General features: G+C 44.7%; 2 protein-coding genes across 4 annotated transcripts; both read right to left on the bottom strand.

Moving 5' to 3' along the window:
* Nucleotides 1–3,428: 3,428 nt before the first annotated feature.
* On the bottom strand, nucleotides 3,429–5,321 carry GSX1 (GS homeobox 1). The gene is made up of 2 exons (XM_061374395.1): nucleotides 4,637–5,321; nucleotides 3,429–4,185 (listed from the first exon to the last, which is right to left on the bottom strand). Exons 1-2 carry the CDS (start codon nucleotides 5,124–5,126, stop codon nucleotides 3,830–3,832), a joined length of 846 nt encoding a protein of 281 aa, XP_061230379.1. The 5' UTR covers nucleotides 5,127–5,321; the 3' UTR covers nucleotides 3,429–3,829.
* A 47,610-nt stretch (nucleotides 5,322–52,931) lies between these two features.
* On the bottom strand, nucleotides 52,932–70,761 carry POLR1D (RNA polymerase I and III subunit D). 3 transcript variants are annotated; one of them, XM_061374562.1, is made up of 3 exons: nucleotides 70,603–70,761; nucleotides 61,715–61,789; nucleotides 52,932–54,270 (listed from the first exon to the last, which is right to left on the bottom strand). In XM_061374562.1, exons 1-3 carry the CDS (start codon nucleotides 70,626–70,628, stop codon nucleotides 53,985–53,987), a joined length of 387 nt encoding a protein of 128 aa, XP_061230546.1. In that variant the 5' UTR covers nucleotides 70,629–70,761; the 3' UTR covers nucleotides 52,932–53,984. The 3 variants fall into 3 exon arrangements, with proteins under 3 accessions (XP_061230546.1, XP_061230547.1, XP_061230545.1); XM_061374563.1 differs by having other exon boundaries at nucleotides 61,715–61,785; nucleotides 70,603–70,754; XM_061374561.1 differs by lacking the exon at nucleotides 70,603–70,761 and adding an exon at nucleotides 70,116–70,222.
* Between the last annotated feature and the right edge of the window lie 941 nt (nucleotides 70,762–71,702).

The raw sequence follows: 71,702 nt of genomic DNA, 5'->3' as shown, positions 1-71,702 counted from the left end.
TCATGCAAAGAGGTTCCCTTCTGCATGTTAGGCATAAATAATTCAACTTCTAGGTACAAATATGGTCAAAAAAGTGTGCTGGAAGATACTCAAACTCACTTTGTGGATTTGCAAATGTGGTTCCCGTCACAATCAGGAGAGACTGGGCATTTTAGATGCCAAAATGCTTAAGTAACTTTCAGAAACCTGCTGTCAAAATGGCTGGAGAAAGAAAGTTGAAAATTGGTGTGTTATGACACTTGCTTTAGCAGAGGTGCCCACGCTCTTCCCACAGCAAAATGACTTTAATTTGCCCAACCCCGGAGCCCTTGAAAATGACACTCTGAGCATTTGCTGTAATGATTTCTCACTAAATTAGAAAAATGCCCAACTAAGGAGGGATTATCTCTGCATGTGGATGTGGCATAATGACTGTCAAGTGCACTGAGAGCCCCACTGGGCTTTGCAAGGTACACAGGGTCTGCAGCAGAGGCCAGTGTGTATCGAAGAATATTAATACTGTCTTGTTGGGGGCATCCATTGTGACACTCTACTGCTGTTCAGACAAAATTATACCATATGGGGGAATTCTCTTTGCCACTTTACATATATGAGGTATCTTTTAGGTCTGAGGATTAGTCTCATATTTTCTGGCTGACAGACCCTGTCCACAAAGGATACATGCACATGTGTGCACACACCCTCTGTAATACATGCACCCCCTGGGACAGCATCACTGCAAGATTCTTCCTTGCAGCCCACAGCCACTGTGCCTGCAGCGAGGATGCACTAGGGAATTTATCTTCTAGCTGCTCCCAGAAGCAGCCTAGCAGCTTCAGCCACTCAGGACAAAATGTGTTTGTTCCCCAGATGCCTACATGTTGCTGCCCAGGTTTTGAAGCAGGTAAGGAGCAAGCTGGGTGGGCAGTGCCACTGCCTCATCATCCCTATTGCAAAGAGGGAAAACTGTCCCTGGATGCCTCCGGTCAGCCCCAAAACAGGAGCAGGAGGAGCACATTTTTGTTTATATCATGAAGGACAGAAGAAATGGTGGGAATACTCAAGCAGACAAGGGTGTCAAGAGTTCCTGCACAACTGCCACAATGACACTTCAATAGCAGCACTCGAATGCCCAGTGCTACTGTTCCTCACACCCCAGTGCCAGTTGCTGCTCAACAGGGACAGGGAGCACACATACTCACTTCTGTGGATACTCATTGACTTAAGTAGCAGTGCCCTGTTAAACAGGATGCCAGACTCCTTGCTAAACGCACTTTGAGCTGTTTCTGTGTTTTGCAATGGCTTTTCAAAACAAGTCTAGTAAATGTGGGCAGGAAGGGAGGTGAGGGATGGACAACCTGCAGGGCCCTGCTGAGCCCATTAGGGTCCCCTGAAGAGTCTTTCTTGTTGGAACTGGACCACTGGGGAAGGAAGGACACACAGGAAACATCACAAGGCTCAAGCACCTAGGTGAGACTGACTGACTCCTGTAGCAAGGTCAGATTTTGGTCTCTCACCTGCCAAGTTCATCCTCAACAGCCATGGGAAAAGGAACCAGGAAGATGCTGCCCACAGAGTGTCCTAAACACTAGCTTGCCCAGCCATGCTGGGTGATGTGGGAAGACACTGAAGGAGGAAGCGGGGAGGGTGAAGCCAGAGGTCTAAGTATCACAGGAGGCAGTGGGTGAAGGCAGGCCACCAAGATGAGCAGCCCAAATGTTTTATCCATGTGCCCCCATCTTGATAAGGCAGCATCTGCCTGGTGTCACCAAGCCATTGTGTTTTCCAGACAGGGAACACAGCTCAGGACACTCACAGGAGCATATGGGTACTGCCTTGTGCAGGTCCTGCACTGCCATGTCTCCAGCCCTCTCACCCTCCCCACCGTCCTGGGGTGCCCAGAGAGACCCATGGTGCACCGGAGTCTGCAGGGTCCTGCTTTCCACTTCCCCGTGGGATCGAGATGTAGAAGATTGCAGATGTCCTGGCCCCACGGCAACACGAAATGCTGAAGGGACCTGGGAAGGACAGAGAATGACATGTTTGATTCACGGCCAGGACTTGAGGCTGTCCCGGCAAATAGCAATTTTACCAGCTGTGCTGCATCCTCTGTGATCGGGATCCCAAACCCACAGCTCCCCACACCGAGCTTAGCCCGTGTGCAGAGATGAGTGGACCTTCTCCAAAGCGATTTCGCGGGAGGGATGACATCCCTGTTCCTGGCTCTTCCCGGTAGCCTCGGTTATTTCGCAGCTGTTCCGGCATGAAAAGCCGGTCCCGCCCCGGTGCGGGTAGGAACGGATGGTACCCCAGGGATCCAAGCACATTCCCCAGGCTGCAGGGCACAAAACCCGCTGGGCAGGCGGGACAGCTCTGCGGGCCCCGGGGAGACCCGAGGCGTGGGCTCCCGAAGTAGGGACGGCTGCTGCAGGCCACCGGTGAGCGAGTCCCCGGGAGGCCGAGGGTCGCTGCACAAAGTGCGTAAGCGTGGCTTGAACGCGGGGTCCCGGCTGTTCCGCACCCTTGGGTGGCAAATGCGGGTCCGGCACAGCAGTCACGCTCCCCCGTTTGGCACCCCGGGGACTGCGGGACACTCTGGCTGCTTTTTTGCCGGGGATCACGGCCGGGCAAGTGTGAGAAGCAGCGCGTAAAAACGGGCGCTCCGCTTCCCCGACGGAAAAGCTCTGCGGGGAGCTGCGAGGCTGGAGCGGGGCTGCCGGAACTCTGTGGCCGTGCAGGTGGAAGCCCAGCAGGGGCGGCCCCGTCACCGGCGGGTAGGCGGAAGGCAGAGCCCGTCCTTTCAGGGTAGTGGCAACGGGCAACAGGAAAGAGAAGCGGAGCCAGGGAGTTGCCAGCCGGAGCTTCAGCTACAGCGTACGCATAGATGTATGCATGTGATGCATCTCTCTCCGGCAGATGTTCGAATGGGATAGGAAGGGAAAGGTGTTGAGCCGAGGCGGTCACCAGCCCCATATCTAGCATTGCGGGGCGGACCTGGAGAGCCCACGGGAAAGGGACAGGGGTCCTCCATGTCCCATACCTTTAGCACGGACGGGAGAAAGGAGCCACCCGCGCTCGCCCTGGCGGGCTAGTCCCGGTGCCGAGCTACGGCGGAGAAGAAGGAATGGAGAGCGATGGTACACCCAGCGCCCGCCCGCGGACACCGAGCGCCTGCTTTCTACGTGAACGGAAGGAAATAAACCACCAACGAGATTTTATTGTTGTTATTTATCATCATAATTATTATCATCACCATCGTCGTTTGTCTGCACATAAATAAATAAATAAATATCTCCCGGGGTGGAGGGAGCGGGACGGAACGATACAAACCACAGCTGCGCGCCCGGCAGCGGCGAAATGGAAAACAAAACCGAGAACAATTTTGGAAAGAAAAATTTACAAAGAAAAATAGAAAAGAAAGTAAAGATAAACCCCAAAGAGCCCCCTCCCCTTTCGCCCGTTTTGGGGCATTGCTGGGCTCCCGGAAGGCGCCTAGGACAGCATCCTTTCAGGCGGTCCGCACCGCCTGCTGCGGCGCAGCATCCGCGCCTGCCTCGGTGTGCGGGGCGGTCTGCTAGGAGCCCCCCGCGGACTGCGCCTGCGGGACACAAGTGAGACAGCACTACTGGGGGACGTCTGGGGTCCGAGGGAGCAGTTTATTTACAACAGGGCGCACGGACACCCGCCCCCATGGACTGGGGGTCTAGAAAGGCGAGGAAGTCCTTTGCAAATTACACAATTATACAAAACGGTATAAAATCCTTCCGCTTCACGCCAGCACCGGAGCAGGCAGGACTCCCCTTCCTGCTCTCGCCACAGTTCCTGGGGAGCCGGGTGGGCGTGCGGGAGGTTAGGGGGTGACTGCTAGGCCTCTGTCGTCCTTCCCCGAGGAGGACGGAGACATGCGCAAGTCCTCGTCGTCCTCCGAGCACTTGGTGGTGGACAGGGACGAGCATTTGCAGCTGTGGCCGCCCCCCCCGCCCCGGTGGGAGCTGCTTTTGCCTTCTTTCTTGTGCTTGACCCGTCGGTTCTGGAACCAGATCTTCACCTGCTTCTCGGAGAGGTTCAGGTAGGTGGCGATCTCGATTCGTCGCAGCCGGGAGAGGTACATGTTGGAGGCGAACTCCCTCTCCAGCTCCAGGAGCTGCGTGCTGGTGAAGGCGGTGCGCATCCGCTTGCTGCTGGGCAGCTGGCTGGACGTGCTGTCTGAGGAGCGGAAAGCACAGTCAGGACCAGCGGACCCCACCGCACCCCACCCAGCCACGCTGAGCATCCCCCGGTCCCCGCTGAGTCCCCTCCCGCCCTCTCCGTGGGGCTGCGACCTTCCCCACCGGGACCGGCGACCCGGCAAGCGGCTGCCAGGCTGGAGCCCAAGATCACCGGGTGCCGGGATCGCCTTCCCTGTTCCCGCTGCCTGTGTAGGAGGCTCGGCGGGCAGCCGCTGGGCTTCCCCTGAGCATCCCCCGGGGCACCAGCAGAGAGAAGTGACGGGACTCCCCGTCCAGCCTGCTGGCGCTGGGCAGGGACTCCCAGTCCTATGTGCTGTTGGCAGGGTCCTACCTCCCCACATCCCCCGGGATCCCATCACCTTCTCGCAGAGGCCACCCTTAGCATGCAGCCGTGCCCCCCTTTCCCTCCCCACTCATGCCCCCCTTACCCACGGAGATGCAGTGGAACTGACGGGGGTCGGGCAGCGGGTAGGCACCCTGGTAGAGAGCTGGTGCATGCCCCACGCTGACAGCGGAGACGGAGTGCTGCTGGCGGGCCAGGGGCGAGTGGCAGTACTGGGAGCCGAAGGGGGGAAAGGAGGCCTTGATGAGGGGGATGGCGGGCGGCGGCGGGTGCAGCTGGGAGGCGGTAACACAGAGCGGGCACACGCAGAGCAGCCCGGCCTTGCGAGCGTGGCAGGCTCCGGCCGGCAGCCCGGGCAGCGGGTGCGAGGGGTGCACGGCGTACGGGAAGAGCGGCGGTGGGGGGCTGCTCTCCCCCTTCTTCTCGCCCGCTTCCCGCAGCACCAGCGAGTCCACCAGGAAGGAGCGCGGCATGGCCCCGCGCAGAGACCGCGCAGCGCCCGCGCAGCGCCGCTGGCCAACCCGAGTGGTGCTGAACGGCGCCCGCCCGCCCGCCTTAAATAGCGCCCGCGCCATGTGATGGCGACGCCGGGGCGCTCAATAGGCTTCTGTGCCTCTTCTCTTGGCATTCACGCCGCACGCTCCCTCATTATTTCCCTTGTTAACTAAATGAACTGCATAATGTACTCTATTCTTGTCGACCCCACCCACGCCGTAGCAGGCGGCCTCTCCCCTCCTCTCCCTTTGGCGGGGTTATTTTCTCATTCTCTCGCGATTTAATATTCTTTTCTTTCTCTTTATCGCTCTCCTTCGCTTTCAGCCCAGCTTTCAGCCCGCTCCCCCTTGTTTATTTTGCCGCCTGCAGCCGCGGACTCTGCCGGCCCCGGCTTCCCCTGCCAATCCAAAAGCGCCGTTCCCACCTGTGGCACCATGTCGGCCCCCCGGTCCCGCCGCTCTCTGTCTCCTCTTCGTCCCCATTACCGCGCCCGCTGCCGGCCCAAGTCCCGCGTCTTTGTTCCCCGTCCGGTGTTGGCAGCGGGCGCTTGTCGCTACAGCTTCCGTCGAGCGAAGCCGCCGGGCACCGCGCCTTGCCACCGGTGCTCCACCGCAGGCACATCCTCCCGGTTCCGGCGTGGACGCCGGGGCTCGGACAACAGCCGCGGAGCGCCGTAAGCAGCGCGGGTGCGCCGGTGCGGGTATAGTGACCCGTGCCGGAGGTACCCACGGAGAGAGCCTAAGAGGAGGCAGAAGAGCCGCTCGGCACACTCCGCGTGGCTTTATGCCTGGTTCCTCTGCCCGGTTTTAGCGGTAGCACCGGCCATCGCACCACGGGAAGGGGTCCAGGCTGCAGCAGCGCCCGCCCGTCCCGCACCGCCGCTCCCCTGCCCCACCGCTCAGAGCACGGGGAGTCCCCGGGTCTGAGGGGACCGACAGGGACACGGTTTGCTCCTGCCGAAAGATGAGATTTAGCTTAAACAAACCGGCGGTACCCGCGTTTCTTAGCACAGGGATCCGCAAAACTTCCAGCGGCGTCCAGAGGGAATTTCTTGCGCCTCTATCCGAATTAATGTGCACCGGTGCTTCCCCGAGCAGCTGCACGCCGTCCGCGCAGGAGCTGTCGGCGTTGGGCTCCCCGGAGCTTGTCGATTTTGTAAATGAATGAGAAATGCTAACAAATAAGGAAAAATATATAATTATTTTGTATATATTTTCTTCCCCGATCTTCCCGTTTAATAGACGAGGAAAAAAGACAAACGCATCCGCAGACCCCCGTCAAAATGTGGGGAGATTTCCCCCTACAGCAACGTGCCCGCCTCAGAAATAAATGGACTTCTTTAAAAGGGAAGGGGGGAAAAAAAAACAGGGGAAAGGAAGGAAAAGCCTTGAAAGCATCGCACTCCCGTATCTCTGGTTTGTGCGCGGCTGTTCTTGCCTGCAGTCTTATTTCCCACTGAAATCTATGGGAGTTTTCCAAAGATACTGTTGATGCCCGAGCCTAGAAATGTGCATATGTACACAAATAAATAAACGCCGGAAAATACAGAGCGAACAAAACGAATGTTGGTAAAAACCCACTCCTGCAGCGATTTAGAGGGGATTCCCCAGTGCCCTTCCCCTGAAAGTGTTAACGGGGTTTGGATTCCTATTTGTTTTGTTTTGTTTTTAAGGAGCTGGTGATTTAAATCATTTTCCTCCGGAGCAGCGCCCGAGCAGCGGAACCTCTCCCCGCTGAGAAGTGGCCGGTCACGGAGGGGCTTCCTCCAGCCTGAGCCCGAGGGATCCCCACTGCCCAGGGGCTGAACCCCAGGGCTCCGAGCCACAGGGAAGCAAAGGGTTAATAGCTCCTGAATGCACACCAAGCCCAGAGCTACTGGGAAAGAATATCCAAAAAAATAACCAGTTTTTTTTTTTTTTTCCAGCCGCTGGACCTTATTGAATGTCATTGAAGAAAGTTTTGAATGCCAGATAAAGAGAGGCGAATTAAAGTGTGTGACAGCAGAGGATAAGCAAACACAAAGAGAACTCTGTCACACTTTGGGCAAAATCCGTGGGCTTTTTACCAAGCCTCTTCGCTATGATTGAATTAAGTAATAGGAAAACATTTTCTTTCAGTTTAGAGCTATTAGACAAAAACTTCAAAGCGAATAACACTTTTTAATGTGCAGCCCAACAATGGAATCTGTTTTGTGCTGAAATGTTTAAATGGTTTGTTGTGCAACTGGGGGCTGAAGTAACCCAGACTGCAGCAAAATAGCATCCTTCAGGCCGTTTTATGAGCGCTTGAATCGAGCACAGACCTTTAATCCCAGCGCTTTAAACCTACCACCCCCCCGTCTTTTTTTTTTTCTCTTTCTACCCCCCCCCTTTTTTTTTTTTTTTTTAAATAGGCGAAATTCACCTCCTGTGATCGCTATCTCGAAGCGATTGCCGCTAACGAAAGCGGCACCGGAGCGGGCGAAAGACAGCCACCGCTGATGTACGCGCTGCGGGCGGCTTTTGGGGAAGCGGAGACTGCAGGGGGGCCCCCCGAGATCTGTCTCTGCACTGCAGGGGATAAGGGTGGCCTCACCCCGGCTTCTCCGCCCTTGCCCCTCGGAGTGTCTCCGGTGCCACCAAAAAGTGCCAATCCTTGAGCTCAGTGGTAAATGGTGCCCCCGCGCCCTGCACTCGCTGTCAGACCCCCGGAGAAGGGGATGGGAAGGCATTAGGGTGCGTATCGGCTGGAAGGGGGTCAGTGAGAGAAAGATCAGGTGTCCCTGTGGAGCATGAACGGAACAGGGGGCAAAGCATCAGCACTGGCTGAGGTGTCTTTAGGGGGACTATGGTACCGCTGCCTGCGGGGGAAGAAGGTGCCACACTGCCAGTGCCTGGGGACACTTGCATGGGCGTTCGCTGGAAATAGGTCCCTCAACATCCTGAGGGACCAGCCACTGCCTATTGTGGCAAGACCCTCACTTTCCAGGGCACTTACCATTAATATCTGGGGGAGAAGACACACACCATCAGTCCCTAAAGAGAGGTGCATTAGTTTGGGGACAGCAGGAGGTGAGGATGAGATCCTGCTGGGATGAGATAGAAACACCATTTCCACAGAACTATGCCCTTGGTAGCTAAGAAGGGCTGATGATTTGTGAGTGACTATGTTATACCCCAGCCTAACCTGAAAAAAATATTTTCTAATGGCAAATAACAAAACGAATCAATCAATTCTGAGCCACAAGCCACACACAGTGTGTTAGGTTGTCCACAGAATGTGCCTTTTTACGCTGGATGCAGGAGCAAGCCTGTAAGGTACCTCTGCCCCCCCTTTAATTAACTTGACCACAGAATGAATCTGCATTTACTCAAGTAACCAGAAATAGGTTTTTTTTGTTTTTTTTTTTTTTTTTAATCACTGTTTTATCAGCAAAATTGATTTTCGTGGCTGCTGCACTTTCCTCATTGGTCTCTTGCTTCCTTGAACAGGACCAACAGCATGAACAGATATAAAAAACCATCTTATTTTTGGCTCCTGACTCAAACTGTATTCTGTACAGAATGAATGTTTCCTCGTGGGCTTATCTTGCACACTGATACAACAGTGCCTGCATCACCAGCTGTTTCTGCAGTGTTTATTTCTAGCATCTCAGAGGAGAGGTAGAGCAAGCTTTGTTCTGCTGATGGATCACCAGAGTGAAGTGATGAGGGCTGGTACCTATCTGGAACCAATAGAAGATAATGGTTCTGGAGTGCTCATGTCACTCCATGCTTATGTGAAGCTCAGTGTCTGAAAACTGCAGTGTGTATTTTGTGCTCTGACTTAGGTCAAGTGCTGGAAGTGTTTGGCAGCCTCAAAGCCAAGATTCAGGGAAGGAAAACAGTGAGATGGTGAGAAGAACACAGGTACTGAGTATCGGCAAGAAAGCCCCCCACCTTTTATCACATGCTTAGTGATCTCCTTCACATTGCCTGTGAATACCATCAGAGAAACAGAAATTAAAACCCACTCTGAACACAGGCCCCATAGCATCAGACCAGAAACCCAACTACAGCTATAACTTCTCTGAAGCAGTGGCTGTAGTGGGAATATGAGGAATATGAGGAAGTCCATGGGAAAAGGACAAGTGTAGAGTGATCCTTTCATGGTTTACTCCTGGCCTCTAGTGACCCACAATGCAAAGGCTCCCAAAAACATAGATTATGTGTTTGTGTTTAATACCAGCTGTTCCAAAATAAAGGCTTGCTTCATTACAAAGTTGCCGTGTGTTTTCCTTCAGCTCCTGTTTTATCTATCAATCCCTTCCAAATTTATCATTATAAAAATTTGACAACCTACCAGCAATGGCCTTCACTATGCAGCCCTGCTACATTTTCATCATGGTTTATCCAGTTTCATTTAATTTCCATCACAAGATATCAAGGCAATAATTAATCTATGCCAGTAAAACCTGTGCCACAAGAGGACTGAATTAAAGCTGCTTGCTTGAAGACCTATGTTTTTTCTTTGGTCACATTCAACAGCAGATATCTAGGGTAGAGACTTGCTGTTTAGCTTTTCTTCAGAAGTCCTTGAGAGTAATGAAGATAAGAAATTGCAAAAAAAGCTGGATATGAGCTCTGCAAATGCAGTTAAATTAATAAATTATTAGAGATATTGTCCTTCAACCTCAGAATGCACTATATTTCCTAGTCATTTTTTGTTTTTGTCTTCTCCAGAGTTCTCACCAAGTCCTTTACAAACTGAAGATGTCTGAGGTTCATCTGCCCTTTGAGAACATCCATAGGGAAATTCTACCATCTTGTATGAAACAGACTGTATCATATCTGTTATTTAAATGAACTGTTTGAACAGTTTTCTGCAGCCTGATGAACTCCTTGCAGGTTTTAGTCACATTCATGCTCCAAGTGCTCAACAAACCATATTGATATGTAGCATGTGTGCTTGGGATTATGGATGCAGTGGTTTCAGTGTTGGCTTCTTGTCCCCTGCCAGGCAGATTTGGAGGGTTCTGCAGTGATTGTGGCTACTGCTGAGTGAGACATCTGGTTAGTGCATTCTGCGATGGAAGAGATACAAATAAAGGTCTTTTACAGTCACTGTTCAAGATCTTTTTTCAGCTGCTTCTATGTGAAGTTGTACAGGGAACTGATAGGAAAAAGGAAAATTTTCCTGTCATCTAAAAAAGAATGTCGAATTGCTGAAGATGTTGAAGTCAATAAAGGCACTCAAGACCAAATTGCTTTGAAGACTCATCAGGACTAAAACTTTCCAGAGTTCTCCAACACACAGAAGACACTTCCTAGATCGTTTTGCAATGATGCCATACAGCCACATGCAGAAACACATGGAGAGTTGCCAAAGGTGGACTAGGGCAAATGAAGCAGGGTGTTTTGCACTGGATCAGTGGCTAGCAGGTTGTGCATAGTGAGTGGCAAAGTTCGTGAGAAAAGAGGGAGGTTTGCTTGGTGCAGCAAGGTTTCCTGACAGCTGCTGGTGGCATCATCACAAAGACTGAAAGTTGCAGATCAGAACCATGCAGTTCGATTCCTTCTTTGATGTTGACAAGTGCATGTTCCTTAAGTGTTTATCACATGTGAATATGAAATGATTATCTTAGATGTTTATTCAGCCTGTGTAAAGCAGACCTCACCAAGGCATGTTAGTTCCTCTAAGTTGCCAGTTCTGGCACCAGACTGAGAAGAAGAACATTCTGAACTGACAAAATGATTTTTGAATACAGTAGAGAATCCAGGACATATTATGTTACATGTACTTGTATCTGATATCTGGATATAAACTTGCATGTTATATTATTAAATATATCAACCTATCTACCAAGTGTATAGGATGGAAGTATGCAGACATACACAACAATCTTGTAGTAATTTTACAGACATTGTTTCCTGGAAGATGAGCAGAATCATTTCTTGAACCCCTCGTATTTGCATGGAAATCTTCCAGTACACAGCAGAACAATTTTAGATACACAAACCAATCATTAATTAACAAAACACCAACAAGGATACCCATGTCAGTACACGTCAAACATGTGCCGACATTGTATTTTTTGTGTATTTCAAATGCAAGTAAAGCCTGTAAACCTCATTCTTCCACTTCCTTGTTTTGTAAGTACAATAATCCAACACATACAAGGTTTAGATCTGTAGTTGTTAAAGTCTGTCCTGGGCTAGTAACAGACATGGCAACTCTCCAACCAAAAATGTGAACCTCACAAAATATGAATTCATGCCCTTTTGCCACTAGATCTTTCTCTTTCATGTATGGAGAGTGGTGTCAAAGGCTGCCCTGTCCTGTAGGCCTGTGTGCAGAATCATAGCTGAGCTACTGCTGGGGATGTGGACAAACAAGGAGGCTCTTCTCCCAAGTAACAAGTGACAGGACAAGAGGTAACAGCCTCAAGCTGTGCCAAGGGAGGTTTAGGCTGGACATTAGGAAAAATTTCTTATCCAAAGGGTGGTCAGGCATTGGAACAGGCTGCCCAGAAAAGTGGTGAAATCACTGTCCCTGGAAGTGTTCAAAACACATATAGATGAAGCCCTTAGTGACATGGTTTAGTGGTGGTCTTGGCAGTCCTGGGGTAATGGTTGTACCTGATGATCTTAAAGGTCTTTTCCAACCTAGGTGATTCTATGATTCTCTCCCATCATGTGGTTCCCATGAGGGCTAAGTTGGTTCCCTCCACTGTGCTCAGCAATACTGTCTTTCACATGATACCAAGCAGAGTTGTCTTATTTTGTGGGAAGATAGCCCAGAGTTGTGTGCTCTGATAGCTCTGTGAAAAAGACTATTGCAAGATATGGGCCTTATGCCAGTGAAGTTCAATGGGAAGGCAGCGTACTCCAAAATGCAAGTTGGATATCATGGACTTACGGAATTCCATAGAGCTTGTCAGACCCTTGAACTTCAGCTCTTGCAGTTTGTGTAAAAAACTTACCTGCGAAAGGATAAATTTGTGGCAATATAAATGCTTATTGGCAGCCAGACAAAATAGTCTTTATCCGCTGTGAGAAACTAAGTAAACTTAGTGAAACTTTATTCTCCATGTAGTGCTACTGTGGTGTCGTGGTTTAAACCCAGTCAGGCAGCTCATTCACTCACTCCCCTCTTCTTGCCCTCCCCCTACTCCCAGAGGGATGGAAAGGAGAATCAAAAGAATGTAACTCCCATGGGTTGAGATAAGAACAGTTTAGTAACTAAGGTATAACACAAATCACTACTGCTACCACCAGTAACAACAATGATAAAGGAAATAACAAGGGAAGGGAATACAACACCTCAGCACCCACTGACTGATAACTCACCCCCCCAGCCCAACCAACCACTGACCGATACCTCATCCAACCCTGCAGTCCCCCAGCCCTTCCGGGTCCCTCTCCATTACATCCAAGGCATGACATGCTGTGGTATGGAATACCTCTTGGCTAGTTTGGGTCAGGTGTCCTGTCTCTGCTTCCTCCTGGCCTCCCCTCCTCCCTGGCAGAGCATGAGGCTCACAAAGTCCTTGGTCAGAGTAAACATTACTGAGCAGCAACTAAAAACATCGGTGTTATCAGCACTGTTCCCAGGCTGAAAGTGAAAGCCACAGCACTGCACCAGCTACCAAGAAGGAGAAAAATGACTGGTACTGCTAAACCCAGGACATGTGGGTACATAATTTTTTCTCAGTGTATTACCTTCCACTGTACCTATTAAAGACATACAGGGAATGTGCTTTTTTAAGAGTAGGCAGTTTGCACAAGAGCTGGTCACTCTTTGTAGCTGGTGGGGATAAACATGCATCTGCAGGGAGGAATTCATTTGGCTTATTTCAGAAATCCTTAAAATTAAAGATATCCCATCAGAAGCACCTATCTGGTGCTACAAGGAATCCCTAAATGCCTAACCCAGGTACATGTGTGCAGGGAAGCCCACTCATGCTGCTTCTTTACACTGCTCTGTCTCAGCTGTTGCCTTTTCTCATGGATGAAGGCTTTAACTTTTTGGAGCATGATCTGTCTAGAAGCCATGGGCTGTATGATGTGGTAGCCAGGAGCAGGCCTTGTGGAATTCCCTTATGCCATGGCTTCTTCCACTTTTGACTTCTGTGTTTGAATCATTGCTCTTCTGATATCTTTGGCAGTTTGTACAGATGAGGTCAATCTTTTTAACTCCACTCCTGTCACACATTATGGAAACTAAGTCGAATTATGTGTTAAAATAGTGTCCTGGGAGGCCAAAGTGATCCGTCAGATTTTCATCAGCTATTCCTCCTTACTCTGAATTTTCTAACTCTTCCCTCCATTTTTCCAACCTCACTCCTTCTTTACATGCTCTCCTTTTCCTCCTCTTCTTCAGAACATTTATCATTTTTTCCATCACCATCTTCACTTACTGTCTGTGTTTTCTTCTGTTGAGCCAGATCACTATCTCAGTAAATGGAACAATTCTAATAGCTTTCCTTCCAGAAGTGTGAGAGAAGAGGTCAGTCTGGATGAATGAAATCTTCCAAAGGTCAGACTAGGAGTAAGAATAAGCAGGACTGATGGCATCTTCTCCAAATTTTTCACATTGCCCAGACATCAGGGTTATTAAAAAAAAAAAAAAAAAGGAAGAATATGTCGTAAACAGACAGCATTTTATTGGTCACAGGCACATAAAATGAAATGATAAATTAATCTTGCCACAAAGAGCAGGCTGGGGGGGAATCAATGTTGCAATCAAGAATCAAGTAAGAGAAGGAGAGGAATTCCAGAAATTTCTACAGATGTCAGGAGACTAACTGTGCCCAGAGATGAATAAATACTTAGACCCAACCTTCAGCATCAATTGAAAAGACTCAGCAATAGCAGAAACCATACCCTTTTCTTTGATAGAGTTTTTGACCAAATCTCACTTGTTCTTTTTTCATGACCAAGCTTAGATCAAACAATGAAATAATGTCCTTCATGGTTAAAACCACCTGGAAAGGGACTGGAAGTGGGGAGTGTGTGAGAACCCTCCAGATGCAGCCTGGCTTTTGGTGTGTTCGTCAATACACTTAATGTACACACAAAGCATGTAGATTTTCTTTACTAAGTGCTGTACTGGCCAGGTTGCCTAAGGAAAAGAGAGGGGGCTCTCTGCAAGGGGAACATCATTATTATGGCAATGTCTGAAGGGCAAAACTATGGCCAACACATGTCCTCCAACTGTTTTGTTACTAAAATAGTCACAGATTTGGCTTTACCAATCAGAGAAATCAGAGGAATAAAATAAAAATAAAGGAACTTAAGCTTCCTGGCAAATGCTCACCAGTATTGTCATCACATAAACATCTCTGGTCCTGTCAGGAAGCATGCAGTGCAGAGTCCTCTCTTCAGCCTTTCTGCTACCCATGAAGACTCTTCAATACTGACAAAGGCACAGCAAGGAAAAGTAGCACTAAACCTCCTGCTTCCATTTGCAAAGTTTTATCCCCTTTAACAAACAGATGAGCTGTCCTACAGAAAGAAAGAAATAGACCGGAGTGTGTCTTCCATGAGTTTTCATCTCATTTGTCCTGTGGACACTGTCTTAAGACATTTAATCAAAAAACCCTTCTTCTCCAGCAGTATTATCAAACTAATGTTATGAAATATTCTTCTCCCTTCAGAAGGAATGAGAGTGTTTTTGCCACTGAAAGCCTCAAAACTTCATCTTCCTTTCTGGAGCTGAGAGAGAAAAGTGGGGTTCTGAGCCCAATTTGATTAGCTGTTTAGGGTAGAATCCTTCAGCTTCTCTCAGTATAGGAAGCATTTTGCTGTTAAGTAAAGGCAGCAATGTTTTGGAGGAGGCTGTGACCAGCCTAAATATTGTTGGGCTTCTCTGGTTCTGTAATTGTTTTGGTAGCTGTAGCTCGCAGGTCTTGCCCTTGCCGTTATCCTCTTGATAAAAATGCTGTGCTCTCCCTTCCCTTTGCTCCGGCTAGTTGCCTGGGCTGTTCTGTTTCCGAGTACCACCTATTTCATCAGCTGGTCCATTCCTGCTTTGGCCAGAGCCCTGGTTTTGGCTTAAGAAGGCTCAGTAGAGATAACAACCAGACCATTTGCAATGCTGAGTGCTTCCACAGGGAGAAAGAAGTCCCATAGCTCCCCCTTAGTTTATAACTTTTGGGGCACTTGTTTTTAGGTTTGATTGCTATTCATTTCACTTCCACCTACCTTTGGCTTTACTATACTACTTCACATGAGAAGTTGCTTCAATATGCAGTCCCCTGGCCAGCCCTGCTCCCATCACTCACTCTCCCATATGGCCAGGCAGGAATTCGTGCCCATGGTGGCTGGAGACACTCTCTGGGACTTCCTCCTGTGCTTTCCCAAGCCATTCCTGGAGGGATCAGCAGTCCTGGAGCCAAGGATGGGGTCAGAGTCATTTGTTTCTCCCTGCAAGTTTGCAAAGAACAAGCAGTGCTTGGTGATCCCCCAGCCCTGTGCTTGACTGGAGGGTGCAGCCCTCTCGTTGCCCCTTTGCCTCTCCTGATGACCTTTTTCTTTGCTGTTGCCTTTTCTCACACAGGGGCTGCTTGTGTGTGGCTGTGAAAGGGGGTCTTCTGTTTGTCCCGTTGCTGTACCATGCAGCACACACCGAAGTGAGCTACGGCAGGGTGAGGGCATTGCTTCAGGACAGCATCTGAGGCGCCAGGCTGGTGGCTGTGGTGCTGGCCATAGCCAGGAGCCCTCAAGCTCTGTGTCCATGGTGGCAACAGCTCCACAACTTCTGTATTGCTGTGGATTTCAGAAAGAATCCTCTGCCTCCTCATAGAATGACAGGGTTCACCTCAACAGTAAAATCTCCCTTTGAAGGAAGAAGACCTGCTGAGTGAATTACTGTATCGGTTGTATGAGATAGGGAAAAAGAGCATGAGAGTATGTGTGCTGTGCCTGTCTCTTCAGGACTGTTCCAAGTTTGTCTGTAAATGAGATGCTCCTGTGAGGCAGGTGTTTGCAATCTCAAGTAGATGCCAAAAATACTTTGCAGACATGACAGATAATCCAGTGTAAAGCATGCTCAGAAGTAGACTGAATGCCTGATGAAGGCTGCTAATACAATGTCATGACAAATGTTTTCCTCTCCCTGAAAAGCAAAGTCAAAGAAACATCAAAGATACCAGTAAAATATTTATATAAATAAATAAGAATCCAAACCACAAACACACACACACAAAGGTACAGTGCCTGAGGATGAAAATCACCATTCTGGGCCCCATGAAACCTACCAGTAGGCAGAACGTAGTTCAGCTTTTTGTTATATTATCTCAGTTTATTTGTCAAGGATGAATATGACATTCTAGTGCTCTTCTGAGAACAGCTCATTCTGCAGACCCCTGGTCACTCCAGAAACTGCTGTCAGTGGGATCTTTGCCTGGGAAGCATCACAGATCCATCTCTGTCACAGCTTGTGATTTAACACTCCTGCTTCTTACTCATTACAAGGATCACAAAATGAGTCTTCTCCACTCTGCATTTGTGACAGTCATCTTTGTGTCCAGTCATTTGAGTTTTGCATATTTTTATTAGCACTGGTGCATATTTAACAGAAGAAGAGGTGTGGTGTTCTAGAAAGATGCTCAAACAGTAGCTGATAACTGTAGCAAGTGACAAAACTCACTGGAAATATACTTATGGCATAGATATAAAATACAGCAAATTAGAAAGAAGTGAGAGCCACACCAATGTGTTCTGGTTAGCACAGCATTCAAAAAAAAAAAATAAAAAAGGAAGAAGAGGATGGAGAATTCTAAACCAGATTCTTTTACTGTGAGGTATTTCTGTGTGTTAAAATACAAGGGAAAAATCAGGAACTCAGTGGGTCAGAAGAGAAACCTGACTGGTTTTGATCACATTAATCCCAAATATGCAAGTAGCTTGTCCCTGAGAAGATGGCAATGCAGCTTCACTCATCACAGCATCTTGCTAAAAGCACCATGGCATGGGAGCTGGAAGAATTCAGGCCAAGCAAAGCACTAAGAAATTAGTGTAAATTACTGGGTTTTCACTTCAGTGCTGAGGGTCTTCACCCCAGTGCCCCTCCAGACCAGCATCAAAGCCAGTCTGTGCAGTGGAACAGACCTAGGTGGGGAAGTCACTTGTAAGCATGATATTTCTGGTGAAAAGATACCTAAAATCATAGTAAAATTGTTAGAAGATTAGGAAGCTAGCTTCAAGAAAAAATAGAAACCTCTAGAGTTTGTCAAAATAACAGTGAACATATGCTTGTTAATGCTGGGGACTGGACAGAAATGGTTGGTGGCTGAATGTTTTGTTTATCAACAGATATCTCACTGTTCTTCCCCTCATGGCCATAAAGAGAAGGAAAAAGCAGCTTTGCTGCTGCCCTGTGAGAGGGACAAGCACAGACAGTCTGCAAGAACACAAAGGGAAAGGGTGAGCAGCTGTGGTGGGTTGACCCTGGCTGGACACAAGGTGCCCACCAAAGCTGCTCTATCACTGCCCTCCTCAGCTGCACAGGGGATAGAAAATATAACAAAAGGATTGTGGGCTGAGATAAGGACAGGGAGAGATCACTCAGCAATTACAGTCACAGGCAAACCAGACTCCATTTGGGGAAATTAGATTAATTTACTACCAATCAAATCAGAGTAGGAAAATGAGAAAAATAAAACCTAAATCTTCAAACAACTCACTACCCCCCCCTTCTTCCTGGGCTTGACTTTGTTCTCAATTTTCATTTCCTCCTCCCACCCAGAGCCACAGGGGTCAGGGAATAGGAGCTGCAGTCAGTTCATCACACACTGTCGCTGTGCTGGAATCCCAGTTCCAGCATGGGGTTCCTCCCACAGAACTCAGTCCTCCATGAACTTCTCCAATGTGAGTCCTTCACATGGGCTGCAGTTATTCATTAACTGATGAATTGCTCCAGCATGGGTCCCTTCCATGGGTGCAGCCCTTCAGGATCAGACTGCTCTAGTGTGGGTCCCCTGTGGGATGACAGTTATCTTCTGGCATCCCTCTGCTTTGACGTGGGGCCCTCCCTGGGCTGCAGGTGGATATCTGCTCCATCATGGACCTCCATGGGCTGCAGGAGGACAGCCTGCCTCACCATGGTCTGCACCACGGGCTGCAGGGGAATCTGTTTCAGTGTTGTTTCTCTTATGTATTCTCATGCCTCTCTCCAACTGCAATTGGTCTTGTGCAGTAACTTCTTCCCCTTCTTGAATATGTTATCCCAGGAGCCCTACCATCATCACTGAAACTTCAATCAGCTTCTCACAGAAGCCACCTCTGTGGCTACTGTGCTACCAAAACCTTGCCACGCAAACCCAATACAGCAATGTCATACCCAAAGATGTGCATACCTGCCTGCCTGAGCACAACATCTCCTTGAAGAACCACCTGCACAATGAGCCAAGGTCGCAGGTGGTGACTTTCTTGGTACTCCAAGTAAAAGAGAGCTTGAGACTCCATTAATTGGCTTCACAGCAACAGTAGGTGAACCTGTAGAGGCTGAGGTCTTAACCCATCAAGATTAAGGTCTAGCAAAATCAGCAGATGAGTACTAATAATTAAAATGTAATAATGAATATTATTGATCAAAATTAGACCCAATAATGACAGCCAAACACCGTATGTTTCAAATAAAATTAATTAAATTTAAATTACCACATTCCTCAGAGTTTCAACAAAGACTATATTTACTATTGAAAATTTTAGGGTAAAAACATGGTAACAATCAAGAGAAACTCTTCCTTAGACATGAAAAAATGGCCCCAGGAAAGTCACAGGGAGTAGCTCAGGAGAGAGTGGCACATCTTTCATGAGAATTAAAAACTAGCAAAGGACACAGTGAACACCCAAACATGTGAAAGTTCAAAAAAAACATAACAAAACATACCCCATTCATTTGACATTTTGAAAAAAAATGGTGTATCTGGAAAAAATAAGAAAGTTTTCACGGAAATGTTGCTGTTCACAATTCATATCCCATTTGTTTCTCATTTCTTAGACCATCTTGTTGTACCTGCTCTGTCACTGCTCCTCTCTGTTGCCTCATTAGCCTCTCTGCAGCTGAACATGGTGAATGGCTCCTGGCATTTTTCTACCTCTCAGGCTCCAAACAGGACCAGTGCTGAGAGACTGTGTATCTTACAACAGAAAAACCTATTACATCTGTGCTTCCTTGCTCACAATTAAAGTTTATTTCTTAACTATAACCACGTCTTCAGGTTCCTGGTCGAATGTGCTTTGAAGTCAGTGGAAGAACTGCCATTGCTTTCAGTGGCTTTTGAATACCTATCACCTTGCAATGCTTTCCAGTGTTTTATTGTTGCCCACACTTCAATGGACTTGTTTCATACTGTTCTCCACACCAGCACAAGGAATAAGGTTCAGAAGTCTTTTCTCCTTCCCCTCCCTGATGTATCTTCACAAAGCTTGGTTTCGCATTCTGACATCAGGTTGTCCCTGGAGCACAGACCAGCCATCTTCCCCATGTCCTGAAAGTGCCAACAACAACAGCAGCTGAGTGCTTTAGGGGCCTCTAGACAAGGTGAAGTCTTGTGTGACTAAATCCAAGGTAGGAGGAGCTCCTGTCAGGTGATCCATCTTGCTTAGGGTGTGTTCACATTAGCATTTTTGTACAGAGCAATGGCATTATTTTGCAGTGAGCATATGACCATCTCCTCATATCACACTTGAGTTTGTCTGTGAGCTGGCTGCCTTCTGGAGAACAGCAAAACAGGAACCTCTGCCTGAGACACACGTTGAGTGGGGGACTGCAACATGTAGAGGTGAACCTAAGGATCTGAACCAGTTACTGGCCCCTCAAGAAGCAGCAAAGCAGAGGCACAGTAGAGACATTAGATCCAGGGGACCACTCCAAAGCTCATTCAGAAGGTTGCCCCTCATCTGAAAATGAATGTAGAAGAAGGGGTTGCAGCACCAGAGGCTTCAGGGTACAGACCTGCCCCTGGTGTGCTCTGCATTACTGCTGGGGTGGGCACAGCCTCAGAAGGAGAGTGATACCTATGCATGGGGACAAACACATCTTCCATGTACCCAAGCCATCCAAATTCAGTGTGCTCAGTCTGTGAGTTGTTTCCAAGTTTCAAGTTGAGGAAAAAAAAAAAAAAGAAAGCTGAACTACAATGGAAAAACAATGCATCTGAAACCTAAATACTATATTTTCCTACTCCTAATAATTGTCCAGTGTTTGACTTTGCTGAACAAATAACAAGGATCTGCGACTCTAAACTCATCTTTCTCTACTAGGAAATCAATGACAGCCATGAGTGTGACTTGCACAATGCACACACCAGTCCTGGAGCAGAGGAAGCTGCAGTCAGTTCATGGCCTGTCCCCCTATACCTGCACATTTGTGGTTATTTCCTGAAAAGTCACTTTTCTGAAGACTGACCTCCAAAAGAAGAGCATGAAGCAGAGAACATACCCACTGCTATGTGCCATGGCTCTCCTAAAGGTCAGTTACCTCACAAGCTGTGCACAGTCCAGCATTTCTTCCACCACAGGAGGCTAAATAAATCCCATAGAAGGAATTATGAGATGCCTCAGTCAAGTTTGCTACTTCCTCATCCATGAGAAAGCAATGAACCCAGAAGCAGAAAAGCACATAAACAATTTCTATGATAAGTCCAGTAAAGTACATCCACCTTACTATACAGACTTGGTAAGGCAAATGGTATTTTTGCCTCCAATGACACTAGGAGTAGAAGAAGGCTCTGAATTTACAGGGTTTGCACTGGCTGACATTTTCCAGGTTCTGACTATTAGTGTTATCATTAGAATAGAATGAACAGATTTGTGAGAGATAAGGACACAAGTGCAATGTAATTAATTAATACAATGAAGAAAAAAAGAGACTTGTCTTTCTATAGCACAAGAAAAAAACCCCAGAGACAAACATATCCTTGAGCTTTTTTTCTGCATATGAAACTGACTCAAAGCTGGTTTTGTCTGCTCTTTAAATTGCTCGTAGAAATGCCTTTCTCAAGCAGTGATTATTCATGGTTTCACAATAGACACGGAGGTCACTATTAGAATCAAAAAATTAAAACATCCAAATTTTTCTTTTACCATTAACTTCAAATATGGAACAAAAAAGGTCTTTATTTCCATCAATAATAGATAAGGGTCAAAGGCTACACATTAAAATCCCCTCCATTAGGCACAGTCAATTGAATTTTGAAGTTTGGTTTTCTATTCTGGAGTCTTGGTTGGGAACTAAATGTAAGAAGAAGCCACATTTCCTGGAAAAAAAATAATGCCTGGGGACAAAGGGACCTGCTGATGAGTGTTCACACGGCTCTGGGCTATAGCAGCAATATGACCAGGTTCTGACTCCTAGCTCTAAGGAGGCAGTGATGGATGACGTCCCAGTGTGAAGGCTGAGCAGTGATAAATGAGGCAGCCACACTGAGCACACTCAGGGCAGCATGGTAGGCTTACAACACATCATAAACCAACGCTGGCTGCTGCTTTAATGGACAAAAATCATGGAGACTGGAGGGGAAATATCAGCTGTCTGTGATAAGGTCTTGGGAAGGTCTGGCTGGCAACTGAATGCCAACAAGAACACCTTTGCTGGTGCTTCTGCAGGGAGAGCAAGAACAGCCACTTGGTAGGTAAACACAGCTTGTGCCTCTGCTCTGTGAATGGCCATAGAAGAGCACTGAGCAACATGGGAGAGAAAACCTCTTAGGTATTTTGGGCCTTGGTCTCAGACACACAGGTAAGGTGGGACATTTGGTACCTTGCTCCTGGACTTTGAAAAGAGACAGATGCCAAAACAGGGTGGGAAACAAAATCAGAAGTAAATCGAGTGTTCATGTAGGCATCATTCCTTTGAGTGGATTTGCCACATTGAAGATACAGGCCCTCAAGCCCGAGTGAGAGGGCAGTGGTCAGAGAATACATCTCTGGCCCCAGAGGACCTGTCTCTGTGACCTGCAGCTCTGTCTGACACTGGGAGGTGGTGTGGTCAGTGGGAGGCAGGAGAGAAAGAGGTGTTGAAGAGGGTTGAGGTGAAATCAAAGTAACCGCCCTTTGCTATTGCCCATGCCATTGTCTCAGCTGCCGGCTATGAATGGCACAAAGCAGCACAGTAAGTAAGGAGCCCTGGCACAGTGAAAGCACCTCAGGGAGTGGGAGTTCAAGGCACTGAAGCATAGGCTTAGCAGAACAAACACTGACTAGGCTTGTGGTGGAAAATGACAGCAAACATAGAATCTCCAACAGATGGAGACTGGAAAGGGGAAGTGAGAGGAAGGGAAAGGCTGGCTGACCCTCGCTGCTAAGCAAGAACCAGAAGTGGATATCCTCTGAAGGTGTCCCCTGCTGTTCCCTCGAGTTACAGGAGCATTCTCCTCTGCCTGACCATTACTTAAACACAGCAGGTACAGACCTTCACAGACATCCAGAAACACCTGACTTGTTGACTATGTAAGAGTGGAAATCATCCCATCACCCTTGACTGCCCAGAATGTTGGAGTCAGGAGGGCTTCTGCTGTAGCTGGTGGAGGGAATTAGGCATCTCCAATTGGCAACTAATCCCTGGCTAGGGCAACCTCATTTCCCTATGACCCTGCCCCAGAACTCAGCCACATACATAATGTCAGAGCCACACTCCAGCTTTGAGTAATGACTGTAACCATGCTGCAGTTACGTTTCAAGTCTGGAAACTCCCCTGAGCATGCCTGGCCTTCCATGTGTGAGCATGTGGTAACTTCCCCATGAAGTTAAGAACATACATCAGTCATTGCATTATCATCGAATCATAGAATGGTCTGGGTTGGAAAAGACAATCAGATCATCCAGTTCCAACCCCTCTGCCATGGGCAGGGACACCTCACACTAAACCATGTCACCCAAGGCTCTGTCTAGCCTGGCCTTGAAAACCACCAGAGATGGAGCATTTACTACTCCCTTGGGCAGTTATTAATGACTAAGTTAATGATCCTGAATTATTAGTACAGATCCTATATAAAACCCGTGAAAATAAATCAGAAAATGCAATACAGAGGTCACATGCTGAGCCCTACAATGATCTTGAATGATTCTTTTTCATATTACTGTTATTTTTGTTGTTAATTTCGCTATATGTGACAATTTGCATACACTGCACAATCCAACAGGTAGGTCATAGATGACCTTGGGGGTTGGAACTAGATGATTTTAAGGTCCTTTCCAGCCTTAACTATTCTATGATTTTATCTTCAGATTGTGGTTGAATGTGCGAATCAGTGAAACAAACAAAATGAGACAAATTTGGAGGAGGAGAGAAAAATTTTCCTTTTTGTTTTCTTTGATCCAGAATTGCCAATTCAGCAGCACTTTTCAGAGGGAATACTGAAGAAATAAAGACTTTCAGACAACTTTCATTTCTTTTTGCTCTCTGCAAAGTCAAAGTGTCTTTAAAAAGGACTCATCCTTTGTTCAATTGAATAATTCAATTTATCTTATTTGATTAAATTTATCCTGTGTAATGGGCTAGATAGATGACCTAAAATATCCCCGGAATATTGGCCCTTTTTTTAAATCCCTAACTTCCTTGATTCTGTAAATATGTGTACCATTTGGGTCCAGATCCAGACTGAAGACATCATATAGCTCAACTGAAAAAGAAACAATATAGAGATGTGGAGCAATGCAGCAATTAACAGCGATCCAATGTAAGTGTAAGTAACAGAGGACCAAATGTAAGTGTAAATGTAAGTGAGCTCAGAGCAAGACCCCTACAAGAAGTATCTGACCCTCCTGTCCAGTCCTACCCAGCCACCTACAGCAGCGTGGTCCTGAGAAACGTATGTCATATCTGGAAGGGGAAAGATTCAAAAGTCATACCTAAAAGGGGATAGATTCAAAAACCATATCTAACTGGGGAAAAAACCCAGTGGTGGAATGTATCAGAAACCCAACAAACTAAAAGCAGTGCTATGTCCTGTACACAGTCTGCTGTGCCTGCTGGCAAGGAAGTTCACTGATAGGCATGTCTGTATCATAGAGTGCTTGGAGCCTCTCTTTTGAAGAGCTGTCAGTCCCACCTCTTACCAACCTGCTGTAATGCAACCCCGAAGTTTGGACTACCCAAACGTGTGTGACATGTGTGACTACGCATGGTTAAATAATAGCAAGTTGAACATTTCTGAGAAAAATACATTTTTCTGCCCATGTCTGGTATTTTTATTCACTGTGAAGCTGTACTGTGTGCATTGGAGACAGGACTCGGAGGAAGGAAAAAAGCGGTGTTACTATGCCTTTATTCTTTCCATTAGCTATCACCTCATTTTGCCCCAGGCTCTTGAGCACATTTTGGACACGCTCAGTAGACACTGCAGGGTTGAATAACTCTTATTTACTGAACTTAACTCTGTCTCAGGCCAGATAGGGCCACCCTGGGATACAAATTTAAAGAGACTCAGTCATGTCTGTGAACTCACTGCTGCACTCAAGGACCAGGTAGAGAATGGACTGGGAAAGACCTGGGCAGAAGGGTATGCGTGCGAGGAATACACTGAGCCAGCAATGCTGCGAAGGCAGGACTGGATGTATGATGGAGATGTGAGAACTGTGAGCATGTGTACATGGGACAGCCTGGACAGCTACAGGGTCTGGATCAGAGAGTCACAGACTGAGGCAGAAAGGCTGGAGAGGAGCCTGTGATGGAGACATTGTCACTAGCCTGTGACAATGACTGACAAGAGACTTGAAGAGAGGCAAAATGGAGAAAAAAATGGCCACAATATGAACCGTGTTGGTAAGGAAAAATGGGATGAGGAGGAGGGTCAGAAACAGTCAGGCAAGAGCAAAACAGCCTTATATCCCAGCACAGAAGGTAATTCCTGTCGTTTCCTTGTGCCTAAGGCACACATTGATGGGTGAAGCTGCCATGAACTCCGAGCATGCCTCAGTACCCTGGGCTCTCATGTATGCAGTGCAGAGCTTTCTCTGTGCAAAGCAAGGGGAAAAAAACATACTTCAGACCCTTGAATTGTTAAATTGCAATTCATTGCAAACATTGCCCTATGGCTGTTGAAGCTGAATGCGGAGGAATAAGAAACCTGGATCCAGTCTCAGGCAGGGTATGTTTGGTCTGATGCAAACAAACAGGTTTGCATTGATCTGGACCTCAAAAACACAAGAGGATACAAAAACAATCCCCACACACAAGGACATTAGCCTGCCTGATTCAAGACTAAGACATAAGAAGCGCCGAAAGGGCATTTATAGTAGCAGCTTTCCTACTGCTAGTAGCAGTAGACCTCAGAGCTACAGCTGTTGGCATTGCTTGCATCTCATTCTGCATCCGTCCTGCTGCGGGTTTCTTAACCTGCCTCTACTATAACCTTGCAGTGTACTCCTCTGTGTAACCCTGCAGTGTCTGCCATCAAGTTGGACATTTTTTCCCCAAAATACTCAGACTGGCTTTGTAGTTTTCCTTTCTTTTTCCCTTGTTTTTTGAGATGTATTAAGGTCTCCTGTGGCACGTTTCCTTTTGATCAGCGCCACTGCAGTGAAGCATACACGTGCAAATTCCCTTTTTTGTGTTCTGTGGAGTTAGCTCAGGTTTCCTGACAAGACTGTTTTTGCAGATTCAGGATGCTCTTCAGGTTCAGAATGAGCATAGAGATCACTGCTGCATTTCGTCTCCAAGATAAGCAACGTAGGGAGCTTCAGACCTCTGGACCTGTGAACTATATGTACATCTCCCAGAAATAATTGAGAGAAACTTGAGTTTGTCTTTTTTGTTTCTGCTGTGTTTTATCCAGTAGTGGCCACCTTTTCAAACTCTACAATCTGGGCACCACACAACATGTTATGGTTGTTTCTTAGCCGAAGATGAGAACACTGTGTAACTCAGAACTGTAGGAACTGGAGCTAAGAGGAAAGAGAGACCATGAGACATTCATCAAGCCTGCCAAACCTGGTAAATGATGAAGTTCATTGTTTTACTTGCTGCTGCTGTCCGATCAGCCTGTCCCATTTGCTATGCTGATCTGGCAGAAAGTAATCCAGATGAGGACCTCCTGTCCCCTCTCAGACTCCCTGCACAGGGCTCTTCCCCCAGCCTTGTGTCCTTATCTTTGTCCTCCCTGCTCCTTTGCATATGGTCCCTACTTCCTCTTACCTTGGACCTAACACCTGTGATTGTAGCTGCTTCTGCTTCTCATCTACAGGACAAGTACAGCAACTAATCATCAACCCTGAGTGAAGTCTATTTTTCTCTCCTCTTTTCTTTCTTTACTCTTTACTTTGTTTATTCTGATGTGCTCTAAAAATTATTTGGGCCTTTTTTCATAAGGAAATAAACTGATGCATTTAATTAAATAATGCCAGAATTAAAAAAACATAACTATCACTGCTTTTACCTTCCCAAGTGAAACAGCCTCCAGATTTCCATATTCTGTTGAATGGATGACAATGATAACTGAACCTGGATGAAAACTTCTAACATTGATTTTCTATCATAAAGACTGCTTTGTCAAAATTAAAATGTGTGCGAGGAAGATAGATAACTGAATCATACACAGTTAGAAGAAGTTGCTTTAGTTTGTCCTGACTACATTATTCCATACTAATAATATTGCAAAAGACTCCATTTTAATAAAATCATAATATAATGGTTTGATATTTTTATCCCAGTACTGGTGCTATTGTAGCACATATATTGTATAATTACGCTTTATTATAATGCTTTCACTTTATTGAAGTCAAATGAATTGTAAAATTAAAATGTACTGGATTATCAAAGCAGAATCTTTCCTAAAACACACTTTTTAAAAGTTGAATGTGCACTAAGCAAGAAATTTAAAGTGTTGCTTTGTATTTGGATATAACTCAATATGAAATGCTAACCAGTAACATGCCTTTCCTACCAGATTTACTAAATCTGTTTAAATCAGTGTAAACTGATTTCAGGTAAGCTGTTCTGTCATTGATGAGGCTGAGCTATATACAGAAGGGAGATGTCTCCAAGAGCCTGCAAAGCTGGAACATGAGTGGCCAAAATACGCTATGCTCCCACTAGTCTGCCACATGTTTGCCTTCTTGACTTTAAAGTAGAAGCCTTTATAGTCAAACCGTTGTTTACATGCCCTTAAAGAACCTGCTTGAACAGCACATCTGGGAGTGACAATGCATTTGAGGGTTGTTCATGTCTTCTACACTCACCTGGAGGAACAGGAAAGCCAAGCATTGAGGTGTTTGTTCAACCGCTGTCTAAACAACATGCTTATTTGTGGCAACCATTAAGCAAGTCAAACTAGCAAAGAACAGAATCAAAACACTATGGAGGCTAACAGAATATCTCTGACTTCCATAGGATTATAAGAAAAGATCCAAACCATTATTTTGATGTTTATAACACCTTGTGTCTCAGTGGAAAAGTATTAATGTACCATAAATATTAAAACCCCCTAGTTTTGCTGCCCAAGCATTGTGCACCACTTCTCAGATCAAGATAATGTTTTTCAAATCTGTCTTTATGAAGTAATGTGAACTTTTTAGCTGGTGAGATGGAAAGTGTAGGAAGGAGCCATGGGCAAATTACTATTGAATTTCTTATTCATGGGATAACCAAACAGAGATTGCCTGCAATATTCTCTGCTCCATGTGACCTGTGAATGGAGATGATATGGCATTTTCCCTTTTTTCCCCTCACAGCCTATGGTGCCAGTCTGTGTTATGCACTAATTCCACATTTTAGCCCTGCACAGGTAAAAATCACTTTGATGAAATGCTCACAGCCCCTTAACTTATTCTTGTGACCTCATCCAAAGAGTCAGTATCTGACTGAACCCTCTGCACTTGCTCACCTATATCTGCCTTGGCACAGTGGAAGCAAAAAAACCCCTATTTTCCGTAACAAAAACCCCCACATCCTCTCTTTCTCCATAAAATAAAATATGTTGTGAGAAACTTGTCAGTGGCCCAGTGAAAATTCTCCTGTCCTCTTTTCCCAGTCCACCTGCCATGAGCAGAAGTATTTAACACTGAGGCTTTGACTCCAGTCAAATGCATTGGTGTCAGCGTTGGACCCTCCTGACTCTTCTTCACAGTCTGGGAGCCCTGGAGGAGAGCAGTTACTGTCCATGCCCCGCAGACCCGAACAGCAGGGACAGCATGAGCATTTGGCTATTCTTAAAAACCTGTAGTAGCTGTTCTTCTTTTCCATGCCTCCTGGAAACAGTCCATCTACCTTAGTTCACACCTGGCCCCCAGACATTACAGCAGAGAAAATACACTGCCCAGCAGACCTATCCATGCTAAAGCTTCAGCAGCAGTGTCTTAGCTGTGCCACTGCTGCCATCCAGCTAGGATGCTAGTGAGGATGATCAAGGGAAAGGTGAAAGGAACATCCTTGTGATGCTCATTTCCACCAGACTTTGGTTCTGCAGTATTTTCCTTTCTTTCATGAGGAGTTGTGACAGGACATGAAATACTGGGCAGCTGGAAGGTGTATTTCTCCCTGTTGTCTAGCTGTGACTCTCAGAGACCATAAATTGCTGAAGATGTTGGCTTCTTGAATCTTATATCCTTCTCCTTGCTGATGGATGAGAGGATAAGTATAATACCCCGTTGTCTGCAGTCCTATATGATACAGGCACTTGCTCACTACTGTACTTTGGCTGGATTTCTCCTCATGAGTGCCATTAATATACACAACTGCCATCATCAGAATGGAATTTGTTTATATTCTTAACATTTTAAATGACAAAGTTGTTAAAATATTTGGGGTATAGGTTTATGATTTTTAATGGAACTTCAACTTGTGAATCTAACATTTTGGGAGAAAGCTCAGATTGTTAAGGAATCAGCAGGACACATCACCAAGCTACAATAGGTTCACTTTCATGTGGATGCTGTAGCAGGCAGGCCTTCATGGAAAAACTCTGAATGTGAATTTAGCTAGTTTTGGATAAAGACGCCTTTCAGCGTCAATAAACACCATGAATGCAGCCACGGTAGAGTTACAACTTAATGAGATGAGGGGAAGTGCACAGGGTCAGGCCTCATCTCCCGGCCTCTGTCATGCTAATCAGCTGGGCAGCCTGCAGCTGAAAAACTGCTGGAATTTTTATTTGCATTTCATTTAGTTGGAAGGAAATTGACCCAGATGGTCCACAAAGGCAATAGAAGGCTGGCAAGCAGTCTAGTGCTGCACACTTTTCCGAGGGGCTGCACTTGTCCGCCCGTCCCTCTTGGAGCCCAAAACATAAAAGATTAAAACAGCGTAAGGGAATTGATTTCATGATTTTTAGATAATTTCCCTAAGATTTCAGAAAAGACCTAAAAACCCCTAATTTAATCAGCCAGGAGCTCAATAGTAATTAAAGGGAAGAAAAGCTGAGATAATGAAAGAGGTGGTAGGGATTTTTGCTGTTGCTGGTGGGAACCTTTCTTAATTAGAAAAAGTCTAAAATCTAAATGATGTTAATGATGACAAGCATGAACATTTATTGCAAAGACACTGTATCCTTGGTCAGCTTCAATGATTGATTGCCAAATCTGATAAACTTCCTTAGAAAAAGCTAAAATGATTTGTTCTGCATTTGTCCCAGCTAAATATTTCCATGTGTTTGCTCAAATGAACAATATTGGTGTCACTGTTAGTCAGTTGGCCAAAGCTTAGATATTTGCGCAAGTGATGTGCAATTCCACACCATCTGCTCATGGTTTCACCTATTTTGCTTTGAAAGCTTAGCTAAAGCTGTAATAAAAATACAGGCTCTCTGAATTCCACCCACTTTTCATTGTAATCTTAGAGATTATAACATTTCAAAGCAAGTGGATCAGTTGATGGCATATCTACTTAATTGGAAGGTATAAACCATTACTGTAATCACATTATATAAAATATTTCATAACGGCAAACTTTCAGCCATAAATTGCCATGATACCCCAGAAGTGCATGGAGCTGGAGTAAATGGCTGGGCATTCCTGGTCTGCCAGTTGCACCCATCAAAGTGCTGCCCTTTACCTCCAGCCTGCCCTGAAAAGGGTGGGACCGACCCATCTTTCATTTCTACCAGCATTACCCTAGTCAGGGTGAAGCTTCATCTCCTTCTATCAGCTGTCTTCCTAGATAGTTCTGTTGCCTCAAACAGCAATGTGATAGCCCCTCTGTTCTGGATAGCTATTGAACACGTGGCAAACAAGTCTTCCCAGTGCAAGTCCTGCAGAATTAAACCCAGCAACTTCAACGGAATTGCTTCAAATTTCCACTTGTATAAAGTGTGTGGAAATCTGGATTGACTCCCTTGAATTAATGGGCTCACACAGGCCTTTGTTTTCATGACAGGAATTCTGTCTTTGGGGAAATGTGATAAAAAGAGCCTGAGGTAACCACAAAGCCACACAACAGTGTGGGCACTCTGACAGCTCGTGCATAAACAGAAAGATCTGGGATTTTTCAGCTCTTCCTGGTTCTCTGAGGTCTTGCAGTCGGTTCAACTTGTGGCAGCTCAGCTGCTAAGCAGCTGTGTGAATACACCACCAAGTTGACCCAAACATACCACCCAGACCCTGCTGCAAGCCAGAGACCTGGTCTGTGTCTTCAAAGGACTCAACCATGAGTTATCTCAAGGTTTGCTCCTTCTGACGGTTGTTAAGGTCACACTTGAGCTTTAGTTTCGCAAACCTTACATAAAGCACTTGTCCACAGTCCTCTATGCAAAGCAAACTGGGACAATTTACATTTCCAGCACAGTCAGAAGTCTCATACTGCTCCTAATGTCACTGTTAGAAGTTCAGTAGCTAAGAAAGAATGGAAGAAAGGTGGGAAGTCATTAACTCTGGCAGTGGCCTCTTTAGTAGCCTGGAGCAACTTAGAGGAGAAATGTTTATCATGGAGTCAAGATTTCTGTGGTTCTGAAGGCCAAATACTCAAGATGCAACACCTAAAAATTGCACCTGAGCAGCATGCATAGCACTGTCCACACTGAAGGTTGCTGGAAGAGTTTTTGGCACTGCAAGCCCTCCAAATATCGTCTCTGAAAGACAGGAAGAGATCAGTACTTCCAGTGTAGTTTTCAATCCCCCTCCTTGCCCTCCACTGTAGAAGGGAAAGATGGTGACTGTGAGCAACACCTGCGTCACAGGGCTGGAACACATTGTGCAGGTGTGTTCTTGGTTTTCTTGAATGAACAAACTGGTTAAGAAACCATGCATGCATGGTTCTCCCTTTGCATGCATCCTCCTATCTACTTAGGAGCCTGGAGGTGAGAGGACTTGATAGAAAATACAGAGGGATGAAGCATTCACCTGGTGCACTAACTACATGAAACCCAAAAGCACATGAGAAGCCCCAGATGAAATTTAAAGCAGCTCTTTCCAGTAGGAGTAGCAATGGCTTCACTGCAGGATGCTCCCTTAGAAATAGCAGCCGATTCAGCAATGAAGATGGATAAAGGACTTACAGATGGACATTCAACATCACTTGTGCAAACGTACCTGCAGATATGGGTTTCCTCTGGAGTCTCCTCAGTGCAGATACAATTCAACTTTGCAAATGAAGGGAGGCTCAGTGCTAGAACTGAATGTGGCAGGCCCTGGTGTCAAGGCACTGTTTAAGCTACATTTCAGTTAGTGACTGAAATCCGCATATAAAACTCAAATTGCCTCTTCTTCATATGGATAAGGCAGAAGATAAAAAATTAAGGTAAACCTGGAGCTTCTTAATTGCAGCTGTAGCACTGCTGACCCAGTGCTGTTCCACCTGCAGTGTGGGTGAGATGCTCACCACAAAGTTGCCAGCTTTATCTTTCAGTGTTGCATGAAATCTCCTTGTTGCCACTGCTTGTCTGGAGCAGCTGTGTTGTGCAAATAGACTGAATCCAAAAGAGCATATATGAGGGCATCAGTAGGCTGTGCCTCATGAGTCCCACTCATTAACCCTGCAGGATGCTCACAGCCACACCAGGGCAGATGATGGACAGAGCTGGCTTTCTGGCCCATCATGCTGATGAAGCTCATGGATGGAGGAGTTTGGATGAGCAAAAGTAAGTATGGAAGTTAAAATCTGAAAAAAAATAAAAACTAAAACACGTGAGAAAACTATCAGTTTCTTTAGGAATCATTCATTGTGGTTAAAAAGGCTTGCTATCTTCTTGGCATGCATTTCAGCAGCTATTGCCAGCAAGGATTACCAGAGCACAAGCTGTAACTACTAGAGGAAATGGAAAGACTCGTTTCAAAGTGTAGCCCTCAGAAGAACAGTTAGGAATAAAACTAAGCTGTCAGATAAACTAGATGCAGTTCTAGGACTGGTGAGTCCAGTTGGACCTCGCTGCAGGCTGCCGAGTGCTGCTGGTTTCTCAGATAGTTTGTTTCAAAGCATTTTCTTGTCCACACCACATTTTACTTGAAGACTACAAAAGTCAAAATTTGTTGCTTATGCTGAAATCCTGACAAGGTCTCAGCAAAACAGGAAATGATTATTCAAACATCTGGCAAGGGAGCTTACAGGCTGAACTGGACTCTGGCTAATTCTGCTTCCCTGCTCAGCACTGGTCCATGCTGTGCTGAGACTCAGCCCGGGACCTGCATGTCTGGGAATCTGCAGGCAAAACAGAGAGCCCGGATGAGAATAAGGAGTATGACAGTAAGTCCAGAAAGTGGACCCCATGAAAGAACAGGGGTTGCTCTAGTGTATGCCAGGGATTTCCTGATAATGTTTTTCAAATACTACAAGAGCTGTTGCAAAGAAGGAGCAAAATGCTTTTCATGCCCATATAGGACAAGAATTTAGGTGCATTGAAGAGGTTCGAGTAAGGCACTAGAAATACTTGCTAATGGTATGGACAGTGAAGGAGTGGAGCTGTGCTAAAGAGGTATGTGGGAAATCTTTAGGAACAACTTGGAGAAAGCTCTGTCTGTTGGGTAAGGGTGATCATGTCTTGTGGCTATGGTATTGATTCAAAGATGGCTTGAAAACCTCCCCAGTTTTATTCTGATACTTTGGTTTTTTTTGTAACCTTTCAGAGTGAATCTACTTTGATGACTTAAGCTCTCTGGGCTCTCTAGATACTTCTGGTTTGATTATGTAGAGTCACCTTACACAACATGTAAGGTTGTCTGCACTTGTTCATCCCTCTAAGAAACAAAATAGTGTCAAATATAGGGCTATTTATGTGGACACAACTCAGCTAAATATAATAGGTTCGCAAATTCTTGTCCTAAGTCTGAATTCAATCTCAGTGAACCCGATAGAAAAATTGTCATAGAATTAGTAGATTAAAGGGAAATAACTCCAGAAAATTAAATGATTTTAACAGAAGAAAAATTGTGCTACAGAACTCTGTCGTTTAGCTTAAAATGCAACAGAAAGTTAATTCATTAGTAAAGTCAGTCAAGCTTGACTAATAACAGCCTGAGCCAGAAAATCTACCAATTTAAAGTAAACCTTTAGTTGCAAGCATAACTTGATGCATATGATGCCAGCTGCAGAAATTGCCATTTCAAACCTCACTCTGGTTGGCACAATGGGAACAAATAGCTCTCAGCTGCAGGTGAAGCCTACGAGACCTTTCTCCTCAATCTCTGTATAGTGTCAGTTCGTCTTAAAAAACAGCCATTAAATTATCGCCATTGTCTTGGGGGAATGGTGATTGATGCCTCTTCTTTTATGCTAACTCAGCTTGTCTCTCTGCTCTAAATGGCCTTGTCTTTGGCGTGGATGTTGGTAGTACATCATTAGGTTTTGGTACGCGTCGTGCAGCTCGTTGCTCTCAGCTTGGCAAACAAGGCTGTCAGACGTGGCCGTTCAGAGGATTAATACAGCTCTCCTGAACTCCTGAATACAGAGAGCCATGGGGTCCCACCTGTTGGGGCTCGAGCAGGGCGCTGTGCAGCCAGTGCCTTCCTTCTGTGAATGCTAAGGTGTCAAGGTAAAGTGACTGGGATTTGCACTTCCGTGGTATCTGTTGGGCTTCATCACAGCTGCTGCAGATGGCATGGGAGAATGTGCACGGGAACTCCCACAATGGCAGCAAAACCCACAGAAATCATTTCAGGTGCTTATGCTGGTATTTAAGCATGTTTGCTTTGCTGTTGCACTGAAAATGTGAGATACTCCCTCGTCTTCATTCACTGCAAAGGAGGGCCCTTTTTTGTACACAGCTGATCACTGGCAACATAGATCTCTGGAGAGGAACCAAAAAGAGAAGTGAAAACAAGGAGAAAGAGAAAGCTCTAAGAAAGTGCTAGAAGTCTGTTTTGCTAACACCGGTACAAGCCCATGGCGAGCCCAGGGATGTTGTGCAGTTATCCCTGCGGCCATGGTGGGAGGGTTAGGACTAGATGATCTTTAATATTCCTTCCAAACCAAATCATTCTATGATTCTTCAAGGAGGGAAAGTGTCCTGCCATGTGTTTGAATCAGCATAGCATGTCTAGTGGTGACTGGTTTGTCAGAGTAGTGAACTTTAAATGCTTTATTTTTTCCCTTTCTGCCCCTCAAACAGCCATAGTTTGAATTAGCTGTAATCTTCACAGCTTGTAGATGTCAAACGTCCAAGTAAAGACAGCAAGTGGTAAAATAGATACATCAAAACTGTTATCTCAAATGGATCAAAAAAAGCTTAGCTTATACATCCTGTCTGGGGAGTGTGTAGGGCTTACCCCTGCATCTGTACTTCAGAGGTGGGTGGCCTGAGCTCAGGGGTTGTTACTCAGGTCCATATTTTTAAGCAGCCTCTGCCTTGGGAGCCTCTTCTTACGTATACTTTCTATGTACCTCTGGTGCTACAGCCAGCAGAGCACTGGCAGGCTTCACATGGACAAAATCTCTTCCACTGGTAGCCTTGTTTGAACCAAGGCTACTCTCAGGACACTATTAGTGAGATTATTGTGATGTTCATAGCACAACAGAGCCCTCTATTCAGTGCATAATGTGGTTTACATTTAACTAATTTTGTATTCTTCCTCATTTTCTTTTTAGAATTAAGAGATGCTAAAAACTATTTCTCTCATACATTGAGTAATGAGTGCAGTTCAGGTCTTTGCATATCAAGAAGGATGTAGCAAATTCAGAAGACATAGAAAAAGGCAATTAAAATGACTGTAGGATGAATCAGCCACTTTATGTGGAGACACTGAAAAGACTCCTTAGTTTAGAGGAGGAAAGACTGAGTTGATACATTCACAAAACCATGAAGGTAATGGATAATGTGAACATAGGACTGCTGTTGGGATTTGTTCACCAAGTCCCATAACCCAAGCACTGGAGAGCACTTTAGAAACTCAGAGAGATTGGTTTAAAACAGACACAGGCCAGCGCGTGGTTGGTAGCAAACATCTGGAAATCACACCCATACGAGGTCACAAAGGTGAACGGTATCAACAGGTTCACAGGGGGATTAGACACGTGTGTGGACAGCAGTCTCACACAGTGGTACTCAGGAGCCTAGGCAGGTATCTCCCACTAACATCCCATCACTACCCATTGCTCTCCCTCATAGCAGCTCCTACTGCCACCAACACAGAGTCAGGCAGTTGGGGACCACTGCTCTGACCTAGCAGGGTGTTTTTCAAGCTCACCTTCTGCAGTTTCTGCCCCAAGAGCTTGTTGCTCTCTCCAGAGGCCAAAGAAAGCTCTCTCTGCAAAGGGACCACCATGGGCTGGCAGGAAAGGAGAGTGTGCCATGGACTAGATGGTTTCCACATCTCTGAATGTGGTCCTGGAGTTACTTTTATTCTGCTTTGGTGGCCGGGAACAATACCCCTGTAACAGAGACACTGTTTTAAAGGGACTGTTTACAGCCAACTCCAAACAGAGTTTTGCAAATATTTTCCCAAATACAAAATAATCAGTCTGCTTTGGTGGCATTCAACTCCTTCTTCATCTGATTCCTTTCCAGAGATGTGAGGGGAACATGGTCTGCTAGGATGTTCATGGACATAGAGCCTCTGGCAAACATGCTCCTCCATGAAGTGTCACAGTAGGAAAGGATCATCTGGTAAATCTTCAAAGCTCCAGGAATTGCCCAATCGGACATTAAAAAAAAAGAAAGTGTCTCTAAGTTACCAATTATGGTCCAGTCACAAAACATAGGAAAAAAAATCTCAGGAATGCACAAAGCAATAGACAAGGAGTCTGCGGACAACCCAGACACTGCGCAACTGCTGAGCAAATCGCTACAGGTGAACAATAAAAAAGACAAAATCCTTTTACAGATGATTTTTCAAACAAAAAAATGTCAAATGAACTGGCCTTGGCTGGGGGTCCTGTCCTAGCTTATAGAATCTTGATTTGGTACAAAATTGGAATCATAGAAAGTAATGGCTCCAGGACTATCTGACTATCTGAGAGGCCACTGCCAACACATAGGCTTTGAGCCTCACAGCTCTGCTTCAGTTGCTGGAGCTCAGACCTCCATGCACAGAGCCCTTATGCCCAGGAAAGTAGATAGAAATGGAGTTTAATGAGAAGATGGGACAGATGGCAGTAATCAGCCCTTTTTATTCTCTTTTGCTCTATTTTCCCACAGTTGTTTCCCCAAAGAACCTCCATCCCTCTCTGTCCCCCCCTGTAGTCCTTCCCTTACAGGTCCTGCAACAAGTTTTGTACAATCCCAAAATGTTTTTCCCCTTCATCCCATTCTGAGTCCCACTCACCCCCTCAGTCCAAAGCATGAGCAGGGACCCTCTCGATTCTGGGCTGTTACATCCAGACCATAGCATGATGTCCTGCCTGTGATAGCCCTGGGAAGGGCAGGTTTTCTCAGCTAGGTTAGGCTGGTTTTCTCCAGTTAGGCTTTGGGGATTTCTGCATGTCATCACTGCTCCTCTGTGCTTCTCTGTGTTCCCAGAGATGAGCCTTCAGTCACATAACCTAACACCCTTAGGCAGTTGAATCCTACCCCTATTGCCACCCCTAATGCCAGACATGAAAATAATAGTTTCTGGAAAGCTGTGCCAAGATCCTTGGATCGTGCATGATAATTTTTGTTGAAATTACAAACTTGTTGATCTTCTCAAGGCAGGTTGTTGGTTTTGAGGATCTGTGTGGCCTACCATTTGGTTAAAACTTACCTTCGTATCTGTAATTTAGTTTTCTTTCACTGCACTCTTCCTGTTGCAAAGATGCCATACACTTCAGCCAGGCAGACAAGGTGACCAGCAGTCCACTCCAGCCTCACACAGTGTTATTTCAAAGGCGCTTGGCATCTGCTCTTGTCTACATCCCCGCAGGGCAGGACCTGCCTCCCTGCTCAATCTGGACTGCCTGTGGCATTGCAAACAGTCTCTCTCTTCCTTCTTATAAGATCAGTTGGGTGAGCCTCATGCAGAAACATGTCTTGGTGCAAGACTCTACTCTTTATTAGGGATAAATGAAACCCCCAGGTTTCAAGATTTTTGATGTCTGAGTCCTAGTTGAAAACTAAATTAAGACTTAAACCTGTGTCTTTAATCTAAAGCCCTTGGGTTTCACGCCATATTCCCAGGAAGAGTGAACACTAGTTCTGAAATTTGGTCTCCGAACACAGAAGACAGGCAGTTTATTTCTTGACACATGAAAGCTGATTGCTTCTTTTTCCCTGATACTGCAGTTGACCACGAGCACGCCAAGAATCCAATGTAAAGCAACAAACCTTATCCATGCCTGTCCATCTGCTAAAGAGATTTAAATAATATTTATCTACCCCTGAACTCTGCTATGCCCTGTTGAACAGATGACTTGGAGCAAGAAAAAAGCCATCAGTGGGACTGTCTCCAAGCTTCAACTTTTTGTCCTCATTTAAGACAGGGAAAGCTCTGATGAATCCCTTCAATGGTCGTGAAAAAACTGGACAAAACTGCCACTCCAGCTATAGCCCACACTTCAAATGGCCGTGAGATGGCCTTTTCTGAATGTTACATAGTTCAAGGAGGCAGTGAAGTGCTCAGTGGAAGATTTTGTATGGGAACTTTAACTTCCCATTCCATTTGACTTTTGGTCTTTAAAATACAGGTCAAATCAATGAATTTAATGAAGGCCGTGGAACACAAAGGCTTCGCCTTGCATTTTGACCTAGATAAAGGAGAGTCAGTCCAGGTCAAAAGGCTTTAGCAGCACTTTAAGTGGTTAGTACACAAATGTGACAGAGTGTTTAGACTCTTGGAGACTTGCAAGACCCAGTGACAAGCCGTTAAAAGTATTTGAAATAGCTGCTTGAATGAACTTTGATAAGGTACTGCTATTGTCTTCCATTGTCTCTTTCTTTTCATACCAAAACACCCCCAAAAGAACAAGAGTCAATGAATGTATAATGCAGTCCCACTTTTACTGGATTTGGGGCTTCTTTTGCCCCTTTGGACTTTTTTTGTGAACTGTTTATGCCATTTTCATTCATTTCCCCACATTAAGCCTTTCTCAGATGCTAGTGATTAATGTGACTTGTCAGCAAGAGCTTTTAAAGTGCAATGATACTTTCAGAAGCTATAGCATGTCAATCGAACCTAAGATTAAGAACAAATTAAGAGTAAATTTAGTCTTACTGAACCTTCTTGAGAGATGGAGATACCATACATGGAGGTGGTGGTGGCACTTTCTAGCTCCCACACCACAGATCAGACATCTGAGGCAAAAGTAGATCAGAATAGCAGACCTCTATATTATATTCTGGATTCATACATTTCCTCTTACTGGGATTAAATAGGCCGGTGAAACCATCAAGCACTTAGCACACATTCGCATACTTCGCATACATTCACATACACAGGCATCTAAACTTTGTGGTTGAAATCAGCTTGTTGGTAAAGGTAAGTTTCTATTATCAGTAATAAATATATTTTAATGGTGGAAAACTTACTGGAAGAAAGCTTACTATGATGAGATCTGCCAGAAAGCAAATCTCCATTTAAATACATAATTATTCTCCATTACCAGAAAGCATTTGTCTAAGGAAAACTGGTAAAATGTGTAACAGTTCATTATGCAGGACCAAATTTGTCTAGAAAGACAAAAATCCTAGTTAATTTGTGCAAGGCAGAAAGGTTCAGTTTTGGTTTGCTTTTCAATTTTGTTGTAAAAAGTCTGCTTCTTGAAAGCTTTCCAGGCCAGAGATCAGGTTCCCCCTTTATAATGGGAGCTATTAATGCCTGAAATGGGCCGCTCTAAAGAACCACATGTCCGTTTCACATGGTTTGATAGCTCCAAGATTTTGCTCACTGTGCTTTTGGGACTTTTCTCAGTATTCTCTATAGTGAGATTTTTATTGTATTTTACTCTTTTGTCTGGTTTTTGTGTTCAAAATTTTTCCCTTATTCATTGACCAGCAACTTTCTGTCACCCATCTTTGACTTTTCTTCTTACATCTGCATTAAAGCTGTCATTTACTTCTGCTTTTTCCCCTCTCTCTATATTTGACAGCAAAAGCCTTCATCAGCTTTTATCCCTTTTTGTTTGCATTATGACATAACCTGCGCAAAGTGGCACAGCTCCCCAATTCTTGTATATAAAATTTGCAACATTTTTTGAGACGGGTCAATGCCCATTTTTGGGATCCTTTTCTTTATCTGAGTACCGTGTTAAAACTTTTTGCAGATGTGAGCTATTCAGGAGCAGCCTGCGGCTGCATGCAGAGATGGGGAAAAGAAGAAAAGGCCTTCCTATTTTGTGATTGCCATAGTAACTCAAACATTGCCAGGGTGTTTGTCGGTTTGGTAGGGCACAGCCGGGGAATTTTATTTCCTGTGCAATCAAGCCCTCTACTGGAGATCATGGCTTGTATGACACAGGGTTACAGAGAGGACAGCGGGCTTGTTAGGCCTGGGATTAAGCATTTCACTTTAAAATAATACCCATTTGTATCCATTTTGTTCAACATAACAACAGCTGCTGGCCTTGGGATGACAGGCTTGCCTTTTTAACCAAAGTCATTTATGAATGAGGCAGACTCCATTCATTTTTGCTTTGAATTCACATTGCTTATTTTTGGTTGTTTGACTCTTTTTTTTTTTCTTTTTAAAGCATGTGGTGATCGTCAACATTGTTTCTGCAATTATATTCATGGTTTATGACAGGGTAAAATCCAGCTTTATTTGGGATGTCAAATTATAACTTCCATTCGGGGCAAATGTGTTAAAAAAGAAAGGAGACACAAGCAAAGAAAACATCTGAGGTCAGTATAGTGGAAGCTTTTTATTAGACTAATATACAGAGATGGAGAGAGACACTTTCAGGCACAAGAGCTTTTCTTCAGGCCTGAAACAGGAGCCATAGACTTTAGGTTGAGAAGGTTTCTGTCTTCCTTCCAGGTCAGAAGAAAGACTTTCTGCTCCAGGAGCTTCCTGTGTTTCCAGGCTGTGGCAGACACCACCGCTCCCTGCAAAATGTGCTTTGTGTGCACTCACCCCAGGCCACCCTTCAGCCATGGCTGCTGCTGCTGCAAAGCACCTCTGCTTTCACCTGACTGTGGCTTAACTGAGTGTCAATGGCTCTGCTGACTCAGCTCCTCGCCACCTTCTGTGATGGGTCCCAGCAGAGGATTGGGGACAGATGCACTGGTGCAGGCGTGAGGAGGGCATAGCAGCTTATGGGGAGGCTCCTTCAGTCTATCAGTTTCAAAGAGAGTTCAATTTTCATGCCTTCTGTTAACCTTAGCACTGTAGTGAAAGGACTTACCCATCCAAGCAATAGTGATAGGAATGAGGGACAAATTTCATCCCTCCAAAAAAGCCTGTCGTATTGCTTCACATTTTTAACTTGAAGCAAGTAAAAAAGTGTAGAACCTGGCAGCAAGAAGCATGGTCCTGGGCAGCAAGAGGAGGTCTGCAGTTGTGTGTTTCATGGTTTTGGCCCTGGTGAGCACCACCTGAGCACAGGACATTCCCATTTCAGCAACTGCACTCCTGCTTTAGACAATACAAGGGAGGGTGAATCACACCCAGTGCTGCAGTTTGCTACCATGGCTCTGAGCAGGGGAGATCATTAGCCCTCCTTCCCCATCCCCACCCTCACACAGTAGTCCTGAGGCCAGGGCTGTCCTGAAGTCTCCACAGAACTCAGGACATTAGCACAAGTCCCATGTTCCCACCAGCTCCCCTCCTGACTTCCCTGCTCCTGCAGTAGGACTTTAAGAGACCCCCAGACCTATCTTGATGCATCAATCCAATCTAGGACTCCACATTCACTGAAGACATCCAGCTCCACTTAAATACCAGCCAAAGTACTTGAAATCTGGTACACTGGGAAAGCTCCCTTCCATAAAGCCTGAGGTTAAATTTGGCTTTTCTTATCCTGAGGTATTTCCTAGAGAAGGCAGTCACACTGATCTCTCCCCCACACTAAAGCTCATATTATGAGCTTCCCCAGCCCAGGAGAGCAGTATGAAGCAGCGTGGGGCAGGTGATCTTCTGTAATGCCTCACAGCTGCCTGGAGAAGCAGCAAGATGGGGTGGGAGGAAGGTGACAGTGGCACAGCAAAGACCTGGAGCTCAGTATCAGATCCTGCCTGAAGGACAGAAGCTGCCTCATGCAGTATCAGATCATTAAAAAAGCTCCCTCCCTCTCAATCTCCCTCCTCTACCCACAAGGTCCAAACATTTCATTCCTAAATCATAAAAGAGGTTTCAAGTTAGAAGCAGAAAGCTTCCTTTAGTGCTTGTGACTGAGGGAATAGAGAGGAGAGCTACTTTGATGATACCAGAAGGGCTTCAGTCTGCCTTAAACATGTGAAATACTGGGAAACGTTTAATTCATCATGCACTCCATCTTGTAAACCTGACATTTGTGTAAATCTGACATGTGTGTATATATATAATATCTTCAGGGTCCGGTTTCTGGCTTGCCAGTGAGGTGTAGGAAAAGCCAATGAAGACTGCAGCTCCCTTTCTACCAACTTTGGAAGTGAAATAAAATAATTTGCTTTCATACAGATAATACTCAAAACCATCACTAACCAAATCTGGTGGTTCAAAGAGGGATCTTTTCTGTAGGTAATATGTTGTTATTCAACTTGGAGTCCAGTTTGTTTCGCCTTTCCATGCCATAGTAGATTCACAGCTTTGAGATTGGTGGGCAACGTCCCATACTGTCACATGGATTCAGCCTTAGCCAGGCTGGAGTGCAACCACAGCCATGACCCATTTGAGCTGTTTGACCATGGAAGTACCCAGAGAGCTGCATCTGCAGTTACTTACCCAGCCAAGCCCCAGGAAGGGCAGCACACTGTGCCAGGGGAGCTTGCCAGCTCACCCCATCCCCTTGCCCTCCTCGTCTCTGGCACTTGCAGGTCACATCACTAAGAAGCAGGATGGGGTTTAGGGTCACTGGCCACACTGAGTTCATAGATGAGACACTGCAAAAATCTCTTTGGTCGCGTTTGCTGCAGATCAGCATTTTTCGCCTCTCCAAAATAAATGAATTAAGTTGATGTGGAATGAAGAGAAAAGAAAACCACATACATCATGATGATGGAGTGGCTGCTCTTCTTAAGTCTCTATGTTCCACGAAGCACTTGCTTTCAGATTGAAAAGGTTAAGATTAATATTTAGCTATCCCTCTGAAGCAAACAGAATTGTAGGCCATGACTACTTCCCTGGAGGTATTTAGAAGGGGTGTACATGTGGCACTGGGGGACATGGTTTAGTGGTGGGCATGGTAGTGTTATGTTATGGGTGGACTCAATGATCTTAAAAGTCTTTTCCAATCTAAATGATTTTTGATTCTATGGTTCTTTAAATATGGTTAAGGACTTGGATCCAGGCAATTCAGGTCACAATCTTAGCAGAAGCCTGAGCATGCATGACTCATTAACCCATGTAAAATCTTCCCCAAGGCCAGCTCTCCCCTGTACTGCCTCCTCACTTTGTGAACAGAGGTGGCAAAGCTAATGTGGGGACTTCTGAAGTGATTTTACAATATGTGTACCTCTTCTGTATGTGCTGCCCACCAGGTAGCACATTTGTCTGGATTGCAGCAACCCTGCATCCTCTGCCCACTTCATGGGCTTGCTCAAGAACCAAATCATATGAGTGTAGAAACGAAATGCATCCTCCTAAATGGAATCACATCCCCCTGCTCCATGCAAGAGCCCTTCTGCCATGCACAGGCAGCTGGCTTCAAGCAGTCGTGGCTGGTCACGCTGCTCTGGAACTGAATGGGGTAGCAGCCCCATGGCCTGCCTTCTTAGTGCCCATGGCCATGCAAACCAATACTGTAACCAATTGTACCTAACAGCATCGCACACAATAAGGCAGCAGCATCTGGAAATACCACTAAGCTCACCGCTCTGACTGAGGGCAGGATCTCCCCATCCTAAAATCCCAGTTCTGCCCTTAGAATGTCAAAAAGTCTCATATGCAACCCAGAGGAAGACTGTCCTCATTAACGCAAAACTGCCTTCCTCTTGCATTCTTGTGACCTCTCTACTTTGCCAATAACTCAATTTTCCCTTTTTATCTCTTCCTTTGTCCCAAACATACAATGACACTGGGAAAGCCACCATTTAGAAAATAAACTTCATCATGTTAGCATAGTTAACATTACCGCATTCTTCAAATTCTTCTCTGTTTCCACTACCAGGAATTCTTCCTCTCCCCCTAGAGCAGGTAAAAAACTCTAGGGAGTTGGCTTGCTTTTATGGTGTCCATTGTCTACATACAGTGAAATCAGTCCCGCTGTTATGAATAGAAATTGCACCTATAATAAATCATCACAGTATGATAACGTAATGCTATGATGCTATTCATAACTCCTTGGAGATAATCAGAAGGCATCTGAACATGGCCCTGGACAACCAGTAGGTGACCCTACTTGAGAAGGAAGGTTGGACCAGGTGTTCTCCAGAGATGCCCTCCAACTTCAACCCCTTTGTGATGCTAAGTTGAGTGCTGGCCATTAAAATATTGCTAAAATCTCATTGTGACATTGGTATACTATGGTAAACAGCTTTCAGAAAGTAACGATAGCAAAGAATCAACAAAGGATGTTGAGATTTAAGGATGAGAGGGGCTACAAAACAGTTTCACTGCTAATTTTCACCACCATCAATTCACAGTAACTCTTCTGGTGTCTATGGATTTGCACAGATGTAAGAAAGGAATCTGGCCCAAGTCCTGTATTTCTGTAGTAAGGTGTTTTAAAGGTCAATCAAATACAGCAATACATGAAAACTCATTGTTATAGGAGACATCACTTGCAAGCCATATCACGTCCTGCCTATTTACTTGCAGAAGAATGCAACTTCCCCCTCCCCCGTGGCACTTAATTTGTAAGTTTTATAAGCCCAACTAATTAAAAATGCTCTATCTGAAAGCAGGTGCTTTCCTCATGGTCATACCTAGGAACACAGCTCAGGTCTGGTGAGATCATCTTCTTTCCTGTGAGACACGATTCACTGGGCAGCAATGGGTGCTGGGCTCTGGCTTCACCCTTCCTGCAGCATAGGAATTAGGATGATACGAATATACATTTACTTTTAGGTTACAAATATTAAAATCCAGAGGGTGATGGCCTTTGAAATAGGGAGGTAAGATGTATTTTATATAAAATCCCAAATTTACTGTGGAATTTTATATACATTCCCAAATTTATGTATACAAAAAACCTCCTCAGTTCCCAGAAACAAATGAAAGGAAAACCTTATTAAAATAGTGCACCACATGCTGTAATCTGCTTCTAGGGGTAACACTGATGTGGCTCAGAGCTTGTCTTCAAGGTGAGCACTCCTGAAATGCCAGTGGAATCTCAGTCTTCTTCACTACAGCTGTCTTGTGAAACTTACTATGTGACACCTAAAATACACAGATACACAGAGAAAATCTGCTGTTTTGTCTCACAGATTCTGAGCTTAACAGATCTTAGAAGATACTTCCATAACTTTACTCTTTGCAGAGAGAAGGCTGCAGTGGGACTTTAACTAAACCTCAGTACAATTCTTCACTATGTTAATGCCTCACCAGGTACTTTAACATCATACAAATAAAAAAAGGCCAAAATAAAACCTGCAGCCAGCTCCTCCCCAGTAAGGTACTCAGTGTACGGGTTTATTGCCACTGCTGATGGAGAAAGATGCTCAGGCCAGATGCCTAACAGCTCAGGGAGAGAGGAGGAAAGAGTCTGTGCTAGCCATGGCATGTCTGTAGCTGGCTGTGGCCTGGGAAGGGTTAAATGCTTTGTGGTGAGGTGGGACAAACTTCACTTAAACTCAATTCTATGGTCAGCCCGATTGTTTTGACACCTGCACTATGTGAGGGATGGCATGGTCTCCTTTGTGGCTCATAATGGCACATCTTCATTATTGTTCTGCTACCGCAAAAAAAAAGGGGGAAAAAAATCCCTAATCTTTCTGTGGTGCCAGTGGCTGTAACAATGCTGGGACGTTTTCTTTTCCTCCTTGCTCTCTCTTTCCCTTAACCCGCTATTGTTGCCATAGCCACGATGGTGCAGTACTGCTGGTTCGGGGAAGTTTCTGTACTGTACCGCCCTGAGCTTATTGTTTAAATCTTTATTATTCGACTGTTCTGAAGATTTACATTTTTAATGGCTCATTTATGTAATCCCATAAATAAAGTAGCAGAAAAGCATCCCACACAAATGAGTGAATTGGGGTTTGAAAAAAGCTGCTGAAGCAGGTCACTCAGGGTCTCAGCTGCGGGGCCTTGATTGGTATCAGCGATATAACCACTGTGGCAATGGACTTAAGACCACCCAGTCAGCCCCAAAATGGTGCATTACCAGGGAATAGTGGAATGGTGCTATAGTTCAATCTCCCCTATTTAGCAGGGAGCAGAGTTCTGCTGCAAAAACCATTTCAGGCTCAGACTCATTTACCTTATTGCTTTGACAGCTGCACCTCTCCCGCCGTAAAGTTTAGATGATTAGCTTTTCCCTCCTAGCAGCTGATGGCGATAGGTCTTTTTTTTCTTAACCAGTATATTCCTGGGGCTGATAAATTCCCTCTAAAGAGGCTGTGAATTCAAGCACCTGCCTGAAGAATTTGTTTTACAAACAGCCCTGAGATGGAGACGTGTTCTAACAATTCACTTGTAAGCTTCTCCCCAGTGTTCCCCTTGCCAGCTCCCTCTCCACACACAATCCTTCAGGAACTGTAAATCCTTTAAACAGGGCAAGTGCATTCGTATCTGCAGCCATGCTTATGGAAGTCAGGGAAGATACTCTTTTTCCCGTCAGTTCTCACCCTTGATAGCCAATTTTTAGTTGTTAACTCGAAGAACAGTCACTCAGCCGTGGTGCATCTCAGGGACTCTGTCTTGGGACATCCACCACATCTCCCAAGGCATCCTGCTCTTGAGGACAGGTACACAGCTACCAGGCCAGCTGTGTGCCCCACACTTTGCACTCATTACTCCTCTAAGCCAGAAACCCACCTAACCCCAGTCTTGTCTCTTTGGGTCAGTGCCACCCTGGCATGGCTTTGGCTCCACCAGCTAGCATCACCCCAGAGCACAGGCAGCTGGCCTGGGGCTCTCCCGCTTTAGGGACCGCAGCCAAGCAGATGTGAGCTGGCAGCACCGGGCTCAGACTCTGCAGACAACTGTGAAGAGCTGGTCCTCAGCACAAGCCCTCATCACCTGGACCACTTGGTGCTCCATGGGCACTAGGGTCTCAGTAAGATGGGGTAGCTGGGGCATGGGACAAGTGGTGCTGCCTGAGAAGTGAACACAGGACTGACTGCTCCTTCTCTTCACCCCCAGGAGGTCTTCTGGGGATCCCAGTTAGCTCAGCACATTTGGAGAACAATTCACCCTCCTATAAAATGGGAGGAGGATGCAGATGCAGAGGGGGAGCTTGGTGGTGACACAAGCTGAGATCCCATCACTGTGAACACCTACCCTGGGAGCCAGAAGTGGCCCATCCTTGCCAGTTCCCACCTCCCAGGTGGTGCTGGTAACACCAGCACCAGCCTCTCCCTGCCACAAGACAGCCAGGACAGGTCCTCACAGCACTGCTCCCATGCACTTCCCATTGTCCTTGTCCTGGAGAGCTGTGGCAGCACACAGCCACGGAAACAGGCCCATCCATCCTTCCCAACTCTTGCCAACACTGCCAAGACAAGCTCCAGCCAGGGCACCGGCTGACAGAGACAATAACCATGCAGCCAGAGCCAAAACAATGCAACCTGCAGTCAACACCAAAACCATGATATGGGGTCTGCTGTTACCAAGACACATGGGTGCTGCTTTCTCTGTGCACACTTATTTTAAGTGCAAAGGAGCAACACATTTTCCCCTAATTGAAAAGCAAAGCAGGTTTTTACAGGGGTGCATCATCATGAAGCTCTGCCAGCAGATACACCGCAGCAATGCACAGGCAAGGGGTGGCGGGACAATAGCCCTTCCTCAGTTTACCTGCTGGATCTCGTTCTGCCCGGCTGCATGGAGTGGAGTCAAAGGAAGCTGCTCAGAGGCAGGGAGCAGGCAGCAAAACAAAGGCAGGGAGAATACCAGCCAGCCCAAAGGAACAGTGGGGAAGCTGGTAATTGGGCCGTGTGTGTTTGGCTTTCGCCAGGCTAGCAGGTTTGTTTTTCCCAGGCTGGAGCCTAGGCTGAAAGAGACACGAAATTATTAAAGACCTTAACCTAGAAAGGAGAAGAAAGGAGAAGAAATTGGCAGCGGCGGCTGGAGGTGAATCTCAAGTAACGAGAGCGCGGTGGGGGCTCTCTGCTCCCCCCCGAGGGCGGAGGTGCCTGAGAAATCATTTTCAACAGGCAAAGAAAAGTGAAGTTTAAGTAAAATCCATTCCTGTGGATGTTTATTGCTAGTTTAACTCATTTCTCAGGCAGCAGGGAGCCTACTGGGCAGGATGCAACAGGGCCTGCTATGGAAAGGTAGAGCTGTGGCTTCCTGGTCCCTCTGTTGCTGCAAGATTCCCACAGTGATCCAAGACCAAACGGGATTCATTGGTGAGGCAGAGCCAGAGTCACCCTCGGAAGGGATTCCCCCATACTGGGGCTGATCTTTGGTCCTTTCACCAGGCCGGTGCTGCAAGGAGCTGTATGTCTGCCTGCAGGTCTGTAGTACTGCTTGCAGGCAGGATGTACACAGGGCAGACCAAAAGCCATGCTAGCGCAGCACTGAGCTGAGCTGCTTCCCCCTGCTCTGGCTGAACATCCTGCTAATGCTTGGAGGACTGCTATGTATTTGCAAATCACACTATAGATATGAAATCTTCAATAAGGTAGCCAACCATATGGCTGGTGATAGGGAGGGGAAACATATCTGCAGCCCCTTTCCCCTTTAGTTCAAGTGAGAACCTACCTGTATTGAGCGTCAGTCTTCATCTACAAGATGGACAGGCAGTCACGAGGGCTGTGGAAAGCAGTACCCAAATCAGGAGTCCCAGGGGAAAAATGGGACTGGTGGAAGCTGCTGGTGATCCCACACTGCTCTTCTGGCTTCAGTTCCCCTTTAACCTAGACATCAGTGCTTGATGGAGACAGAGCGAGATGCTTAGCTGGTGCAGTGGCTGATGGCAACACAAATTCATGATTCACACCAGTGATGGTACCACTGACATGGTACCAGCCACTTTCCTAGGAGGCTAGGCTTTCTCCCATAGATCTATTTAATGAGAGCAGTCTCAGGTGTTTGACGTGATGGGGGTCTTTGCGACAGTCAGCACCTTGCTGTGGTCCGCAGGAAGGGAGGTGCAGGGCCAGACCATGGGAATCTTCACCTGCCTCTCCTTAAGGTATCCCCCAGGTTAGTAAATCAGGACCAGGAGAGAAAGGAGATAACAGTCTAGACAAAACATTCCATCCTCCAAGGACTTTGCAAGTACCTTTTCTGCATGGAGAGGTTCAGAGGCACTAACCTCCCAGCAACAGCTGGATGAGCGTTAGAAACTGAACCAGCAATGCCATGAAATCCAAGCCACATCACCTCTCTGCTGCTTTAGCAATTCAGTGGATTACACTGAAGAGTGATGTTTTAATTAAAGGGTCTGCTGTGGGCAGAGTTTAGACATTCAGATTGACACCACCACTTTGCTTACCTTCCTTTTCCCTTTTGCTATTACTCTGGTGTCTGCTAATATGCTAGAGAGAGAAAACTGTGTGTATTATATACAGAATTAAGACAAAGCAATAGCTCACACAGAGGCTTGGTTTTCTTCATGTGCTATACTCCTTTCTTAGTATCATTGAACCTAAGTGATGGCTCATTGTCGGTAACTCTGTCACTGTTGTTCCTCATGGATTGCTGGCACTTTTCTCTCTCTGAGGCATTTTGAATGACTAGTGCTGGGGAAACTTTCCCATCTTCATGGGAAGTTTTAAAAGACACAGCCTTTCCTCTCCAGGAAAGGCTGGAGAACTCAGAAGACAAAGTCTCACGCAAAATTTCTATCCACATTTTCCAAAACCAGACTTTGGTTGCATTTACACAATTGATATTAAGCTGTGTGTAGTATTGCTCCTGTAGCACTTTCTGCAGTCTTTCCCCAGGAATACACAGGCAGCCTGGCTGGGTCATGGGCTTCATGGCCAGTAGAGGACCAGGGACATGCTTGGCAGGAGGGAGAAGTGAGACTGCACTGAAGACTACTCCAGCTGCCGACAGCCCAAGCGAACACCAGGCCACATCCCTGCACTCTCCCTTTCATACCGTGATCTTATGTTCCTGCTTCACTTTCAGATCCCCCAGGCTGTACCTCTGCAGTGGCCAACCCACTGTAGCTGTGACCACACAGGAACAATCCAAGGCAGGATCTCCACAAAGTGAACTTTACTAAACATACAGTTTAAAAGGATCAGTGATTACGTAGCTACAGCATATGTTAGCATTTCTTTCTTATTCTAATTACTGCACGTTTGTGATGAGTGAGTCAACTCTACGAACTCACTGGGCTTGTGCCTTTAGCCTTAAAGATGACAAACATTAAAGACCTTTGCCGTCTCAGCACAGACCTGAGGTGCGTCAGGACCAACGAGAGAGCAGGGAAGACTCTCACTGTACTGCATCTGCCACTCACGGGAACAGGAACTGTGTGCAATGGGGTAGCCATGGTTCCTCCCGTCAAAGCCAGACTGGTTTGGGTGGGAGGGTGGCAGAAAGCTGCAGGAGTTCCTTTCTGCTTGCTAACAAGAACCTCCATTGTCTCTCTGGGGTTGTAGTTTCAGACTTAAAAGTCTAATTAAATCCTCAGTTACACTGGTTTTCTTCTGTGGTCTAGACAGCCTTTTCTCAACCACACTGTTAAAAATGCTATTACCTTCACTTTCTGACAAAGTTTTGATTTTTGCCTTTCTGTGTCATATCCTTGTAGCACTTTTTGTGACCACGTTCCAGTCTGTGACGACACTGAGATGGCAGAACATGTGTCTGTTTGTCATGCCATACTTTATACCGTAACAGTGCTTCACAGGATGCAGAATGCCTGAGGTTACCAATATGAGGCTGTGATGTTTGAGCCTTAGCTTAGAGTGTAAGCAATATGGAACCAACGTAAAATAAATAAGGAAGACGCATCACAGTGCTCACTTGAGACTTAGAAGAGGCTGCTAAATAAAAGTATTTGATTTTTTTAAAGACTACTGTATCTGGAAATGAGGGTGTGAATAGTTTGCAAAATGTTTAAGGCTTTTTCTTTTTAATTGAAGCTGTGCCTTCTAACACTTACTCTTGATTATTTCCTACTGTCACTAAAATAAACAGTGTATATTAAGGCAGACAAGAGTTTCATTCATAGATGGTGAGCTACACCAGGATTATTTGCAAGTGCAAAGATCACTTGCATGAATAAAGATTTGGTGGATCAGTGATTCTACTGATAAAATGAGTAAAATCCTTCTCCAAACACAATCCAAGTATGTTTCCTTGTTACTTATCCAAGCAAGCCTACTTTTGTGTTGTTCCAGTTTAATTAACTGAAAGCACATAATTATTAATGAGAGCCCTGATAGGGCAGGAGAGGAAACATGCTCCTCAGTGATCAACTTGCAGCCACCACACAAAACCCAGTTCTGTTTGTGCAGGAAAAGCAACCCCCTCCTGCTACATTATTCCATTGATCTACAAACATTTACATCTCCTTTGTTAACTAGTCTTCTGTAGAAATTTCATAATCACTAAGGAAAGCTCTTACAACTGCACCTCAAAAACCTTCTGGTTTAGACTGGATCAGTCTAAAAACCAGGGTCTATTTTAAGTTGTGGTATACATGAAATGTTGGGATTTTCTTGGATGTTCATAATTCATTGTAAATAATTCAAACTGGATTTACAAAAGAGAAGAGGCTGTACAATGAATGTAAGAACCGCATGTTACTGTATCACTGGCAGTCGAAACTAACACGAGTATTTAATAAAGCACAGTATGTTTCCTCCCCCTCTTTCACATGCTTTTGTGATCTATGGTCAGCATCAGGTTGATGAAAATTAACATTGTTGAGGATTTCTCTTCAATATAAAGACTAATTAGCAAGTTCTTCTGGCTATAGCAAGAGAGAGCCTCACCTGAATAAACTCTGTTATCTGTACAGTGCGCACTGAAACTAAACAAAGACAACATTAGTAGCTCACAGATAAATAAGAAATACTTTTGAAGTATCATTGCAGCAACATTAACATAAGGTGCATTCCTCCCCATGTGAGTAATCCGGTTGCAATGCACTACTATGGGAAGCTGAGACCAAGAACGTACTATTTATTTATGTACTTATTTACTTTAAGGGCTAGGCACCTTTACAAGCAATAAGTATTCTGAGTTACAGCAATTAAAAACATCTTGGAAAGTTACATTCAAGCTTTAGCTTCAGGGTTTAAGTCCTACCTTTAAGACACCTTGTAAATGTGATGCTGGTGCTGCACAGTATGAACAACTGCAGATACAACGCAAACCTGGCTTTATGTACCCATTCTTTTTATTAAATAGTCAGCAGGTGAACATTTGCCTTAAGAACAGTTAATGAGCAGCAGGTTTGTGATTTTATTACATACATTTATAAAATACAGCAATAAAATACAGAATCAACCAATGAAAGAGAAAGAATTTGCATATGTTCTGTAAGTCATAAAAAAGCAGAATTAGATCTGAACTTACCACCACTGATTAAGACAGGCTTTCTCCAGCTATCTGCTTTAGGTCATGTCAGATCCTCTAGTTGAGCATTTCTAGGACGGAAGCACTCTCTAGCACCCATGCAGACTAATGCTGAAAGCATATTCTGCTCACTTTCCCTACCCTAAAAGCCTGGCTTAAATCAATGTAGAAACAACAGCAGCACTTATCCTAGAGGGGTGTTTGAAGGACTGAGTGTCTCAGGGCATTGTCATATCACAAGCCAAACAACCAAGAATTCATGGGGATTTGTTCTGTGGAACACCTCCAGTCCTGATCCTGACCAATGGTGAGATGAACTCTGCTGCAAAGCTGCATCTATCCTGTCACTGCAGCAGAGCCCAGCCAGTATTACAGGTGCTGTCCTTCAAAAAACGATTATTAAGAACACAACCAGTGTCCACGAAAGTAAGGACTACAAACAACATCTGTTTATTTAAAGCAAAGATAGTGCTACATCTCCAAAAATACTGTTTTTTTCATGGATCACAATTAAATCGTTGGAAATTTCTGGGACTTCTAGTGCTACGGTTCCTGCAGGGAAACAGAGAAATTGTCCACAACTCCTCAGTGGAATTGTAGCAGTATCCCACTTTATTGGCTACTGTGACCCTGGCAGCCACTGGTGGGCTCAGCACCACTTTAATTACCTTCACGTTACTTAGAAGAGTAGTTCCCAGCTCATGCATCAAAATCCAGCCCCAAAAGATCTGCCTTGGTCTCCCCACCTCCTAGCTAACGTGATCTTTCCAAGAGAGTTGAGTACAGCACGAAGAGACAATCCTATAGGTGGCACTCTTACCCCGACACAATACTGAAGGACCACGAAGCGCTGGTCCTCCTTTCCGTTAGAGGAGGCCCATTTCAGTGAAGAAACCCATTAAAAGCATTAACTCCACAAAGCACTTTCAATGAACATTTTCACTTTATTGTCCATACACTTAAAAACCGGAAACCTATGTTCAAAACACCTACTTTTGAGAATACTGAAATACAAAATATTTCACACAGAAGTTTGTTACTGGAACACAAACAGAAGTGAGACATAGAACACGCTGATGTGTGTTCCAAGTCACAAGTTTAAGAACTGTACCACTACAGAATTGTCACACAGGCTTGGAAAGTGACCATTTGACTGTTTTTAAGTATCACCTCTGCACTTCTAGTATTACACATTTACTTGGAAACTTCTAGCAGTGGACAGAGAACATGATAATTTTGACTTCAAGGTTTGTTTTGAAAGCACCATGACAACAGACTGTTCAAACTATTTCCTTACAGAGGGAAGTCTAAACAGAGACAATTATTGCAGTTATGGCTTTTTACTGGTAATGTTTATTATCTTTGATAGGTTTGTGAATATACAATAACAAGCAAATCAGTATTTCTTGGTAGTTCCTTCTGGAGAGCAAAACAAGCATTGCCCGTTTTAAATTTGTTCTTTTTAATTCTTATATTCTATACAAAAATCCATGTGCTTGGCCAGGCATTGACCAGCTTTCCCTCCCTCTAGATTCTGTAAAACTAAACTAATGCAAACAGGCAAAACTTCTTTATTGGTCAGCAGCAAAGAAGTTCTGCCAGCTTTACACAATAAATAGATCTCTGCTGAATTTTTTTTTTCCAAAGGGTGACATGACTAAATGAGTTTTATTAGTGACACATATACCACACTCCATCACCAAGACTCTAAGCTTAGCCAGAAAGGGAAAGAGGAATGAAGCAAAGGGAAAGGAATGTTTGTTCTAAAACAACTAAAGATTTACGCTGCATTCTGCTTTTCTCTTACAGATCTCAAGGAAATGTTCTCTAAATCTACCTCAAGGTTACTTCTCAAACAAGCATCTTGGTTCAAAATTCAGTTTTGAACAGTAGCTTTTCCTGAAAAACTGAGACATCCCTGCAGTCCGACACTTAGTAATATTCCTAGCTGTTAACAATGCATGTTCATCACTCTCCTCATCGTTTGCTTGCTCGCTTTTCATGCTTATCCTTTGTGTGCTGGTTCCTGCTTTCGTGCCTTGGAGGAGAGTAGCTGACTCTCCTTCTGGACTGAAAGCTGGGTGTGTATGGGTGAATTCTGCGTTTCTTTGGTTTTTCTTCTCTCCGACTTTTGTTCGGCTCAGGCTCTTTACTGTCTTCCTTTTGCTCACGTTCTTGGTCTTGTTCTTTTTGAGACGGTAATGTGTTTTTGATGGTATTAATAAGAAATCTTTTATTTGTACCAGCAAGAGGACATTTCAACCTGTAAAGACATTTAAAAGTCATCAAAAGACAAGATAAAACCATCATGAAACAAGTCTGAGATTTTAACTTCAAATATTTTTAAGACAGGTTTGTGCTTTTGGCTTTCCTTGCATGCCACCTAGTGTAAACTCTCAGAACAGAAAGATATGCTCAAGGTAGTCTCCATTCTCCTTTTATGTCACCCTTTATAGGATTAAAATTATTCTACTTCAACACAGTGAAATCCACATGAATTTCACAGGGTAGTGTGTGCAGGGGGAAGCACAGGATGGCAATATATTTTAAGGTTGATGGTGCTTAACCTAGATACTCAGGAATCAAATATTTAGTATCATATTCCAAGTCAAATTGGAACAGTTTATAAAATGACGATCTACTAAAGTCAGAATTGTGTAACAAATTAAGATATTCAGAAATCAAAATATATACTTGCATTAAGAACCCAAACAGCTGTAGCGATAAAACATACCAATGTATGTAGCGATAAAACATACCAATTTTAACTTGTATCTGGCAACCACCAACGTTTTATTTCTTTTTCTTAAACAGAAAAAATACTTATCCAACTCTTTCCCACCGTTTCCAACTTTCTCTTCCTACAGTTCATCACTTTTGCACATAGTTTATCATCTCTTTCCAGTAAACAAGTATATTTCATTTATCTTGTGGTATCAGCTGTATTCCAAATTCATAAGCTCTTAAAGAATGGAATGAGGAAAAACAAGTTTGAAGATATTCCTGCAGTCAGCAGGAATCACCCTGAAGACTTTGGTTTTGGTAGGAGGCACCGTGATGTTGTCTTCACAACATTTTTGAGTTCTGGAGAAGTTACTGATTACCCTAAAAAAGCAGAGCTGCTGGAGACCACAGTGCCACTTACTGGATCCACTATGGAGTCAACAAATCCTAACACCACAATGTTAGGATCACTTATGCTATCTGAATATTTTGTTTAAGTGTAGAAACTATTCCTGACCATTTAAAAATCTTTGACACCTCTGAATAATCAGAAGTATCAGAATGACAGGAAAAGTGTAACAGAGATCACATCTGATTGTTTCACATACTTCATGACTTTGAACTGGATGCAGCATTTACACTGGTGTTTTGCTTCAGGTCTGCCTACTAAGTATTACTGATAAGTTCTTTAGAGATTTAGAATAAGAACAATCATGAGAGTAATTTTAGAAGTATCCATTAAACAGCCACACTGTCGTATTTCCGCTAGGTATCTCATGAACTATTTCTACAGCATAGCTAGTTTTAGAGTCTTCTAAGCTTTCTGCATATAAATCTACACTAGTTTGCTCCAATCCTAGTTTAAAAAAAAAATCATTAAAAAATTCTAGATCCGCACCTAGTATAGCTGTTTTGTAAATTAGGGAGACAGTATTTATCCATTAACTGTATTACTGGGTAAAAATACAAGACTAACATATGTCAGTAGAATACGGTTTCTACTTCAAGCTATATTACCTACGAACATGGTGCTGAACATGCCATGGCACAGGTTACACTCAAGACATACCACAAAACAGACAACATTTACGTTCTCTGTATGTCTTATGCCAGCACTAAACTGTTGCACCTCAACATTTCCTGCCAATGAGGGCAGCTTTCTTTAGGCTGCACTCACACAAAAGCTATTTCAGATTTGTCTCCTTCCTCCTGCTTTTTCTTAAGAGCTAATGCATTGATTAAGTAGTAAATATATAGCACCAGAATGAGAGAAACTGCCCTAAATAAATTCACCTTCCTGAAGTATTTATTTCTTTCTGGCACTATGAGTGCTCCTTGAGCTATATTAAGAATGAAAACTGATGAGAAATCCAGGGCTTCAGCATCAGCTAAGAGATGCTATTAGTTCAACCTCCTACAGCGACAAAAGCAAGCCACTGGGCTTTCACAGAGCAGAAGTAAGTTATGGCACTGAAGAGAATTCTTAGTCCTTGATTTTAGTGACCTCAGACTTTAACAAAGCAAATTCTACTTTTAACTCTTAAAGGAAACAAGATGAATAGCACATGCTACAAAAGCTCATAATGTTTACATATATCCATGGTTATATGGAGCTGTGAAGATTAAAAGTGAACCACATTAATCCACTGATATCTTTGACAGCATTTCTAATAGTGAGAAAACCGACTCCAATGATGACAAGCTTCTGGCTTGCTGTAGGTCTGATCCTGCAACACTCAATTCAATGACAACTTTGTCTTCAATACAAATTTTGAAAGGCTGGGAGGCAAGCTGAGCCTATGCAAGGTGGAACATGATACTGCTACCTAGTAAACAGGGCCACAGATCAGATTTTAAAAGCTTTTATTAAACAAAAGCCCCAAGCATGTTAAAAAAAAACATTAAAGTTCGAACTGAAGCATGCCTGAAGCAGGGCTGCAGGAGTGACCAAAGCAAGCATGCAACCTACAATTCTTGAGCACTCTGGTCTACAAAATTAACTCCAATTCTGTAGCACCATATTCACTCAGTGTAAGGGTTCATTTGTTACACTGCATGATCCAAGAAGCTAAACCAAACTGTTCTCACCCACAGAACCTTGTCCCCCTCTACAGGTAAGTCCCACACACCCCAAAATCTCCCCACTGTGCAATGACAAAGAGTCAACACCACATTTTGAGCACCAAAAAAGATTAAATTCATTATTGCCAATACAGGTCAAATCCTTACTTTTGATATTTTAAGCCAACTTCTGTGCAATACTACAGAATTTCCAGCCAAAACCTGTCATCAAGTATAGCACTGCAGTTCAGCTATACATTTTACTGTGCAAGCTCTTAACAGTGCAACATGCTGATACCATTTAAGAAACCAGAATGCCATGCGCCAGTCTTTTTCTCTGCTGAGTAACTGGACATATCAGACAGGTTTGGCAGAGCCAGCCTCAGCATACGCAGTAAATCACATCTTTCCAGGGAAGATACAGTGACTGAAGGCAAAAGAAAAAAAAACAACAGGCAGCTAGGGGTTGTTTTGCCAAACCAACTTATCTGGCTGTTACCCCTTCACAAGGATCTCATAAAATAGGAAGCCTGGGAGGACACTGCAAGCTTTTATGGTCTTGGTAGCCATATACAGCTGGCAGGACTTTAGATGGGAACCTGTACTCTGATCACAAGATTTTAATGCATTTACTCTTAATCGCTGTCTGCACTTTGTTTCTCCTGCTCTTTACATGTAAATGAAAGAGATGTAGAGGAATCATACTGCAGTGTTTCTGCACAGTCATGCAACATCCATTCAAAGACAAGATGCAATACAGCATTTCGCAGATCCGGTGCCCTTAAACACTTCAGCCAGATCTTCATGATTTTGTATTCTGCAGTACCTCTAACACGTTTGGTATTGAACAGAAAGCTATTTATATGAATGAAAGCAATTTTAGGGTTGCCTTACAAGAAACAGAGTTAAAAATAATTCAATGCCTCCACACTTTATCTTCTTTTTGTAATTTCATCTGCTCTTACAATGTAGAGCAGAACAAACCATCCCAAAACATCCTGTTTTCCGTATCTTATTTTAGGTAAGCTTTTCAAGTAAGCCAAGAAGACTGTAGTCAGTTCAGCCTTTGCTTACTTGTTACTAGCATCTTCGAAGATAAGACCTACATACTGAGGAAACCAACCAAAAAAGCCTCTAGACCTTTCCCAAGCAGTAGCTTTTGTGGCATTTCAACTGCCTTTCTGAATTAAAGCAGAACAACCCCTAAAAGAGGACCTAACTTCACTGCTATAAGGAAGCTTATGAATTATGTACATAGGACCAACAAAACCACTTAAGGAAAGATGAGCTTTTAGCTTCATTTTACCTCAAAACAAAATAGAAACCCCCAAATATCCTATAGCTTTATTCCACCTGCGTCCAATACTATCTGATTAATCAAGGATAAATCTATCTAATGATTTCAAGTGTTTTTACACTATTTGCCCACAACTTCCCACCCAGGATCCAGCTGACCCTTCAAATGCAACTTCCAAACAGTTGTTTTGCTGTCTTTCTCTTCCCAGAAGTTCTAGCATCAAAGCAGCATCACTGAGATTCAACCACAGATTCTGCTCTCTTTCACTCAACGTTTCTGGCATAAAGACACCTTCAGAAGAGAATCCTCCCTTCTCTTAAACCTTTTCTTGTTTGTGATTAGTTCCACTAATGCTTGACCCAGATACATCGGCAGCAGAATCTACATCATGCAGATATCATAAGGATGTAGGAGACCTCTCACAAGAATCACTATGGCCACAGAGTACATATAAAAGGAGCACTGCAGGAACTAGAAATGCTGCAGTGCTGAGAACAAGAATCTTGAGGAGATCCAAGTTAACACTCAAGAGCCAATCATGCAAAACCTACAAATGTGAATATCCAGTATTTCTTGGATTAATTTGCCAAGGATCTAGACACTGCCAACCTGAGCAGTCCTGAGAGCAAGGTGGCCAGACAGACAAGATTCTTAACCAACTCAGACTTCAATACTGACAGATTCCCCATGGCCAGAGAGTCTCAGATAACTTCCCCTCCCACATAAGCTCTTTTCTGCTGTCACCACCAACCTCCCTGCTGGGGATAAGCCTTTCTTCTACTAACTAACCCCTACAGGTTGCAGCACCTACCAATGTCATCAACAGCACTTATAAGACAATGTAACACTAAAGCAAAGCAATTCCAAACTGGAAGAAATATTAGCAAGGATGGCCCATATTTAAAGGTTGAGTCTTTGTAGCAAAGACTGTGGGCTACAGGATGACTGCTTGGGACATTTTTCCTATACCTGTCAGCTAGGATAGCTTGATGCCTGCAGTTTAGGCTTAAATAGCAGCTGACTATCCATCTCATATGAGGACACAGCAAAAAGTTAAGGTAGGTGTGCTTGGGGAACCTTCTTCAAACAGTGCACTTGAACTATGGAGAACTTACCACTCTGGACGGCAACAGAGAAGTGCTTTGAACCTGAAAGCAGTCCCAAAACAGTGTTCAGAGGCTTGCTGACTATGCTTTTGCTGCAATCAGCACCCACCAGGAGACACTACTCCTTTGTAATGGCATGCACAATATAGATCCCCCCAGGAATGCCACCTCCCCACACACCTCCCTTTAACCAGTTCCTGTGAAATGCCACTGACTCCAGAAATTTATTTCCCAGTATTCATCAGGTGCTGGAGAGCAACATAAACTGGAATCAGAGAAGTATGAGCAGTAGCAGCCTCTGCTTCTCCTTACCCAAAGACAGGTGGCAGAACAAATCTTTTCTTCATAGGCAGAGTTGCTTCAACTATCCAGTATCAATGCGGGACTCATGGCCTTACACTAGATGTCTCCAGGGTTTGTGCATCTCTTCTTCAGGACTCCTCTGATAAAGGGCTGAGGAAATCCCAGAAGTCCTCACGAAACACACCTGTAAGCATTTTGAATTTGGCAAGGAAGGAAGGTTTTGCATTTTACCTGCTAAGATCGTGCTTTTAGACAAGCTGGTGATGACGTATGGTCACATACTCCAGCTGTACACTAGCCTATGCCAGACTCTATGGCAGCAGATCTGACAAATGGGATTACTGCCATTCTAAGGACAAATTTACAGAGGCAAAAGTCCCTGGAGAAGCATCATTTAAAAAAAACAAAAACAAACACCAAACAAGCCCACCATGTCAGTGCAGGATAGCCTGAGCTGCAGACTGCCCAGAGCTAGGATTGTACCTTGAGGAAGTACTGCTACCTTACTGTACTTTTCTTGCTGCATTTCCTAGGAAAAGTATCAACTGCCAAAGGAGACAGGGCACTGCAGAGACTGATCCTTTATTTCACCCAGTATAGCTATCCTCATGTTCCTCTGCAGTTGCAAGAATCCTTACTTCAACAGTTTCAGTTTAGGGTACCACCACACCAACCCTTACGTCAACAGTCTTCCTCCGCCTGAAGCCTTTTAACTATCCTCTCCTCCACCTTTCACACAAGCCTGGCATAGCCAGACATTATTTCACTCTAGTGGAATCTGCAGCTGTTCTGAAGAACAGGTCACCCTTATCCATCTCCTCCTCTGGCAGGTCTTGGGCATCAGACTTTAGTAAACTGCATGCTATCCCAAGCTGATCATCATAGCCAGCTGAGCAGGGCTATTACTCTTTTACAGATAAGAAATAACAAGTAGCCAGGAACAGAAGCCTATACATAGTCCTGGCAGGTATTCCAGACTGCACAAGGGGCAGCAAAGTTGCACAGTGACACTTGGCTATCTCCCAACAGAAATCTTTAGTCTCCATACCTGGAATTAACTTGCAAACTCACTGTAACTGGATACATGCAACACCACTGCTAATTCTCTGCACTGGTTTACCTGGCCATCTGACAAGGCTGACAGCAAAAGCATGCTGTGTCAGTATAGCTATAGCCACCCTAGGGAATTAAATCAATTGAACTACTTTAACAAAAAGGATATAAACACTAGCAGAAATACTGGGTAAAATACACGAAAACACCCCAAAACTTGTTTAGAAAACATAAAAGATTCACTTTTTTTTTTCATCAGGACACTACTTTGATGTCTTCAGAGCTACCAAAACAAACATAACCAAGAAACCAGCTAAGAGCTTGATTAACAGTGCAGGCTTATCTCAGGTTGGTGGAGAAAGCCAAACCATATCTACAAATGAGGTTAATACAGTCAACTGATGCACTACTTGCATGGTCATCCCTAGATCAAATAGTTTCTTATCAAAGTTACATACATTACTTTAGAGATGAATAACCCTTCTCAGCATGTTATTACTTCTTTAATCATAATTACATGCATTACATTCCATGATAATCTAGCTGTAAAAACTGAAACACTGCACTGAAGAATTAATACTGAATTTCACTTAAGATTTAAATACTGTGATTCTTTTCCGGCTGGCTATACAAATTAGTCCCTGGGTTATTGGATTATACTTCGAGTTCATTTTTTGCTGCAGTTTACATGTGGATTTTCTGCTAGAGGATCATTTCTTATTTTCATTGTATTAAGGGTTTAGATTTGTTAGGTTGTGAATTCAGGCTAAAATCCCTTTAACTTAAACAGAATGTAACCCAGTAAAATGTGGCCAGTATGTGCATGCACGCTGAAGCTACTCAGTATTTTCAAGACTCACAAGGTTCCAATCTCAACATCACAATTCCATCAATTATATGAAAATGCTATTATAGAAGCTATTCCCAGTTTTCCAGTTGCTTTGACTTCAACATATTCAGTCAATCAATTTAATGCAAGCAGAATTTACCTGAACTTCCTTCTTATCTGGACTCAAATTTTTGCCCAGACAAACTAATACCTGGATGAAGACAAATTATTTAAACATGAAGCACGTTAAAGGTAAGAGACTTCTATCACATGTTAAATGTAAGACTTATTTTGGCATTGGCCATAGCATTCATTTCCTCTTCGCACAACTTACCAACCCATAGCTCCCATTGTCTCAGCTCTGGTTCTCCCGCGTTTTGCCTCTTTAAGTAACTCTTCCACAGCCTTCCTAAATATGAGGAGAAAAAAAAAGTTACCACTTGCACAACACAAGCACTTGCCACTTTATGTACTTACGTAAATAAATTGGATAGCTGTTTCATGGAAATGAAGTAAGAAATAAAGAGGCTACCAAAATAATATTGATTTTTATTAAGATAATTCACATTCCTATGCACCAAAATTAAAATAAATGTTCTAAGATATTAAAAGTGATTAAAACTGTTGCAAACACAATAGTTGCAACACTAACTGAAGAGCAGAAAATAAAAGTGTACAAAATTGACGTGCTACACTGAAAAGCAAGTCCCTGTCACTTCACTTTAGGAATGCTCTTCCCTGCTGTCACTTCACATAGGTTTTTCCTGAAGTCTCTCAACCACAGCAGACCTATTTTGAGCACAGCTCACGACCACCAGTAGAACAGCAAGCAGTCAGATGATAATAAAATCACTGCAACTACCAGCTCTGAAACTGCACTACCTTCATGTAAAAGTGGAAGAAAAGAGACCATAATTGTGACTATGATCCACCACTACCCAGAACAACCAACCTTTACATTCAGTACCTTCTAAAACAAACTGGCCAGGCTAGCACTGTAGCAATTAAGTAACTATGCTCACATAAAAAGTCATCAGAGTCTAAATTATGCAAATTAGAGAACTCTTGCAATATCAGTCTTTCAGTTCTCTTTACAAATTAATTTCAACTGCTTTACAGTACATGCTTGAAGTTAATGGGAAAACCAATGAATGGATAATGTGAGCCATTTATTTTATAAATTGAATGCATAAACTAACAATTTGGTTAGTTAACTGTAAGCAACTGTTTATGTCAACCAAAAATAACTGCAAGACAGAAAAGGAAAGCTATGTACCTGGCCGTAATACCTAGTATTAAGACTGAAGGCTTGAGGAACTGAAGGCAGGAGATAGTAAACAGGGTATTTATTGTTTAGGTCTCCCTGCTATGTTGTCTGCTGGCATTTAGACTTGCATGAGCAACACAGTCGTCATACTGATCGTACAAGTGTGTGTGTAGATTGTGGAAAAATGCAACTGCCAGACGTCAGCTCAACCTTCAAGGAAGTCATGTCCCATCATGTTATGGTATTATCAGCATAGCAGGATCTTGGGGCTTTGCCACAGCTTAAGAAAAGCCCAAGTATCAATTTTGTTGTCAAGCCAAAATTGAGACGAGAGAAGTCAAGAGCTATCTAACAGCAGAGGCAGGTGTGAGGAGAAAAGTAAGCAATTTGCATTGCAGGTTCATGGGAAGATCTAACAAGTTAATGCTGGGCTCTAAACATCTAACAGGATGATTTACTACTATTTAGGTTATTAAGGTCTACATAGAAAACACAAGAGGTCTTAGCTTTAAATGCATACACTGCATGGGCATAACAGGGATTGAAAATAAGCAGTGCGGAATTTCCTTCAATAGCTAAAGTGCTATGTGGTTACACAGCAGCCTGCCATCTGCCAGTCTAGATATAACCTTCTTCAGTTTGTTACGGTCTTAACATAAGCCTTTTCCTTTAAGAGTTTGCATCTGAAGGGCTTTGCAAAGGAAAGTGTTCCAAGGCTTCCACAGAAATGATATTAGAGAAACACGCTGAAATTTGTAGTATTGCTTCCCTGTGCACTAGTCTATCAATGGCACATTGGTGAAAGGTTCCTCATAGAAGTCTCTCTCTTTCTTATGTAAGATTATTAGTATGTCACAGCAGCAGCTGGGCTTGAGGTACCTCAAAACCTTTTTTAAGCATTGTGCTTAAAGATTGTGAGGACATATTGTATACCCAGTCACATCACAGCCATTCATGGAAACAGAGTACCTGCCCAGTAAGTTGTCACCTGTCTGAGTTTCCTGCATGTAGATCTTAAGTCCAGTATAAGCAAACTCACCAGCTACTCCTGCCTTCCCAGGTAAGAGCAGTGGGTGTGTGGGACAGCTACTCCTCCAGAAAGAAAGGGTAGGAAACAAAGGCTCTGCCACTGGAACTTGGGAGATGTTACATTCACAGGCTTCAATGAAATTATGGCATAATTTAGTTTTTCTCCAGACCCAGAATTTGCTACCTGAGCAGCCTGAGCTTGTTTATAGTCATGACAGCAGAAACACATGGCTTCCTAAAAGCTTGTCCTGAGCCTTCAAACAGCAATGTCAGATGAAGAGGAGGAAAGGGGAAAAAGAGTGTCTGACTTTTACTCTCCAGTTACCAAACTTGGCGATAATGTTCTGAGAAACCTGACTAGGAAGCAGATAAAAAGCTTCTCGTTAATATTATAAAACCTCTCCTTATTTTATAATTAAAATCGTAACCCAAAGCATCTGAGCTACAAAGCACTAATAAAACACACATTTTTTAACAACTAAGATTTGGCTTTAGAGGAAACATAACAATAAATTAATATGGTGACACCAATTCTATTAACTTAGGAAGGAATTATAAGCCATTAAGTATCTGAGACCTTTTTTTCTCTGGTTATATCAAAGATCAGACTGACTTGGCATCCATCTTAGTAGCCTTATAAGTCAACACCCTCCTTTGTAATCAAACACTGTTTCCTAATATTGGTCTTTCAACATCACTCTTACTCACTGCACCTTTACAAAGCCCTTTCGACTTGCACAGACAAATGAGAAAAACCAAGCTCAGATCCTCTTTGAAAGAATGTGTTTCCACTCACTGAACTTATACCCTCTACAGAAGCAAGCCAAAAGCTTAAAAGCTATGCAAACGAGGTTTTTACATTTGCTTTTAGAGGCCTCTTGGGACTCTGCATTCTTTGTTCTCTTCATTTTTACAGCTTGGTTGTAATACAAACAGTCCTGCGGCTGCCAGCTTCAACTCCAGGAGTGGCAGCATGAGCAAAGGGAATGCAGCACGCAGCTTTCACATGAGAGCCACCCAAAGACCATGGGATTGATAGGAGGGAAAATTAGGGTCAGGGGCACATTTAAGAACACTGTAATCATTCTGGAATGGTTTATAGCAAGTACCACTTAAAACTTGCTGTGGCAATCCTTTCTGAGCAGTCAAGCTTAGCTGCAGAAATACAGTAACACAAAGATAAAAGCAATGGTATTTTTATCTTCCAGAGCATGGTCCCAAGACCTAGCTACATTTTGGAGAGATTAGACTTTTTCCTCTATATTCTAAGGTTACAGGCAAAGCTCCTGTTAAATAAATCCTAACAACCTGCATTACAAATGAATGTGCTCAAAGAACGGGAGAACGTTTAAGGCTCTGAAATCAGGCAATACCAGAGATACTTTCTATTCCTCACTCAGGGCAGAGCTTCAGGTTTCATTTGGCTTTTTTTTTTTTTCCCCAAAGATCAAACAGGTTGAAAAATTAATAATTGGTAATAAAGAGTTATGTCTGATACAGTTACAGGCAATGAAAACACCATGTCATTACAGAGACCACCCAATGCTTGTAACTACAGACCACTGCTAGCAGAAGACACATCATGCTGGATCTGATGGCTGAGAGGCCACACAGCTACAGGTCTATACCCAGGTCCAACCAGCAGCAAGGTTGAAAATCTATTCCAAGCAGGCAAAGTGTAGACAAGTGGAAAAATTCAGCAGCCTATCCACACAACCGGACCTCACGATTCCCTTATTCCTCTATTTTCCCCACTGTTGCTTCTCCGCAAGTCACCTGAACCTATCCCTTTCCCCACCTTTGGTTCCTCCCCTGCACATCCCATAATAAGCCACAGGCAATCTCAAAATCCTGTTCTCACACATCCCATAATGCGTCACAAAACCCTAGGCAGCAACACCCTTAAGTCCCAAAGGCACCCCAGCATTGACTCATCTTGATGGGTGTCACGCCTGGAAGCTGAGGCTGGCTCCTGGAGTCAGTCCTGGGAGAGGCCTAGAGAAGACATTCATTCCTCCTGGTCCTTACTGTGGGGTTCCCATCTGACACTGTGCCCTGTGCTCCTCTGAGCTTGTGAAGATGGACCGCTGATGGGCTGGTGGCTCTTGGGATGGGCTTGGGAGAAGTCAGGGCTGGGTATTATTTGGGATCCCACATCCACCATGGTCTTCCTTTAGTCACCACAGAAGGGTTCTTAAAGACCACTTAGTTGCAATTCCCCTGCCACAGGCAGGGACACCTTCCACTAGACCAGGTTGCCCCAAGCCCCATCCAACCTGGCCTTGAACACTGCCACAGATGGGGCAGCCACGGCTTTTCTGGGTAACCTGTGCCAGTGCCTCACCACCCTCACAGTAAGCATTTCTTCCTAATATCTAACACAAATCTACCATCTTTCAGTTTGAAGTCATTCCCCTTGACCTGTCCCTACATGCCCTTGTAAGAAGTCCCCCTCCTCTGTGGACATGCCTGGCAGCTTTCAGCACATAACCTAACAAACTCTGCCATCTCCACCCATGCCATCATCTCGTTAAAGATCTGATGAGAACTGTAATGAAAATGTATCTACTGGAATTGCTTCACAGCACACAATTGGCTATGGAAGTACACAGACCTGGAGCAGTAGGGCAGCCTTCGTATTCAACACCTCCCAAAGTCAGAGAAGGGTCATCTTTATTACACACTTTCATGAAAGACTTTCATAGCATTAATAACCGCTTGCAGTCTATACCATTACTATTCAACTCAAAGGCCAGGCTGCTTGGCTATTGCAATCCCCAAAATCACACTTAAACCTACTTCCTGAGGCACTCTAGGTTCTGACAGCAAGCTGCAAGCCCAGGAAGGAAAATAGCAGGGTTTTTTAATCCGTTTTCTTAACGTAGTTTTATGCTGACTACACAACTTCTTTTCAACCATGCATGGGACTGGAAATAGAAGTGATGTTGGTATTCTGATTACATCTGAATAATTAATCTCAAGCCCTTCAGTCAAGTAAAAGACTGAAAATACCGCCTTTCACAGTAAAGGAATGGTAACGAAGGCCAGTGTTATCTACAATTGACTCCTGTGAGCTGATTTGGCCTATCTGCTCACACTTACTAAGAAAACTGATGAAAACAAGTGTCAAAAATACAGCCTAACCCACAATATTAAGAGCAAGAATGGGAAAAAAAATGGACAAATATGCCACAAACTTGCTAACATTTGTTCAAGGGCAAAGACACACCACACTGGGCATGTGAATGCTCTCACCCTCTGTCGATCAGGTTTCTACCTGCTTAAACATTCTATTTGTCAGTTCCATGAATTCTATTTGCAGCACATTTCTGTGTTGATATTCTGACCAGCTTGAGTAGTGAACATACCACTCCATTTCAGACTCTGATTTTAACTTGCAGACCACTTTTTTTTTGCCATGAATATGAGAAAGAATGGCATACCAAATCCTAAAACTTTGATTTTTAACTGTTAAAAACAACAGTAAGAACTATCAATTAACACCTCCAAGGCACAAAGCTTGCTTGCTGAAAAGTGTAATTGGGATGCCTGTACAGCAAAAATATTAGACTACAGATTCTCAGCTACAGTCCTCTTGTGACAGAATTAAAGCAATCCTCATGATTCAGAACAGCACCTCCTTAAGAAACACTTAATTCCAAGTAAATTGTGCTCCAAACAAGCCCAGTAGGCACCTCTAATAAAGTATGGTATCCAAGGTTATGTAATATTTATAGCTGTTGAAAGACAGAATGGATTATGGAAGAATTTAGACAAATATGTAACAAAGCTACTTTTATGTTCACAGAGAAATGACATATTTGCTGGCTTCAAACACACAAAACCACCATGACAATTTAGGAAGGAGACAGGGAAGAAAGAAGTTTTATTTTAGATAGGGATATAAAGTATTATTTCTGTAATATCTCAATGGATATTTAGTTGAAATAAACTAAGAAAAGGACATGCACTTTCTTTCAGGGGAAATAAACTAAACAGTTCCTAGTAGCTGATTGTAACCTTTCCCCCCCCCCCCCCCCCCCCCCTTCTGGGGTCCTATCTTCACAATACCATTAATTATGTATTAACAGAATTTAGTCTAGAATTTTCTTAGATTCACACTGTATCTCAAGACTCTGGGCCTTCACTGATGTACCAGTACGTTCACAGGAAAAAACATCAGTTCATACTTCTAGCAAAAGTTACTGCGTGAAATGGAGCAGAGGAAGTAAGTCAGCAAAATGCAGCAAATATTACTATTTTACACACTTGTAGTATTTACAGCATTTACAGTTTTAAAATCCAGAGTATGCAACAGTCACATGGTAACTTGTGAGTCAGTATTCAGCTTTGATAGCAACTATCACTTCGTATTAAAGTGAGAAAAACATCAAACGCAAGGTCAAGGAAGAGTCAGACACAGTGAAACTGAAAAATAACAGCAGGAAAATGTGTCAGTAAGGGCAAAACAGAACAAGCAAGATGAAGAGACCTCTCCTTAGATAACAACAAAGAAATAGGACTTATTTGTCTTAACAGATCACTATTTGGAATGCTGGGGCACAAAATTTGTTTCAGACCTAAGAAAACATGCACAAAAAAAGTTATACTTCTTTTTCTGCCATGGTAAATAAAATAAACCCCATACATCTGTTATTTAAGACCTGCACATGCAAGACAAGCATAAATTCAGAGACAGACTACTGAGAATATTCCAAATAAGCCCATTTTTAAAAACTCAAAATATACCTGAAATAGTTAACACTGTAGCTGGAGAACAGAAATGCCATTATTTGTATGCAAAAGCCATATTATCAAAAGCCTAAAAATTATAAACCTTAACTACCATCTCTGTACTACTCACAGGAGAGTATGGTCAACAGGTCATTGAATATGAAACTAAGGAGTAATGTCTGTAAAACCAAAGGATAAAAAGGTCTGTATTAAACTCCTGAAGACTGTATAGGGAAGCATATTTGGAGTAAGAAATATCCAAGCATGACATCTACATGCATGCAGCACAAGCTGAATTCAGGGTGCTACTAGCAAAGTGAGCTGTTACGAAAGCTGATGGCAGAAAACGTAACTGGTCATAGAATGGTTTGGGTTGGAAGGCACCTTAAAGACCACCTAGCTCCAGCCACCCTGCCATGGGCAGGGACATCTTCCACTGGACTAGATTGCAAAAAGCCTTATCCCATGGTAGGAGGATCCAGCCCAGAAAGTGATAATCAAGTATTGTACTTGTAATGTGTTCAGAGACAGATGGCAGCATGGATTGAAGACATTGGATAGTTAAACTCTACTGTGTACCACGTGATAAGTAATACTGAGCTGCTTCTTCACTACCATAATGCCACAGCAAAGGAATAGCAAATCCCAATTCCAACTGAAGCTATGAGGCTGGATAAAACTTTGAATCTGGCTCCTGGGAAGGAGAGCATCAGAACAAGACTGGAGCAGGCAGCCACAGACAGTGACTGACTGGCTATACCCTGAGGCCTGGGGGACCTCAAGTCCCAAGCACAGCCACAGAAGCCAGAAGACAGGCAGCATGAAAGAACAGTGACACAGTTTGAACTTGCTATGAATGAAAAAGGTTTAAATGTGGAATGCCACTAGTAAAAATAACATTCATGCATATACAGAAACTTTTAAGTGATGATCTGAGAGCAGAAGTAGCTTACTAAGAATTAAAGGCCTCTTAGACAGCATTATGTGCTTGAGGCCTTCCACCACTGCAGTGCTATCAATTCTGGCTCGTTTAAAATACCTGACAGATATAAGCAGAGAGAAGTTATTTTCTATAAGCACTCTCAGACATAGTTTCTTTAAAGTTAAGGGAGGGACCCATGAGGAGAACAGTTCAGAAAGCTTCTGGTCATCAAGTCACTGTAACGTGTTTTTTTAAACATCCATAATAAAACTGCAGTTACAAACAAGCATGTTTAAAAAAAAAAAATCCAGTAACTACAAATAGGATTATTACTCCAAAATTTGTGATATAAACACCTAAAGTCTATTCCTTAAAGCAAAAGTAAGAGGCCTACTGTGACTGAGAGTCCACATACAGAAATCTACATTTAAACCCTAAGTGTTTGCTTGGGAACACAAGTAACTCAGTATGCACAGAGAGGTGCATCTTCTCATCCCAAGAAAACATAAAGCAGAAAACAATTTAATTATTTTCCACAAAATAACTGCCAAACACTTTGTATTATTCCATACAAGGAATAGAACAATTTTAACAGTTAGTCAACAGCCAGATCTCCAGCACTGAACCTTGAAATTTGTAAGAAAACAAAGTTTGGGCTTTATTTATTTTACCATTTACAAGAAAATAAAGTTTGGGTTTTATTTATTTCACCAAGTATCACCAAATGATAACTGATGAAAGATGAGCCAGCTAAGATTTCTCAAGCTTGTTTCTAAATGGTACCTGCATGCCTCACAAGAATAACTGGTTTTTGTAATGGATTTCCTCATGATGCACGAGGATTTGGTTACTTTTATACTGCAACTCCCCCAGCGAGGCCTCAAAGGGTTTGTCATGAGAACTCGGAGCAGCGCAGCTCCAGGGGCGCACCCCTTGGCGCGCACCCACCGTTACCCAGGGGCCGCGGCGGTGTCGGTATGAGCAAAGCCGAGCTCGGTCTCCTCCCCCCGTGGACCAGCAGCCGCCTCCCGCCCCGAGAGCCAGGCCGGGCGCCGGAGGGGCCGTCCCAAGGCAGCGGCCAGCTCGGAGCACACCGGCAAGCAGCGCAGAGCCCCGCAGCCCGCGTCCCACTTCGCGAGGCCCGGGGCCCGCTCCAGACCACCACTGCCTGGGCCCTGCGGGGCAGAAAATGACGCCGGGCCCTGTTCGGGGGAGAAAACCCGCTAAGGCCCAGAACTCCGGCAGACGCTCAGCAGTCCTCGCCGCTCACCTCTCCAGGTCTGGGTCCTCCTCCATGTCGGCGCCCACTCTCCCCGATACGGCCCAGCTCCTTAAGCGAATGCCAGCGCCATTCCCCCTTCGCAGCCCAGAGCGACAGGGGCAGGCGCAGAGGACGGTGAGGACCCCGGCGGGGAGGAGTCGGGGCGGGGCGAGCCGGGCCGCCGCCACACCCACAGGGTACCTACGGCCACAGGCGGGCGCGAGCGGCCTCTCAGGAGGGGGAGAGCGGTGTCACAGCCGGCGCGGTGGGCTCCTGCCCGCTCTGTTGCATGCCGGCAGGACGCACCAGACACCTCCGTCCCGGCGGCAGGAGCGCTGCGGGTCCCGCACCAGGAGAAGACGGTGTGGGGCGCTCACCGTTCGCTCGTCCGTGTCTGAGTGAAGACGGACGGGAGTGGGCTCGGCGGCAGCTCCCGGGGAGGCGGGAGTGGGGCTGCGCCTGCTGTCAGCGGCGGAGTCCCCGGGAACTTTTCATTCAGTGGGGCCGCAGGACTCCGGCGGACAGGGACAGGTCTTCTCTCAGTGCTCTGTGCTAGCCATTCCCGGCCGGCCCCTCCTCCGCCGGGGCCCCGCCCCACGAGGCGATCTGCGATCAGGCGAGTGGTGGGGACACCCCGGCCTAGGGCTCCGCCGCGGCCCGCCCCGGCCGCGCTCCCATAGGCTGGTGAGCGCCCGGCCGCCCGGCCCCGCGCCCCGGGCTGCCGCCGGAGTGGCGGAGCGCGGCTGTCACTTGGGCTGCGCCGCTTCCCAGGGTGGGGGGCGGGAGCACCGGCCCGGTCCAGCGGAGGAGCGCTCCGCCAAGTGCTGCGCGGAGTTTGCCTCCCGCCGTGCGGAGCAGGCGGGCGCGGCCGGGGTCGGCTCGGCTGAGGGGCGCGGCTGCGGCTGAGGAGAGTGTGGTGCGGACGGCGGCGGTGGTGAGTAACTTCCCTGCCCCACCGCGGTGCCGACTGGCTCAGCCGCCCTCCCCTCGGCCGGCGGCGGCCGCACCCCCGCTCTTCCTCGGCCGCGGCTCGGTGGGCTCCCCGCGGAGGTGGTGGGGCTGGGCCTGCTGCGGCTGCCGGGTTGCGCCGCCCTGTAGGGGCAACAAGT

Source organism: Neopsephotus bourkii, unplaced genomic scaffold, assembly GCF_033783945.1.
Source record: "Neopsephotus bourkii isolate Nb327-2 ecotype Australia unplaced genomic scaffold, CSIRO-AGI_Nbou_v1 NB_1638, whole genome shotgun sequence".
Lineage (NCBI taxonomy): Eukaryota > Metazoa > Chordata > Aves > Psittaciformes > Psittacidae > Neopsephotus > Neopsephotus bourkii.
Note: the sequence above shows the minus strand (reverse complement) of the source record. Positions and strands in the feature narration are given on the sequence as shown.

What these genes read in the sequence shown, in the direction of transcription:
- GSX1 (XM_061374395.1), bottom strand. Translation starts at nt 5,126, where the DNA reads ATGGCGCGGGCGCTATTTAAGGCGGGCGGGCGGGCGCCGTTCAGCACC. An exon ending in GTTCCACTGCATCTCCGTGG is followed by an intron (nt 4,186 to 4,636) that starts GTAAGGGGGGCA and finishes TCCGCTCCTCAG; the next exon opens with ACAGCACGTCCAGCCAGCTG.
- POLR1D (XM_061374561.1), bottom strand. Translation starts at nt 70,162, where the DNA reads ATGAGGAAATCCATTACAAAAACCAGTTATTCTTGTGAGGCATGCAG. An exon ending in TATTCTTGTGAGGCATGCAG is followed by an intron (nt 61,790 to 70,115) that starts GTACCATTTAGA and finishes CCTCATATTTAG; the next exon opens with GAAGGCTGTGGAAGAGTTAC. An exon ending in ACAATGGGAGCTATGGGTTG is followed by an intron (nt 54,271 to 61,714) that starts GTAAGTTGTGCG and finishes ATGTCTTTACAG; the next exon opens with GTTGAAATGTCCTCTTGCTG.